The 72089-nt window shown below is 42.2% G+C and overlaps 1 protein-coding gene across 1 annotated transcript; it reads left to right on the forward strand.

Moving 5' to 3' along the window:
- The first annotated feature begins 36153 nt into the window (after positions 1–36153).
- On the forward strand, positions 36154–52208 carry LMO4 (LIM domain only 4). The gene is made up of 5 exons (XM_044432472.1): positions 36154–36861; positions 39371–39609; positions 46567–46663; positions 46951–47106; positions 51447–52208. Exons 2-5 carry the CDS (start codon positions 39374–39376, stop codon positions 51453–51455), a joined length of 498 nt encoding a protein of 165 aa, XP_044288407.1. The 5' UTR covers positions 36154–36861; positions 39371–39373; the 3' UTR covers positions 51456–52208.
- Positions 52209–72089: the final 19881 nt, after the last annotated feature.

A 72089-nucleotide genomic window follows, 5' to 3' on the forward strand; every position in this document is an offset into this window, starting at 1 on the left:
TTCTTTGCACTGTTCATTTAAGAAGGCATTCTTATTTCTTCTAGCTATTGTCTAGAATTCTACATTCAGTTGGGTGTATCTTTCTCTTTCTCCCTTGCCTTTTGCTTCCCTTCTTTCCTCAGCTGTTTGTAAAGCTTCCTCAGACAGCCATTTTGCTTTCTTGCATTTCTTTTTCTTTGGGATGCCTTTAGTTGCTACCTCTTGTACAATGTTGCGAACCTCCGTCCATAGTTCTTCAGGCACTCTATCAGATCTAATTCCTTAAATCTATTTGTGACCTCCACTGTATATTCATCAGGAATATGATTTAGGTCATACCTGAGTGGCCTACTGCTTTTCACTACTTTCTTCAATTTAAGCCAGAATTTTGCAAGAAGAAGCTCATGATCTGAGCCACAGTCAGCTCATGGTCTAGTTTTTACTGACTGTATAGAGTTTCTCCATCTTTGGCTGCAGAGCACATAGTCAATCTGATTTCTGTGTTGACTGTCTGGTGATGTCCATTTGTAGAATCGTCTCTTGGGTTGTTGAACAAGAGTGTTTGCTATGACCATCGTATTCTCTTGACAAAATTCTACCAGCCTGTGCCCTTTTGTACTCCAAGGCCAAACTTGCCTGTTATTCTGGTTATCTTTTGGCTTCCTACTTTAGCATTCCAATCCCCCATGATGGAATCATTTTTGGAGTTAATTTTAGAAGGTGTTGTAGGCCTTCATAGAACCGGTCAACTTCAGCCTCTTCAGCACCAGTGGTTGGGGCACAGACTTGGACTACTGTGATGTTGAATGGTTTGCCTTGGATTCGAACTGAAATTATTCTGTCATTTTGCAGATTGTATCCCAGTGCTGCTTTTCCTACTCTTTTATTGACTATGAAGGTTACTCCATTTCTTCTGAGGGATTCTTGCCTGCAGTAATATACCTGATGGTCATCTGAATTAAATTCACCCATTCCTGTCCGTTTTAGTTCACTGATTCCTAAGATGTCGATATTCAGTCTTGTCATCTCTTGTTTGACCACATCCAGCTTGCCTTGATTCATGGATCTTACATTCCAGGTTCCTATGGAGTATAGATCTTTGCAGCATCAGACTTTCCTTTCACCACCAGATACAGCTGCAACTGAGTGTCCTTTCGGCTTTGATCCAGTCGCTTCATTCTTTCTGGCGCTACTAGTACTAGCCCTCCGCTCTTCCCCAGTAGCATACTGGACACCTTCCGACCTGAGGGGCTCATCTTCCGGCGTCATATCTTTTTGCCTTTTGGTACTGTCCATGGGGTTTTCATGGCAAAGATACTGGAGTGGGTTGCCATTTCCTACTCCAGTGGATCATGTTTTGTCAGAGCTCTCTGTTATGATCTGTCCGTCTTGGGTGGCCCTGCACGGCATAGCTCATAGCTTCATTGAGCTACGCAAGCCCCTTTGCCACGACAAGGCAGTGATCCATGAAGGAGTATATCTCAGTAATTGCACACAATTCTGCGAGAACACTAGGTTTTTTTTTAAATTTATGATACTGTTTGTACAAATTGTAAGAACTCCCCAACCCTATTTTGCAGATTGCTGCTGTTAAAACAAAACAAAACACTGGGATTCATATATTGGCTTGACTCACTACAGATGAAGTCAAAACCTGTGGTGGTGGGAAACAGAACAAAATCCACCAGTCAATCAAAACAAAAACAAAATGAAAAAACCCAAAACAAATCAAAACAACTGCATCAAGTTTTCATTCTCAGATGGAATTCTCTTATTTCCCCACCACTGCATTAGAGAACTGCATCCAGTCAGATCAAACAATTTGGGGCTTGAGGAACCTGGAGTGAAGGGGGAATAACTTTGTACATTCAAGCAGTGGATTGTTCTCTAGTGTCCCATGTGAGTAATGCCACTCACGTGCTACAGGGGCATAAGAAATGAACACAAGAAGAGCCATGCTGGGTCTGACCAAGGGTCCAGCCATCGTACAGAGGGACCAAGCACATCCCCATGGCAATGCACATGCAGGACATGAGTGCTACAACACTTTCCTGCTTATGTTTCCCAGCAACTGGTACACACAGCCATGCTGGCTCTGGGGCTAGGGTAGCATATAGCCAATCAGGACTACTAGCCATCTTCTCCTCCATGAATGCATCCAATTCCCCTTTAAAGCCATCCAACTCGGTGGCCATCACTGCACCTTATGGAAGTGAATGCCATAGTTTAACTATGTGTCGTGCAAAGAAGGACTTGCTTTTATCTATCCTGAATCTCCCACTAATCGGCTTCACAGGATGACCCCCAGTTCCTGTATTATGGGAGACAGAGAAAGATATCTTCCTTTCCACTTTCTCCATGTCATGCATAACATTGAGCACCTCTGCCATGTCTAACTTTAGTTGTCTTTCTCAACTAAATAACCCCAGACACTGTGACCTCTCTTCCTAGGAGAGTTGCTCCTTGGTCAATTTTAGCAGCACTCTTTCATTTCATCTGCCCTGTAGCTTCTGCAGTGGAGAAGAAGTCTCCTCATCCTTCTTTAAGTACTCCTTTAACTCCATTATTGTTCAGTGGTCCCACTGTCTCCCTAGCTGGTTTCCTGCTGCTGATAGATTAAAGAAATTATTTGCTGTCCCCGTTGATGCTGTGAGTGGTACAGTCTGAAATCTTTTCAACATCCTTTATTGTCTTCCTTGCACCAGCTTGTGCTCTTTTGTTTTCCTCACTTAGCCCAGACATCCATTTTCTGAGGGAAGCCTTCTTTTCCCTAATGGCTTCCTTGGCACTACTCGCTAACCATGCTGGCGACCTCTTTGGCTTGGTGCTACCTTTCCTAACCTGCCGCATCCATACTATCTGAGTTCCCATTATTGTGTTTGGAGTAATCTCCAAGCATTTTGAAGGGATTTAAGCCTCTTGACTCCCCCTTTCATAGCCAAGACAGACAAGAGGTCCTTGACTGCCTGTCCTCAATGATGGCCCTCAGCAAATGAGGCCTGCACTCTACTTTCTGCATTCAGGGGACTCACATCTATAATTGAACACAGTCCTCAAGATGGAGCATATCCTTCTGTTGCCCTTTTAGCTATGCGTACTAGAGCCATGTCTTAGGATTACAAACAAGTTACTTTTTCATAATAAGAGGACTGCTTAAAATAAGGATCTAGGCCACAGTACAGTTCCTGGAAGATCTGTATCTTGCACAAAAACAAAACGTTTTGACGGACAAAGAACAAGTTAAAACACCTTCTTTTGTACGATGACCAGCAGATGGCGCCATTTATCATTTATTGACACCAGTTTCAACTTTCCAAAGGGCTCTTTTTCCCTTTAATTTAGCAAGTATTATAACCAAAGTGTTTTCAACTTATTATTATGCATGAGTAAAAATCCCATGAATGTGTAAAATTTCTCCCACATTTCCCCTTTTTATAACATCATTTACATTCCATATTAATAATTAAAAATCTTCAAGATTTTAATCACTTTACTCATCACTAAAATATCTAATGGAGTTCTCATCCCCCACCTCCAGCCCCGTGAAGGTGAAATAGAGGGAAACTACTAAGGGGGAAAGGAAACTGGATAAGTCACTCGCTAAAGGGGTGTGTATGAGCGCATGTCTAAGCACCTCTTGCTATTTGAACCGCACAGATTTAACAAACAGGATACATTCAGGTTTACAAAATCCTAAGGTTTCAATAGGCCAATGTTAATGGAGAAAAAGCACATTTTTTATTGTATGCAGAGTTTAATTATAGTGGTGTTTTTCTGATGGCTTGTTACTGTAAATAAAAGAGATAAAAGGAGCCCTTCACTTGAGTAGCTCCAAAGCTGTGAAATATGTACCCAATTAAAACTATTGGTGTAAGAGGCTAATAAAGTACATGTGCCTACTAGATGTCTTATTCTAATGAATCTCGGCTAATTTGCTTTGACTGATGAATTTCGGCGTTAGTAGTAGGGGCTGAATAATTATGAAATTTATCACAAGATACAAGGACTCATTAAGCATTACACAGGTTCGGCTGAGGAATGTTTTCTTGTCGTGGGGGCAGGCCTTGACCAACACAATTAGAAGGAACCAGAGAGTGCCCGCTTTCTCCCGCTGGGGTGGCCAACTTGGCAAGGACACAAGATGGAGGCAAGAAGGCTTTCTTGGGGAACTCCTGCACCCACCACGCCAAGTATGTGGCAGGAAGAAATCTGCATCGCAAGAGCTGCTCCAGGGGGATACTTTTTCTCATATTTTGAAGGAAGAAGTGGAAGGACAACTTCAACCATTTGAAGGCTTACCCTTGAGGTCTTCAACGATCCTTATTGTTCCATGGTCACCAAGGTTGCCTTCATCTGGCAATTTATTTTGCTCTTTCTCAGAAGTACTCTAAACAAGTCACCATTAAGAACGTAAGAATGTAAGTTATGTCTCTCTTATCTGAGCAGCTTTTCATGAGCTTGGCATGTACTCACTTTGTCAGGCTCCAGAATCTCTTGATATGCTTTGTCTGATTCCGAAATACCTGCCCTTGCCTTTCCTGCCCGCCTTGGCCTGATGCTCGCTTTCCTTTTACAGCTACTTGGTTGTAGGCAGCCTGCTTTGCCCTGTGGCCCTGCAGCCAAATCACATCATCGCTCAGTCCTGCAACCCACAATCCAAGCACAACGTGACCGTCCTGTGATGCAGAGGAGACGGCCCCTGCTGGCCTTGCAGTTCCTCCCACCATGCAGGATCATAGAAAGGATCATCACAGGATGAGGTTGCTGGGGGCAGATGTGCATTGGGCGCGCGTCTGATCCACATCACATGCCACTGTACAGATGTTCCCTGTGGCTGCACAGAAAAGCACTGCCAAGCTTCCCACAGTACAATCTGAAGCCATCAGGAAACAATGCAAAATCTATTATGTTTTTAAAATCTCCGACATTCAAAGCCACTTTTGTTATTTTGAGGAGGAAAGGGGGGATGACTCATGTTTTTGAACAGTTGTGGTTGGCAATACTAGGACATTCAGTTATCCCAGCTGTCAGGAAGTCTCAGCTAGTGAAGGAGGATTTGTCACAATTTCTGACATTAATTGTCACATTTCTCAATTATGTTAATAATGGATTCCGTTTGACACTGGCTTTTTGCTCATATCTTTTCACTGGCCCACAGTGCTTAACGAACAATGTTACCTGAGTTAGGCTGCAATCCTAGAGGCAGTTCTAGGATTAAGTCCATGAGTAAGCGGACTTAATCCTGCGAGAGGATCACAGAGCTGCACCGTATGTGAATGCGTATGGGAACTGGATCAACTATGAGACGGCACATATTTGGATTTAAACTAGACTTGGTGCCTTCAGTAGGATAAAGTGGACTGTTGTGGTTTATGTTCTGTGATTGAACCACTCCTTAAAATAGACCAACGGTTTACGGAACTTGAGGGGTTTTGTAAAGGAGTAATCATATACATATTCAGGCAGAAAAGCATCCTATAACTGCATGGCTGGCTAGGGAATGCTGGGAGTCGCAAAACTTTTTCTCCTGTCTACACATGCATAGGATTGCATCCTACAGCTGCTTTTGCCTGGTTAAAGGACAGGTGACTTTCTCCATTCTTGTGATATACAGAGGAAGAATCACGGCTGTGCTGAAGATCACCTGCTTTGCAGGAAAAAAATATCCCAGACTCAGGCCATTGTCAGGCAAGGGTTTTATCTTGCCATTACCAGGCCTGAGGTACCACGGCTTTCGTACCTGCTGCAGGGCAGTCCAGCGTCAGAATGCAGCATCTTATAGAATTGCTTTCTGCGCTTGCTGAGACTCCTAAAGAGATGGGTACTGAGGTCCTGAATTGCCACTCCTGCTCAGAAAACATGCATCCCACCCATTGCAGACTGACAGCCTTGGATGGGCTGGGAGCAGCTCTCCTGGGTCCCTCTGTCCATCCAGCCCAGTGCTGGGGCTGTCCAGCTGAGTGTCCCTGAACACCAGTGTGCCTGTGAGCACTCCTCTGGGAGCCCACCAGGATCCCCTCCTGATGCTTGTTTCTTAAGATTATTTTAATTATTATTTTTTCTCTCTGGGAAGCTGTCATGATGCAAAGTGCAATAGTGCCCCCAGCACCATCTTTCAATGGACTCAAAAGAGTGACTTTGTGAGTCAGACTACAACCTTTTGGGAAATCAGTATTGTGTGCTTGGACATACCCAACATGGTGGCCATTTTATGACTGGGTAAACCCCTCACTATCATGGCAGCCATTTTGTGACAGTGCCCACAACTTTCTCTCAAATTCCAAATGGGTCAACTGACCCAATTTGAGTGGGGGGAGGGCAGTCCAGTGTGACTGGGGGGAGGGGGGTGACTCTCCAGCATCTCACCCAAAGACATTCCCCCAAAATCCAGTACTTGTGTTACCTACCAATGCTCTGTTCTAGCAACAGCCTGCATCAGAGGTAAATTTTGTTACAGCAAGAGAGAGTGTTTTTTTTAGTAGTGTGTGATATGCCCTCCCCAAGAAAGTTCGCCTGCTTTCAACTTTGTTAGCCTCAGGCACAAGGTAAAAGTGGTTTTATTTTCTCAAGTGTTTTAAACGTGTTGTTGAGGCCCCATTGGTGCAGGTGTTCAAGGATAGGCTGGACGTGCACATGGTGGGCATGTCATGAGCGGAGCTGGCTGGTGCCGGAGGTCAGACTAGATGGCCCGGGAGAGCCCTTCTGACTCGTTCTGTTTCTATGTTTCTAAATTCATTTTAAAAATACTTCTTTTACACATTTCAACCTTTGATTTTGAATTGTACTTTTATCTCCTGGCTGGTTTTGAATATATAAATTTTTATTTTTCTCGCTTTGATTTTTGTAAATAATTTTGAAAAGGTTAACCAAAGACATCATAGGGATGTCCTTCACAAGCAAAACATTATGCACTAAATCTTTGAAGCTGGAATTGCTGGGGATTGATTGAATTTGGAACTTCCCCATGCAGAAAATGTACACTGCGGTGGGCTTCTGGTGTCTCTCTTGCTGTTGCTGGCTAAGCCACTTGCTAGCCAAAAGGCAAGTTCCTTTTTGCAGTAACGCAGCTCAAGTGCTTTTAAATGATCCAGAAGTAAGTGGAATGCAGGAGATTCGATGCTCAATTTCCTATGAGTAAGCACTACGAACTCAAATGGTCCTGTGAATCTGATTTGTGCAGGCTGCAGATTGTCCTGTGTTGGTCACTTTCACATTTAAACAAAAATGGGCTTTGGCTCCAGCTCAACAAAGAATTGATTTCAGTACTCTTAATAAGCATGCTTAGCTCTTTGTTACAATTGGAACCTTCATAATCAGTCTGTATGTCTTAATCTGCTTTGAATCAGAGGTACTTAAATTATAAATAATCAGGCTTGTAACAAATGTTAACTTTTAACTTTGGATTTTATGCCATGCACCTCCACCCTGCTCTTTCAGCTTTTATGTCATGCCAGCAGTGTGTGATAGGCATAATGTATTCTGCTATTTGGTATTCTCTTTAGAATTTACTAATTAGGTAAATAGCTAGTCCAGGGTGGGAGAGAAAATGGGCCATTCTAGATTGTGCCCCAGATGTTTTTCTCCTAAAAAAAGAGAAAAGAAAAAATCAATAGTGTGTTAATGTGTGGCTAACATGCCAGATGGAAACTGTGTCTCCCATGTCCAAAAAGATTCAACAGTGTCTTTGCAGAACAAACTTTCCCCAAGTGTTAATCAGCCCTAATTTGGAGAGACCATTTCTAAGGCTGACAGACAAAGGTCATTGTCCAAGCCAGGCTGATGCTTTATAAGCCCTGCTGACAGCCATGGAAAAGCAAAGTAATGAAGCAGATATCTGCCCATTTGGAAACGAACAATGTGTTTCCCATACATTACTATAAAACGGCTCTGTTTAATTACAATTTACCTGGCTGGATATTAACCTGCAGCCTCCAGGGGAATGGCTCTGTATGTTTGCTGAGTGATCCCTTTGTATTTTCTTATCTCCCTCGTAGTCTCTCTGGTATTTAAAAGGCAAGACTTTGGTGACTTCCTTGAATAAAGAGGATTAAATGACATGTATTTTCCTTGGGACACTAGTCCTTTCCCTGGGCAGGACCTGAGATCGTTTTGAATGGGGATGGGATCAAAGCTTTGCAAGCAGAATTTCCCAGATTCAGTCCTTATCATCTCCACTTAAAAGGATGAGGCAGCTTAGCAGGTGATATGAAAGACTTCTGACTGAAACCCTGATATAAGGCAGTTTCCATAAGTGAATTCAGATGATCAAGGACTAATTTGTATGGGAAGCAAAACAGGGCCACTCAAAAACAAGGGAATTGTTTCTATGGCTGGGACACAGACTTAGTCATACATAGAAACATAGAAACAAAGCGAGTCAGAAGGGGTCTCCCGGGCCATCTAGTCTGACCTCCGGCACCAGCCGGCTCCAGTCACGACATGCCCACCATGTGGATGTCCAGCCTATCCTTGAACACCCACACTGATGGGGCCTCAATGACCTCTCGTGGAAGCCCATTCCACACCCTCGGGGTCCTGATTGTCAGGAAGTGCTTCCTGGCATCCAAATGGAACCTTGGCTCCCTGAGCTTTGCTCCGTTGGAGCACGTTCTGCCTTCCTCTGCAGGGGAGAACAGGTCTCTACCCATCTCCATGTGACATCCCCTCACATACCTGTATGTCGCCAACATATCCCCTCTGAGTCTCCTCTTCTCTAGGCTGAAGAGACCCAGTTCCCTCAGTCTTGCCTCATACCCCATCCCCTGCAAACCGGCCACCAACCTTGTGGCCATACGCTGAGTAGGCCTGAGTAAAAGTATAGAGTAGGCCTGTTGAAATCAAAGGCACCTAAAATAGTTATGGCTAAGTGTCACTAATCTAGTGGCTGGGTTCAGACAGCACAATAACCAGTGTGAGGGCCAGTGTGGTGTAGTGGTTAAGAGCATGGGACTGGGACTCAGACGATCTGGGTTCTAGTCCCTGCTCAGCCATGGAGCCAACTGGGTGACTTTGGGCCAGTCACAGACTCTCAGCCCAACCTACTTCACAGGGTTGTTGTTGTGGGGATAAGATGGAGGAGGAGATGTAAGCTGGCTTGAGCCCTTTGTAGGAAAAAGGCAGGATAGAAATTGATAGATAAATAAATAAACCCACACTCAAGGATTGCATATAAGCTCAATGTGGGTTGTTGTTGAACTGTGCGCTATTGCTGAACCATAGGCTATCATGTTTTCTGAATCCAGACAAGATAGCAAGCCATGGTTGGTTAAACCTAAACAACCCAATACCATGAAGATGGAATACCACCACTACTAAGAAAAATAGCAAGTCATGTGCACAAACACACACCTTTGTCACTTGCACACAATGGCTGCTAGACAAGGAAGGATTCCCTGGGGAGACAAGAATGCTAGGGAAAGCTGAAAGCAGCAGCAGAAGAGGAAGCTTAGCTATGAGGTGCATTGACTCCATAAAGGAAGCCACAGCCTTGAGTTTACCAAAGCCAAGCAGGGATGTCAAGGACAGGACATGCTGGAGGAGATTCCATTCATAGGGTCGCCATAAGGCAGAGATGGCTTGATGGCCCTTACCAACAACAGACACTGGAAGGGCAGATCTCCCTCTCCACAGAGTGGCTTGAAGTTTTACATCCCCCCCCCCCCCATTGTGAACTTTCAGCATTCCACTGGAATTGTGAAGACTTATATCTTTACATTCGGGATGCCCTCTAGATGAGGCACCCTTCCCATGTTCCATACACCTCCTTTGATGTAATTTACTATTATTATCAATATTATGGAGTGTTTTTTAAAAAAACATATATCTAAGCAACTTACAAGAAGAGTTCAATATGTTAAAATATGTTGGGTATACATTAAAATACACAATCATAGCTAAAACACTGATTAAAAAAACCACCAATGGCCATACAGACCATAATGAACCAGCCACCTGGACAGCACCCTCACTCAGGGAAGATCTGGGTAAAGCAATGCTCTTCAACTGGCACCTAAAGCCCTTCCTGCATATCAGGGATTGGGTTATTCCATAAGGGGTGGGGGTGGGGGCAATTCGTGGAAGGCCTGCTTCTGGATTGCTGGTGCATAGTAAGCTGCAGGTTGAGGTATAAACAGCAAGATCTCTTCTCACCCAGGTCTGTGCTGGAGAAGCTGATCTGCCAGCCAACCTGGTCCTAAGCTGTCCAGGGTTTTAGATGCTGACTGCAAGACCTTGTATGGGGCTTGGTAGCGCCTCAAGAGCCGGTGAGGCTCTTGAGCAAGTAGTTGCTTCAGTGATGGTGTGACGTGTGCATGGCCAGGGGCCCTGTTCAGCATTCCTAGTACAAGTAAGAGGAATAGTTGTAGTAGTAAGAGAAGCAGGAATGGGGAGGAGGATGACTTGAGAAGTGTTACACATTAATAAGGAATAATGACGGAATCTTAACATAGAATTAACATGAAACCATTTACAGCTGTGCACTGGAATGATCAGACAGCTGGGCAGGGACGGAGGTCCAAAGTGAGAAGTTTCCACCAGTTGAAGGACCCATAATGGCAGCACATCATTTCAGGAGATTAAAATCAGGCACTCCTATGCATTGAATGCTGAGAGAAGTTGCAGTGTGTTTGATAAAAGAGGGACATAAATGTGCTCTGTGTGGGCACAGCACATTGGTAGCTCCCTCTTAAATTAATTCTTTGCGCCTCATAGTGGGGCTTAAGTGCCACATAAATCATAATGTTCCTTCAGAGGTATGTTAAAAGGGGAATGCAATGCTATTCAGACTCCTGCCTTGGCTTTCTCCATCAGTCATAGAGTCCTATCCTCATCCCATTTTCGGAAGCTCCTTGTGTCCTCCCCTGAGCTCTATAATCTACCATTTTGTGGTTCCATTAAAAAAAAACCCCTTTCCCTTTGCCATTCATCAAACTCTGACTCCCAGATTCTTAGAATCTTCTCAATTGGCCATTAAAAGAAAACAAATAGAAGGATTATGTGGTCCACTGGCTTATGAACCAGACTTGCTGCTATGAGTTCAAGCTGAAGGCATGGATAGCTTGAGTCCTGCCTCACCTCACTTCAGGTCCCAAGCCCATAGCAGGGTGGAAGACAGCATGGAGTCCTGGGGTCTGACCTGCTTGCAATGAGCTTTGATCATGACTTCCAAATATTCAGGATCACCTGTTTTAGGTTATTGCCATCATCTGGAAAGAATGCCATGTATACGTTCTATGTATGCTTGTATGCCTGACCGGACAATTTACCAGGTCTCTGGGTTGCTTTTCGGTTCTGGTCTTCCTCAAGATCTTGAGTAAATCAGGACTGTCCTTTTTAATGCATGAAGTGTCACAGCTTTTTCAGCTCAAGGATGATATTCCACTGTGGAAAAGTTCTCATGGGCTGCATTCCAGTGGTGGGTGGGAAATGAAGGCAAAAGGGGTAAGGGCCAACGGTCCAAAATTACCAGCATGTTTTCAATTAAAGTGCTAACTAAACATTACAGAGACATTTCCAACTTTGTTGAACAGAGGCAGGGGCAGCGACAGTGCAAAATTCTGGAAGCCACAAAATGATCGGTATGCTGGAGAATGTGGGCAGGGCTGGGAAGGGCAGTGAGGCCCTCAAGGAACCCCAGGGGGTCTGATTGGGATCTCCGAAAGGCTGTGTTTGGGTCCTGGGGCTAAGGTTGCCCACTCCTGGTTATACCATTCTGCTCTAGCAGCCATTGCCATGTGTGGAATCCTGCTGGCAGAACTGAGCTTGTTACTTCCACTGATGGAACATGTGTGCATTCTGCAGCTACAGTTCCTGGAACCTCATAGTTCAGGTCCTTCAGTTGCCTTCCCCATGTGCTGTGCTGGGCCTTCTCACACTTCCTCTCCCTCCCTCCCTCCTTCCTTTTATTTGCATCCAACTACTCCTTCAAGGAGCTCATGATCAGAGAGGTGGTTCACCCCTTCCCCTTGTTCCATTAGAGCCTCACTAAAGCCCTGAGAGATAGTTTAGAATGAATGACACTGGGTGGCCCAAAGTCACCCAGTGAACTTCCTACTTGAGAGGACTTCAGCTTAGGTCTCCCCAGCACTCTAGCCCCTACACAAAACTGGTTCTCTCCCAGTCATGGTAAGCCCACTCAGGGAGGGAGGCGCCAAGCCGTTTCCTCTTACCTGGAGCCCAAGGTAGCTTATACTCGCTTCTCTATCCTAACCTAGCAACTGCCTATGAGGTAGGTTAGGCCAAGAGTCTGTGACTAGGCCTTGGTCATCCAGAGAGCTTCATGGCCAGGTGGGGACCACAATTCAGAACTGCCAAGTCCCAGTCTCATACTCTAACCAACACATCACAGCACGTACAATCTCTCGCCACTTTCAATAGCCAGCACCTTCCCTGCAGTTATCTTCTGAATGGAGAAGTTGTGTGCAGAAGTTCTTAGTGCAGAGGCAAACCTGTTGGAAGATTTGGGGGGAGAAGAAGATGAGCCTATTTCAGCAGCTTTGAATTAGGCTCCAGGTTTTATACATGTGACGGTCTACTTCATAAAAGAAACAACCTTCCACCTAAGATTTCCTTATTAACTGCTCCTGACTTTTCAGGCTGAACTTGTGTCACAGAATAAGCTTATACAATTTTACAGCTAATAGCATAACATCTCAAATGATAGGGAGAAGTCACTCAGACAGGAAGAATGAATGCCATTGTGCCGCTTCTGGTTGGAAACATGTCTAATATTTTGCGGTCCTGAAAGCTAAGCATGGCAACATGTGAGGAGCCCGCCAAGCCTCCCTATCATGCTCTCCTGTAAAATACACACATGCCTTGTTTTCCTTTGCCCTGATCCTACTGCCCCTGCCTAATATTCGGCCTGACCCGGTTAGCTCACATACTGGAGAGAGAAGCGCATTCCGTGTGCAGGTCCTCAGCTGGAGGAGGAGCAGCCGGTGCCCTCGAACTGCAGGGTGGGACAGTAGCAGCCAGGCCAGGCTCTGCTAGTCAGGAGCCGCACATCTCCGCATTTCAGCAAGCCTCTGACCAGTTGAGTTGGGAAGGTGTTTGGTTCCCAGGAAGAATTGTTGCAATTGTTCTTAAAGCTGCTGTCCCTGGTTTATTTTTTTATAGACAGTTTACAAAAAATATAAGCAATTCTTTTAGCTTTATGTCAAAAGCTAAAAAGCTGCTTCGACTAGTTTGGTATTTGTTTCTTTTTAAACAGAAAGGCTGGATGTCAATGTTCATCATCCTCATCAAATTCCATCCTCATCCTCATCAAAGCAGCAGTGTCCTTCAGCAGCCCTTAGAAGCTCAGCTCCCCCTTGCTTTCTTCCTTTTCAGAGATCAATTGATTTGATGGTGAATGTTTAGCTTGGCTGCTTTGCCAGTACCTGGTTGAATGGATGAGAAAGTGCCCACCTGATGTGTTGGACTGCAACTCCCATCTGCCCCAGCCAGCAAGGTCAAGGGCCAGGAATGATAGGAGCTGCAATACTAGCTTCCATTTTGGAGAAGGTACATTGTGTACCTAAGAGACTGAATTTACAGAACATCTCAGCAAGTTCTCAAGATGTTTAACCAAGGGCACCCTCGTGCACGTAATGCTATGAGGAGCTCATGTAGGGATGCCCAGAAAGACATTCTGACAGATTGATTTAGGGGTGGACAAATGTTTGCATTTATGCATGGTGTTCTTACCCCAAGAACAAAGGTTCTCAGTTTCTCATTTTTCCAATCTTAAATTTGGTTGTTCCAAACTTTGTTTCAAACATTCACATTAAAATACCTTGTGCATTTCTCTGAATGCATGCATTTTGGTATGCCATTTTGCCTAAAATACATATTTTTGTGGGCCATTTTCCTAATATAATTTATTTTAAGTTTTATTTTAGAGATGTTTATGTGCACTTCGCCTAAGCTATACATTTTCATACACATTTTTTATATTTGAGAATTCTATTGCAAAATTCAGAGAACTTTGCATTTTGAAGGATGACTGAATTTTGGTTTGTGCATTTGTTTGAAACTGTCAGATTAGTGAAATTCACATTAAATTAAGAATTGGATGAATTTTACTCCCATCCCTAAATGGACTTCACAACTATGAAACTCTTTCCTTTCCTCTCAAGCCAAGTGCTGTAAAACCTTTATATTTGGACTAGCTTTTGGAGGGAAGACTTGTGCTGGCAGAGAGTTTCTGCTTTATTTTAGAAGGTTTTAATGGGGCTTTTAGTTGAACCATTAGAGAGGGTTGTTTTTTTAAGTGTTTCTGTCTATTTTTACTTGTTCTGGGCCTTTACAAAGGAGTGGGTTCCATGTTCTATATTTTATTACTTGTGGCTTTAAAAATATATATGACTCTACAGTTGAGCTGGTGTCACAGAAAATCACAAATCAAATCCAGAAAAAAATGGACAAGATCCAAAGGACCAGTTGCATGCGCTAAAGGCTCTTATTAGCATTTACTATTCCTTCTTTCTTTTTATGCTAAACCTCTCCTTCAAAGAACTCCAGGTTTTCCCCATTTTATCTCCAAAACAACCTCATGAATCTCCCAAGATTACTCAGTGAATGTCATAGTGAAGCGGATCTTTTATTCTCCTACAGATGCGTAGGAGAGATTGTCTGGAGTTTGGGGTTTTGGGGTCACCAGCTTGCTCTCTCTCCCTTTCATCTGAATCCAAGCAAGTTGCTTGGGTTCAAAACCAGTGCCTAAAGTCAGGCTTGCAGCTTCGGCATGCCCCTTGACTTGGCCTGAACCGGATGTCTTGGTCTCAAGACATGGCCTAGCCATTGACCATTTGCACAGCTGAGGCTGGTGCACGAACTGTGCCCATTCTGAGAGATGTTTGAAGCAGCCACAGTCACACTTGCCTTAGTTACATCCTGTTTGGACCACTGTTACATGGTCTACGTGGAACCACCTTTGAAAACTGTTCAGAAACTTCAATTGGTCCCGAAAGTTGTGGGCAGACTGTCAACTGGGCCTGGTTACCAGGAGCACAATCTCCCTAGTTACAGCAGCTTGACTGACAAGTCATCTATCTATGGGCTGGTAATGACCTATTAAGTCCCATACATCGTGGGAGAAAGACACTCTCCTATATGAGCACGTCCAGTTCCCAGTATCTTCCGCACAGGCCTTCATTTCAAGACCACTACCCTTCACAGAAATGTTTGGCGGTGACCCAAGCACAGGCTGAGGAGCAGGCTATGTTTGCTCTCTCCTTACGGTCCTATCAGAAGGAGAGCCATTTTGTTTAAGCAGATGCTTTCAGTGGGATTTTCTCTAGTCCTGTGTAAGCTTGCTTAGGAGGGCCACCAAAAATAACTTCATTTTGCTGGAGATTAAGAAGAGCAACCCATTTGATTCCGGAGACATGTTGCTTGTGGGTTCTAAAGATGGAAATGAAGAGGAAAATGGAAACTTGACAGACTTTTACAAGGGGAAAAAAGCTAAGTCTTATGAAGAGGGAGACAGAAAGACTCCCAGCTGCTCAGCGAAATGTAATTGTCCCCCAACATAAGCCAGACCCTGTCAGCATGTTGAGGAAAGCATCAGGGAAAAAATGCTCTCATTTGGTGATGCACAAACATTAAATAATTCTATATGTTTTAATTGCAGTGCATGGAGAGGGAGTGTACCTGGGGGTCTTAGTCCAAAAAGAAAAGAAAAAAAACCCAGCTAGCTGTTCCTTTTCTCCTAGGGATTCTATAGCTGCCTTCATTCTCCACTTCTCTCATATTACAGAAAGAAGGTAATTTTTCCTGGCCATTTACTAAAGCTCATTAAAGACCGGAGAGAACAAACAATGCTACTCCTTAGAGGCTACCATTCAAAGTCACACTGCAATTCTCTGTTCTAATACTTGAGACATATTAATTATTCCTTAGTGAAAAGTGTATAATTCCTATTCTTCATTTCACTGGGCGGGGGTGGACTGAGGACAAATAATAGGAAGTTTCGCTATCTGAGTGAAAAGCTGTCTGCACTGAAGGGAAATGAGGGGGAAAAATGTGTGTTCTGAGTAGAGTAAAAGCAATTATTTCCAATAATAATTTGAGGGATATTAATGTCTTCTAAAGTAGATTGCTTTCAAGTAAACACTGAAGCTGAGAGAAGCTGTTTTATTTATTAATCATTCCAAAAGTTCATTCTTTCAAATGATCAACTTCATTGACACATAATGGATTTAGTTAAATGGCAACTTGCAAATGTCGAAAAACTTTTGTAACCAGAGACTAATTTGTTTAATGCACTGAAAATGTTGTGCAGACATGAAACTACATATTAAACTTCAAAGGAAAATGCTCCAGAGACTAAATCATCTTAAAAGCAGGAGCAATACTGTTAGACATTGCATATAAAGGATTTTAAATTCACGTAAATTTTGAAATACCAATCATACTCTGAACTCTCTTCCTTCTTCTCAAGACAGAGGTATGATGTCTATGTTTAATATCCAAACACAATTTAAAAGGGGCAAGGTTTTCTTCTGTATCTCTATTAATTAGTCCTGTCTCCAGTTGCCCAGCATATAGTGCTGTTGACATCACCTTTTCCGTATGCTTTAAAGAGTCCCAGGAGAAATCTACTGCAGAACAGAGAAGTGGGGAGAGAGAGAATACATTTGGAAACCATTTTATTTCTCAATTACCAACCAAAACGTATGGAAAAGATTTACTCTCTATCTGATTTACACCATAATTATACTTTGAAAGCTTGGAAATAAATGGCATGATCCTAGGAATCATTAGTTACTATGCCCAATGTAATTGGTGTAAACTAATGAGTTTACTGGATGGCTGACCCTTAATTACTGATTAAAGTTAAAGCAGAACTTGAGCCAATCAGAAGCCAGTTTGCTTTCAAAAGCACAGAACTCTTTAAACAAATTCCAAGTAAGCTGCTTTATGATTAGCTGAGGCACATGACACAAGCTTTTTAAAAGCAATCACATGCAGCTTCTTAAGAACAGTACAACAAGCTACTTTTACTTTCATGCATTAATGTCCATCTGATAAACATGGAATAAACTAGGGCCAATGTTAGCTAGACGTTCAGTAGATAGTGTGTCCCAGCCTGAAGGCTCAGATGATAACAGATTTAAAAGCACACAGAAGACAGCCAGTCAAGTGGCGTAGTGGTGATACTATTGGACTTGGAGAAGATCTGGGTTCTAGTCCCCACTTGGTCATGAAATTCACTGGGTGGCCTTGGGCCATTCGCTTCCTCTCAGCTTAACCTACTTCATGGGGTTGTTGTGATAATAAAATGGAGAGGAGGAGATGCTTTGGGTTCCTCACAAGAAGAAAAAAGGTAGGATATTACGATCCCATTCAAATAATATCAGTGGCCTACAATACACTGGCCTACAAGCTCTTGCCCCACCCCTGGACTCTCTTGAAAACAAACTGTAGGTCTCAGCCGGCCACTTTTTTCTCTAAAAATCAAAGCACATGCATATTATTAGCGAATGATCCTACTCTCACCTTCGTGATAGGATAGATGTTCCCTTTTTGTAAGCAATGTTCTGTGAAGTTGGCTGGTAAATGTTTATATAAAAATTAGTGGACTGCATCAGCCCCATGATATGAAAATCACGGGTGTGTACAAGAATAATTAGCCTGTTTGGCAATTTGGTCCTGCTCAAAGTGGCTTTGGTCTCCATCATCAGAATGAGTAAATAGAACATCAGGACAATACAGGTAAGTTCAACTATTCTGCAACTTTTTGGCAGTCTGCCATTGGTCTCTGGACCAGAGTTTGAGAATCTCTGGATGAACTGCAGCTAATCAACTGAAATTTCTCCCCAAATCATCTCCTAGAGCAAGCCTAACCAGTGTTTTCCAAAGCAAATCCCAGTTAGAAAATACTTCTAATGGATGTTCAAGGCCATTCCATATGTTGACAGGACTTACACTGGGGCCCCTTTTGTCTGAGAGTCACCACTGTGCCAATCTTTTTAATGCAATTGCTTCTCAGTGGGCACACATGAACGAACACAGCACAGTTTCTGTATTTATAGCGCATGAATGCATAGTGTTGTAATTGCAAAAGAAGTAGGAGGCATTTGAAAGGGGATGTAAGCAGAGTTGTCTCACCTGGAAATGGGAATCTGTGTCATCCTATAGTGCTTTTGCTGTATTAGAAGTAGGGAGGTCGGGGAGAGTGTATGGCAAGTCCAGCTGGCTAGAGCCTTAAAAAATGTTTAAGGCATGCATGTCGATGAAGGTCCACATTACTCTAATCAGAGAAAAGATGTTTTTAGACAGTAAACTCCACTCCACCCTATTCTCCCCTCTGCAGCGAAAACATCATCTAAACACCTTGCCTATTCCACCCCTATTACTATATCTCAAGCACAGTGCCTTCTTTCCTTGCTTGCAGCCCTCTTTACCAGGGAAGTCAATGTGACTTACTTCTGAGTAGACATGTCTACCATCACATTGTCAACTAGCACTTTTTAGGGCAACAAATTAAAGGGGGAAATGGGGGAGATAATTGGAAGGCTTGAAAAGACATTCCAAACTTAATTTTTATTCAAAGACAGCAGAGTGGGGAGAAACAACATTGATTTCACTCTCTGTTTCACTGGGCAAGGCAGAGAGGAGGAGGAGAGGGAAACCCTTTAAAAGAGATGGGAATGCCCTTAGGAAAGAGGAGTTGCTGCCCATCTCCTGCTCACTGATGGTCCTGCCTTGCCTGTGCCACCAAAAAGGACAACCTGTAAAAACTTAATAAAGTAATAGTTTACAATGTCTGCCTACAGAGCTCCACGGCTGTGCAGGAACAATTAAATAGGGAAAATGTTATATTGCTGCTGTGCAGCTTTATAGGAATGTATTTGTAAATATGGTAAAAATAATTAATGGATGAAGATATGCTTCCATCATTGGTCAGCAAAGGGAGGAGAGAACACCACTTCCTTCTCACAAAGGTCCTCTCCCTCTGCTGTAGGTGAAAGGTGAAGGAAAGAAGAAAAGTTCTCCAAAGGGTGTCCCCTAGACTAAAACCAGTTCCACCAGGGTAGGGTGTAATTGGGTTAGAAATTTATTTATGTATTTATTTATTTAACTTGTATACCACACAATGGCCAAAGCAATCTGGGCAGTTTACAGAAATCAATTAAAATGCAGTCTAAAAGAACCACATTATAAAACATCATAAAATGGTTGCCATACAAAATTTAAACCCAAATGTATAATATCTATAAAAGTTCCAATAACTTAAGCAAGGTAAATGAAGCAAGTGACAAAAGTAAATTTAGTTAGTACACCATAAAATCACAAAACAAAAGCAAAACCATCATAAAAACAGCCTGAAGAAATTCACAATATTTATTTGTTTATTTATCTATCTATCTGCAACATTTCTATCCCATCCTTCACAACAGCATCTCATGACAGCTTACAATATAAGGCCAGAATTAATGTGAAGGCACCAGTTTGAAGTCTTTGTAGCACAGAATCCATCCACAGAGATTCTTCTTCTGTAATATCCTAGCCAGTTTTACAGTAGATATGATCTGCATTTCTTTTGTAAAGGGCCACTAATTTCTACACAGTTTGTCTCTGAACCAAGGCTTAATGTGAACCAGGTCTGAGCCCTGCACCCTGTTTCTATTGTGGGACTTGGCCTGGCACATGAATGGGATATTAATACATACATCTACTCTGTCAGAAGAGATCCCTTATTTTTCGCTCTATAAGACACACTTTTTTCCCCCTCAAAAGTAAGGGGAAATGTCTGTGCGTCTTATAGAGCGAATGTGTGTGTGCCCGACACCTGGGACGCTGCCGGCCCGCCTGCACCACGTGGCACCACCTGGCCGGCACGCACTCAGGGCACGCTGCTCCGCCCCCCCACTCGGTGCAGGTGAGAGCTCTGCCGCTCAGGGGGAGCGGTGCAGAGGAGGAGAAACCGCAGGCTTTAACCTGCCGGCTGCACGGAGAGACGGACTGCTCACCCCCACCGCCTGGGAAGACCTGCCGCGGAGGAGGTGTATGCCTTGGAGGTGTAGGAAAGCGCAGACGCGGAGGAGGAGGAGCCGCGGGCTTTAACACGCTGGCCGCATGGAGAGATGGACTGCTCACCTCCACCGCCCAGGAAGACCTGCCACCGCTGCCGCCTGGAAGACCATCACCAGCACGCTGCTGGCCCGGCTGCACCACACCTGGCCGGCATGCGCACGGTGCGCCCTGCTCCGCCCCCCTCCTCCGGCGCAGGTGAGAGCTGTTAATCACAGGTCAGGTGTGTGTTTTCAAATGGCAACCCGTCTTTTAATGAAGCCCATGGGGAAGTGATGGGGAATGTGCCTGTGATTATCAGGAAGCTTTCCATGGATCCCTCTAAAAACTAGCTGCGTCTTATGGTCAGGTACGTCTTATAGAGCGAAAAATATGGTAAATCTGTTTCTGGTAGAAGACGGGCTGACAGGCCATCTGATGATTGGTGCCAGAGGATGCAGCAGTGGAATTGGGTAAAACTTTCGGTGCATAGAACTAACAGGTTCGTCAGGCTGTATTCCAATGCATCTCTAAGTGAAGGGAGCTCTGTCACTGAGGAACAAAAAATGATTTTTCAGTAAGATTTCTGATAAGTGTCATTTGACGTATACTCTCAGAATCGGTAGCTGTGCTGAGCCTACACCCTGTCCGTCCATCCATCCATCCAGGATGTCTTTGAGGACAGAACCCTCTTGATGTGGTATACAAGAGAAAACCCCAAAGTGGATACAATAAAAATAAGTAAAAACATATTCTGTAAAAATCCTTCAGTTAAAAATAAAATCAAAACCAACAAAAATCAAACCATCAAGACTTGATTAAGGAACACCTGTCTTCATATATCCCTACCAGGCCACTTACATCATCAATGGAGGCCTTCCTTCGTGACCCCCCCCCATGAAGTGAGGGGGGATTGGGCCTTCTCGGTCGTTGCACCTCACCTTCGGAATTCTCTTCCAAGAGAGGTGTGTCTGGCACCCACTTTATCTTGCTTTCGGCCCCGAGTTAAGACTTTTTTTTTATTTAGTATCTGTTTTTAATTTGAATTATTGGTTTGCTGCTGGTTTATTGTTTTATTTGTCACTGTTATTGGTTATACTGTGCTTATTTTCCTTCTGTTCCTGTTTATATGGTTGTATTTATATTGTGGGACTGCAGATGGCACAGTGGTTTAAACCGCTGTGCTGCAGGGCTGGTAGATCAAAAGGTCGCCAGTTCGAATCTGCACAACGGGGTGAGTTCCTGTTGCTCAGTCCCAGCTCTTGCCAACCTTACAGTTCGAAAGTGTGCAAATGCAAGTAGATGAAAGGGTACCACTTGGGTGGGCAGGTAACAGCGTTCCGTGCACTTCGGTGTTTAGTCATGCCGGCCACATGACCTCGGAGACTGTCTGCAGACAAACGCTGGCTCCCTCGGCTAGGAAACGGAGATAAGCACCGCCCCCTAGAGTCAGGCATGACTGGGCTTAATGTCAAGGGGAAACCTTTACCTTTATTTATATTGTATTTTAATTCTATCATGTTTTATGGCTTGTTTGTTATTGTTATTTCTATTTGTATGTGCGCACATGTGTGCATGTGTGTGTAGCGCTGCGAGCTGCCCAGAGAGCCTCTGGCTATGGGGTGGCATACAAATGTGATAAATAAATAAATTAATAGATTTATGGGAAAGAAAACAGGTCCGTCTTCATAGTTTTCCTGAAGAACTGCAAAGAAGAGATCTATTGAACCTGCAACGGAATTTGATTCTAGGGGTGTTGGGGTCAGCACTGAGAAGACACTTTCCATTGAACTCACAAGCCTAAACACCCTTGGCAGTGGGTAAGTGAGAAGAGCTTCCACAGATGACCTCAGAGGGCTAGCAGACTAGTATGGAAGAAGGTGGTCCTTCAAGTAACTTAGGCACAGACATTTAAAGGGTTTAAAGGTGAAAATAACACTTGAATTGGGCTCAGAAACTACTGGCAACCAGTATTGGTGTCACATGATGGTTTGACCCACTTTGTAAACCCTCGATCGTCTGTGTACTCCTGTACCTTTAGCAGCAGAAACTAGTGGGTGATTTTTTTTCATGCTACCTTTGCCTAATCTCCCTTTGGTTTCTCCCTCCTGCTGCAGTCCCAAGCTTTTCTTAATGTTCCCCCAACTCCAAGAAGTGGGGATTTTTGGTGGGGAACAGACATGACTGCAGTGGAAAAGAGGAGGCAGGGGATTCCTCTGGTACCCACCTGCACTGGACACAATCCATGGCTTTCAGTGAAGCCTCCACTACCCTCCCACCTACATGAGTAACGCAGGACTTCAGCCTTAGAGTGGTAGAAGACAAAGCCAGAAATTGAACTTGTTCTTGGAGATATCAAATGAAAGGAGAGACGTGTGGTGAATATCGAGTTTCTTCTCTGTTTCCTTAAAAAATTATAGACTCGCATTCTGAGACCACATGGCTACAGAAACATCAGGCCTTCTTTTCCTAACAGAAATGCTATTATACCGAATAGAATATACAGGCTGCGCTTAACTGGATTAGCTGTTTTCTGATTGGATAAACCACAACATAAATCTCTTTTCCTGAGCCAAGCAGAGTGCAGGAAGATGAGCAACTGTCACTTTGCTGCCCCAACATATATAAAGGCAGAATAATTCCATATTCACCAGTCATGTGGTGAAGCAGAATATGCGAAGCAATTGCAGAGGAATCATAGGATCCATGGCAGCCACATTGAAAATGAATCTCTGTCTTCACATCGACATTCTCTAAACACCAGAACCTTGTCATAGTATCTACTTAATAGGGGAAAACTATTATCCTTTGAAAACTTTCTTTTCATTCATTGTGTTTCTATGCTGCCCAATAGTGGAAGCTCTCTGGGTAGTTTACAAAGACGAAAAAGCTAAAAATACAATATAGCAACATAATATGAAACATTCACATAAGATATATAATATAATTTTCACACTCATCAATAAACATTTAAGGACATGTTAAAGAAGCATATCGAATGTATGAGAGTAGAGGAAAGTTTTGACTTGGTGCTGGAAAGTATAGTCTTGGTGTCAATATGAAGAGCATTTATGATTTGTTTATTTATTTAAAACTTTTCTATACCATCCCATGCATAGACATCTCAGGACAGTTTACAGCCAATTAATACTAAAATAGAAATAAGAATAACTGTTGCCCAGCATCCAGTGTTAAAATATAAACCCACTAAATTAAACAAGCTAACAATTAGCATCCCACAATCCAGGGGCTGCCACCATGAAGGCCATCTCCCTTGTTGCCATCGTTTGAACCTTCTTCAGAGTGAGCATTTTCCTATTAAAATGAGTTTTACATGGCAAGATTGCTAACAAAACGTGATAATAAAGTGATACAGGTGAAGCAAACTACGGCACTTTACCCCATTCACAAATTATAAATTTCTCTGGATGTTCCATGGCACAACTGTATCCAAGGGCTACAGTCCTCAACTGACTTAGAAAAGGTATGCCCAATTTGCTAACCCCCTTAACAAGGTCTTAACAGGTGTTGCCTTCCAGGTACAGTGGATTAGGGGCCTTCTGTTCCTCCCAGCCCCCACAAACACTTTGACAGCCAGTTTTGGTGGTCGGAGTGTTTCCTGACATTCGCTAGGAGCAACAGCTGAGCGTTGTGGGGCTTCCACCTATCTCAGGGGAGCCTCATCCTCCGTCCCACCCAGCCGCTCTCCAGTGATTGATCTGACATCACACTGTGCTGTCTCGGGGGCTGGGGTGTGGCCATCCTGAATTTCAGGGTCTGCATTTTCCTACAGCTGCCTAGATCATGCCAAGATTGTGCGCCAGCTTAATAAGCGTCTTCTTTTCCAAAGTGCCAGATCACCCCCATCACCATAGCTAACAGACTGAGGTCATTTTCCTGCATAAGAAGCAACCTAATTTGCCGCCTCCTCTCATAGCTAGTTCACTTGTCCTTCCATCATTGACCAAAGATCCCTCTTGGACAACTGTGATTACAGAAGTTTTCAAGAGCAGGCAAAGGATGTGGGGGATTTATTTAGGAATTTATTGGCAAATAAGAGGGTATATTCCAGCTGAGACTTGCTCACCATGGGGTATGCATGTGTGTGTGGAACTCTTGCTCCTTTGTTCTGAGACAACATGTGTCTTGAGTCAAACAATGTTTGGCTCGCATGGATGCCTTTTGAGAACTTCGCACACGACATCGAGGGTCATGTGGTATTAATAAGATATTTTTCTTTGGAAAGTTCATATTCCCACCCACCCCTTTCTGTGCTTGTTGCCAGTTTGGAAATTTCTATTCCGTTTGCTTCTAAATGCTATGTAGACTATGGTTTCTGTTAAAATGGGGATGCAGAGAGAAAGGATGTGGTGGAGGCTGGGGAGATACAGCGACAGGGAGAGAGTGCCAGGCTGTGTGTGGTGCGAGAAACCACACCCACGTTAGGCTCTTGCTCCAGCCACCTTGACTTGTCCCGTGGGTAGCGGATCTCCCCTGCTTTAGAATAACACTCTCACTTTTGATCCGTCGATGGTTGGTGGATAGCAGTGCCAGTCAAAAGACAATGTGAATTATCCCATCTCTAGGGATGAAAGAAACAGGGGAACCAGCTCCTATCAAGGTGCTAGGCATTCTGCTTCATTTTCATTCCAAAAAACGGGGGGGGGGGGGTGTATCTTCAAATGGCAAAAGTGCACGCACAGACATGCATTTCTTTAAGCATTTTCTCTTCACTGAATGAAACTAAAAATTCATCCCCCCTCCCCATGTACATTTTCCAAGTGCTTTTTAAATGGACATGTTTGGTAGGGGTGGTCTCAAGCTTGGTAATGTATGAGCTTTGCCTGAAAAATCTGCTTGTATTGGGATTGTGTTAAAATGGCAGTGGCAGCAAATGAAACGCTTGTACATCCATATTCCTTCTTTGACACATTGCGTGTGTGTAAGGAAAAAGATGGCGGAAGTGGTGGGAAACACAAGAGGTCAGATGGCATTGTTTGAATGACAATGGGCAGTTGCACAATAAAAGATCCTCATTTGGAAGGATCCTTTATCAGTACAATCCTGTGTCTTGGGTTTCTATCTTTCATAAATATTTTTAGTCCCTGTTTCATTCAATTCCCAATATAATATGTTTCTTTTAATAAAAGGATTACAAAATTTCAAAACTTGTTTTAGAAAAGAACAAACCTTTCTGCCACTATCAGTTTTCTTCTAGACAGTTATGACAACTGCAATTCTATGCATGTTTACAGAAAAACACCCTACAAGTTCTAGCATCCTTTAGCCAGCTGACGGGGGATCCTGGGAGTTGTAGGACCTTTTCTATTCAGAAAAAGCACTGCACCCTAAGACGATTTTAATTGGGCAGTCTGTCTAGAAGACACTCAATGGCGGAAGCACATTCAGGTGTTGTTTCAAGCTACATTTTTGCATGTTATGGATCAGAATAAATGCGCAGCTTGCAGAGCAGATAAAGAAAACATTCAAGATACCCAAGTTCAAGCATTATTGACTAACTGTACAATCCTATGCATGTTAAGACAGAAAGCTGGGAGATGGGGATTTTTTCTGTCTAAACATGCATAGGACATGCACCCGTAGAAAGGGTGACATATAGACTATGTCTTGCTGTGAATGCCAACTAGATCCCCCTCTACTAAAATAGGGAAAGTAAAAAAGAAAGCCTCTAGAACTATTAAGCACAATTTAATATGTTGTTAAACGAAAGTGTACCACCCATATGTTTTAATGTAGCTCAAGTGGGTATCCAGTATGTATCTTGCTTACTAATAGGTGTAAAGTAGGTAAAATGAGATATCAGTCATAGATTCCTTGTGTGGATGACAGTGTTTTTGAATTATCCATACTTCACAAGGGTGTCATATATACTCTTGCTGGCAATGTTATAGTACATAATTCATGCCCTTTCTGGGCTGATAACTGGCAGATATTCTAATGAAGTGCTAGAATTTACTATGGGAAACAAGTGGTAAGAAGGAATTTTAATGCTGTCCTAAATATTTATCTGGGCAGCGAATAACAGAAACAATCAAAATGAACCAATAGATAAGTATGCATTCATTTGGGTATAATGCTAATAGCTTCTCTGAATTTTTAACTTGCTTGGCAGAAACATTTACAAAGCTGAAGTTATTTAACTTTTTATTCTTCCTGTGGAATTATTCCAGGATATTATTCTGTATTAGCTACTCTCTGGGCACATTTTCTAAGCTTCATACCAGATTGCAGAGAAAGAGTGAAGAAAAGTGCAACTTTGGGGGGAAAGAATCTTACTTCTTGCTACTTTAACATTAACTACAGAATGGTATGGGTTGCATTGCGATCTGAAAATCTTCAAAACCATTTCAGTATTTCCTTATCAATGTTGAAACAATGACATATTAGATTTGAGGTAAGGTCAAGCCTGAAGAAATAGTGGTGATTCATCAAAAACAATTCTGCTCTGAAATGCTCTATGTCAAGTAGTATAAATTATATCATCATAATCTGTACCTTGTGTTCACCAAAACTTCGATTAAGTGAATTAGCCAGATTTATTCATTGTCAGATCCATTATCTATTTGCTCTTTTCCTCTGATCTGACATATTATATAAGATTTGGACATGAGGCAACATATCCAGGTTCAGAGGTAGGAGGGAAACGAGCAGGATTTCAGAGAATAGGGAGAGGCTCATGACTCACACTGAAATCCATGCTGAGGTTCTCTCAGATAGATTCCAAATTAAATTGCAGAAGGAAATTTATTTTAGTGTTGAGTCAAAAGTTCTCTATTGCAAGAGGTTGTAAGTGGCAACACTCATCACTGCCCAGAGCTTTTCCAGACAATTGCCGTTACCATTTTCTTCCTCCAAAAGTCACAGGAACATAGGAAAGCACCTTATGCTAAGTCAGACCACCAGCCTATCTAGCCCAGTATTGCCAATGCTTACTGACAGCAACCATCAGGCAGGATTCTTTCCTAGCTCTACCTGGAGATGCTGGCAATCAAAATTAGGTGCTTTTGCATCCACAGCATCTGCTCTTAGGACTAAGCCATGGCTCTGTCTATGAGTCCCCACAACAGCAATACTACATCTTTGTGTACTACTGTTTTTAGGAGCCCTGGAGAAGAAAAGTCAGTTACCGGCCTTCAGGGAGTGTGTGTTCTAGATAGCAGTGGGGAATTTAGCACCCCATCCCGGCTTAACCTCTCCCACATAGAAATTCAGTGGAAGAGGCTCCCACTTTTTCAGCCTGGGAAAAGGACTTATGGATGGGCACGGGTGAGCAGAAATGTAGCATTCTTTACTGTGATGTGTACATACAGTGTTATCACCTTTCCTGCTTGACGTAGCCTTTGACTGAGAGCTAGAAATGGAGAATACAGCAACTGCTTAACACCTGCCTAAATTGCAACTGCTAAAGGAAAGGGTAACCCTAACTAACATTCCACAAGTAGGCATAAGTATAAAATACCATCTACTATCTGAAATGCACGGGTGTAATGCAATATTTTACTGGTGTTGGCAACAACACAGAAAGGTACTCCACTATCCCATGATGTTTTTCAGCCACGTTAATTTTATCATATATATGTTTTCCCCTTCAAAGTAACAATATTACTGACCTTTTATTTTGGTCCAGCTAAGGCCAAGACTGCAGAAATAAAGGACACCCACAGGTGGCGCTGTGGCTCAAGTACACCAAGAAATTTTTTAATTATTATTGTAGTGAATTATAGTTATTTATTTTCTTGCATTTTCAAAAGGGATAATGTTAGTTTTCACATTTTCATCTGTAAAGAAATATATTTGTCTAAAATTTTCCTGTTAACATTTGCTAACATATTAGTTTTTAGGGAGCTTTTATAGTCCCAGATTTTTCAAGTACTTGGCTGCTTGAGTTGATAGTTGAAGTCCATCATTGGAGTTATTTTGGTATATATGAAAACTGTGGCCCTTTTATAATACCAAGACTTGTGCATGCTTCAACCTTCTTCCCCAGCTGCTACCAAAAACAGAAAAGCCATTCCTATGGAATTAGATACTTGCACATAGATAATGTAATTCCTGTGTTTAGGGCAAGAGACAAAGGTTTTCAATTGTTGCAAAACTGGCTCAGAGAAATATGACATGGCTTTAATTTGTTGACCTGTGAAAATACTTCTTGCTTGCTCAGGAGTAGATGCTTTGTGCCTCCCCCAGATGTTTGGGACTACAATTCCCATCCATCCTAGCCAGGTTAGGCAGTGGTGAGGAATACTGGAAATTGTTGGCCCAGCATCCCGAAGGCTACAAGTTGGCTACCTCTGTGCTAGCTAAAGAAACCCCTTATTTCCGGAATCTCAGGCCAGTCACCTTTGCAACAGACTTGCACCCTAGCCTGATTCCAAAGACATATCTTAATATACACCTCAGTTGCTTTCTCCAGTACAAACCACACACCTCAGAGCAAAGGGCCCTTCGATCCTTCTCGAAACTTCTTGACCCTTATTAAAAAGGCTGACCATCAGGTTGAGCTACAAGTGCCACTTGTAGGGCCATATATCAGGTCACAGTGAGAATCTGTGACAGGAGTGCTAAAATGTAGAATGGGCAAGTGGAACCACTAAGCCCTTCCTCTGTTTGGCCTGTATCTCTTGATATGCTTCCCACCCCACTTCCTCATTGTGGGGATGCACTAACTGGAAAAAGCAACAGGAATGCTATTATATACAGCCCAGGGACCACCTATTATATACAGGCAGTGCCCAGGTTACGGACAAGTTCTGTTTCTGAGAATGTCCTTAAGCCAAATTTGCATGTAAGTCAGATCACATGAGTAAGCCAAGTGTTTATCTTAGTAAATGTATGTATTTTACCTTTCTATGCATACAAAACTCTTCCATATTTAGTAGAACATCTTTAATACAATATAGCATTACAATAATGATAATTATACATTATTATCATAAAGTAATAATAAAGTAACTACAGGCATAGATGAGAGAGCGGGGGAGGGGAGACCGAGAGTCTGTGTCTATGTGTGTAAAAAACAAATAAAAGAAACAGTTTTTAAAACAGTTTAGAACATTCTTGAGGTATCATTAGCATTTATTTATATTTATTTAGCACTTTTGTATACTGTCTCGTAGCCACATGGCTCTCTAGGTTTACATAATGGTGAACTGATGCTTATGGAGATGGACCTGGTGCTGGAGAGTCAGGCATTTTGCTGCTCGAGGGGGGTGGGGGACCACTGGAGCCACTTTCTTGGCCTCAAGGATTGTTTGTACAGCCATTTTCTTTTGTCTCATCATAAATGGCCTTGTAGCAGCTGAGGGCCTGGATACAAGGGCAAATGCTGAAGAAAAACCAAAGGGGAACCATGTGGCCTACACATGCCCTGAAACACACTGCCTTGGTACACTCAAGCCAACACTGCAGAATGAAAAGAGGTGAATACTCTGTCTCTAGGGAACTAGGCTGCTACTAGTGAAAGGTTGCCACACATGTTGCATAGTTCCCTAGGGATACATGGCATAGATTTAGGGATAGCCTTCACTATCTCCAAACATGTTGCACAGTCCCTTACTGATAGTCACAGGATTTTTTGTTAGAGATATTCATATAGGATTTGTAGCAGTTTGCGTGTTTGTAAGTATGGGTTGTACATAACCCAGATGTTTGTAACCTGGGGATTACCAGTACCATCCTTTCATTAAAGAATGCATTGACATAAAATGAACATGCTAAAAACAAATGAAACAGATCATAAAAGATGATAGCTTCTTTTCAATCAACATGATCAAAATTATGTCTTCAAAGCTCAGAAAAATACAAAAATCTTGGGGTGGCACCAATGGCCAACAAAGGAGGCTCCCAGAAGACCTCTTTGTGGAAGAGAATAGAAAAGTAGCTCAAAAGGAGGAGGGGAGGTTTTTATAGTTTAGAATGCCTGTCATCTGCTACACTTTAAATGTCTTCCCCCACTTCCCACTTTCAGGGATCTGACAGGTCCTGCCAGTTCTAGCTGAGCCTTGTGGCAGTATCAGGCTTATCCCCTAATGCGTACCTGCTGTGCATTCCCATGTGTGCATGTCTTGGCTTGCATACAGGAATCAGTGCATTTGGGGGGGGGGCTCTTTGTTGCAGTTCACTGGGGAGGAAGAGGTTAAAAGGGCCTTAGTTGTTGCTTCGGCTGCAATGGGAAAGAGTGAATAGGCAGCCCTAGCGTCTACCCATCATTCCTTCCACTACTCAGGAAGGCACGTGCCTTCTCTGGGATGGTTTCAAAGGAAGTGTGCCTGCCATTTATTGGTTTAGATGACAAGTGAAAAGCCGCTTTTTAAAACAAGGTTGGTAAACCAAAACATGGGTGCAGGGAGGTGGGGGGAGGCAGGTGCTTCCACACAAATTCCTCTCCCATCAGCCCTAGGTAGTATATGCAAATTGTCCTCTGCAGAGAATGTAAATCTGCATCCTCTCCTGACCTTTTTTGGGTAGATCAAGATGTAAATTCTGTGCAAAGTGGAGGTATGAGTGCAAAAAGGAGGGCTTGGGTGAGAAACACCTGCTGCTCTCCATTCTGGGCCATGGATCTCCAAGTTAATATTCTCTTGGCTGGGCTCCAATCACAGAAGTGAGTTGTGTGGGGAAAGAAGCATAGTTGCCAACTAATTTAAAAAAGAGAATTGCAGACCAAATGTTTTGGCCTGTACCTGTCTCTTTATCGGGGTCTGGTACATAAAATTTAGCCACTGATGCTTTTCATAGCATCTGCTGATTGCAGCAAATAAACTAGTTTATAAAGGGCCTGTGAGCTGTTCAGAAGTCTTCAAGCCACAAAAGGGGAAGGATCTACAAAGGAGGAGATAAGATTTTACACCCTGTTAGATTTCTCCTCTACCTGGGCTTTATATGTGAGTTGGGAAGACTTGGATTTAAAACAAAAACAGGGCCACTGGCTACAGGCCAAATTGTCTGGGAAAGCCTTCTGATTTATTGCTTGGTTTCTTTGTTATTTTACTTTGCTTGTCTAGTATGTTGCCTTGAAGAGGGTTTTTGAAATGACAACTGATAACTTTTTAAAAAGAGTAAAAAAATTGCTGCTAAAAACAGTTGCTGATTAGAAGGTGAATATATAAGTATTACGATCTTGTGTGTTCCCTGTCTTTTACTTAACAGATAGACAGATAAAATTCACTTCCTGCATTATCCAAACTGCTGGTGACTACCTTTACAGATCTAAACAGCTTTGGCTCCAGTTTATTTGAAGGGCTATTTGCATCTGTATGAAATTATCCAGACCCTAAGATCAGCCATGGAGTCTCTACTCAAATGCTTTCCACTAAAGTTGAAGAGTTTGGCAGGAGCAAAAGGCAGAACTTTTCCTGTGATGGCCCCACATTTCTGTTAGAGACATTCCTAGTGCCCTTCCTAACTACTTTTAAACACCCACAAAGACCTGCATGGTTCAGTTCACTTTTGATTGAATAATCATACTAGTCTTTATTTTAAAAAGTAAAGTTTTAACTGTCACTGCTGTATTCAATTTTAATTTTTAGATTGTTTCAAAATGAAATGTTTATGTTGCCACTTTGTTTTAAATATTGTTTAAAATTTTTATTTATAAACTGCTTTTATCTTGAAAGATGCTATGAATGTATCTTAAAGGGTGTGATGAATGACATTTATCTATATGATATAGATATATAAGATGTTTTTATAGTCAAGGACAAATTTGAGTCAAGGCTCAATCACCATTTTTAAAGCAATGGTTCAGATATGGAACATGTAGTAACTGAAAACTGGCTTCCACCCACCCTTCTACAATTTATTTTATTTTATTTTATTTTATTTTATTTTATTTTATTTTATTTTATTTTATGTATCACCCAGTCTTAGAGAGCTCAGGGTAGTTCCCCTCATTTGATTCTCACAACCACGCCGTGATGCTGACAGAGTGACAGAGCCCAAATCATCAGTGATCTTTGAAGCAAAGCAGGGATTTGAACTTGCGGCAAGATAGCTTGGAAGTCAAAGGGTAAATGGATTTTCACGTGGGGTTTCCAGTGGCACTGTCATGCCATCATTCAGGAGCTGGGGTGCACCCGTTGTCTGGCAGTTTTCAGATTAGAGTGGGGAGCAGTGAGCGAGCAGGAGCCTTGCTTATGTTTTGTTCATATTAGAGCAATATTAGAGACACGGCTCAAAACACCTTCTTGATTTTAAATAAAGCAGGTGTGGGCAACCTGCTGCCCAACAACAAATGTGCCTACCAACTCACGGAGGTTGTGGGTTCCTAGCTTACAGCATAGTCAATAGGTAGTACCTGTGAGTCGGCCAAGAATTTAGGTTTTCCTGAGGGATAACCAGCTATCAGTGAGGCCTGGTGCTTATAGTATTGCACTGGGGACCTGAAAGATCCAGGTGCTGGTCTCCACTCAGCCATGAATCTCACTGGGCGTCTTTGGACCAGTCACTCCCAGGGTTGTTGTTGTAAGGATACACTGGAGTGGAGGAAGACTATATCAACTGACTTAGATTACTTGTAAGAAGAGGTGGGATATAAATGCAATGAATTTTCTGAAAAACTAGAGTGAAGCCTCTTTCAATGATGCCTCTTTCAGTTTGCAACTGTGACATCTCTCTTCTTAGAAATTACGTCACTGGCAACATTAAACCAGCAAATTCGACAACCTTCAGCTATTTCCTACTTCCTGTATTCTACTTAAACCCTATGCCTGTTGCAAGGTATCCTTTCTGTGAAAAATATACCCTGAAACAGGAACTTATACCATTAGACTGGCATTATCTGTCCCATGAAAACACAGCTTTATCTGTATCGAAAGCCCCCTTTCAGTATTTCTTCTTTTGGAGATCTGTGCTTATAACTTTTGTTATGTATGGGCTTCGACATCCGTCCTATGCATGGAATTAATATTTCATTTTTCCATTAGAATGTTACACTACTGGGTATTTAATTCCTTTAACTGGTCTTCACTCTGTTCAAGTTTGCTCTGTTGTTTGTTTTAAAGAACGATGGTATTGCCTTTTTAAATGGCACAATGCGCTGTTAACTGCCAGCCAAACGTAAAACATATTCCCCTTTTAAAATTTTATGGGGTATTAATAACACTGAGTTACAGTAGCATTAATTTTTAAGCTGCATTCCCCATTGATTTCAACAAGGAGTACTTAAAAATCAATGGCCACAGCTTTGATGAGAGGGACACTGCTGGTTTTTTTCTTTTTCCAATCAAATGATCAAATTTTGTCCTAAGGAGTATACCACATGAGGAGTTGGTAGAGTGCTAAGTGTATGAGCACAGGGGTAAATCCAAAGTGCTCTCCGAAATTTCTGAGGAAAAAGCAGGAGAAAACCAAGCTAGTAGGCCTGATCTTGCATTACTTTAATATCAACATAATCAGTGTTAATACCCCTGGCTGCACTCTGATGTAGTCCCATTCCATTGACCTCAGCCAGCCTGCCCTGGAGTAAGTGGTTTGAGGATTGCTCCCTTGATGATCTGCACCCTCTTCACTCTCCCCTTCAATGGAAAGAGCTATACTTATTCATTATCAATAAAGTGCTTTAAAGGAGTAGCTCTAAATACAAATTAACAGAACTCTGACAGTGAGAATGGGAGATGGACTTCTGCAGCTTATGAAAGTAGATTGCTAGTTTTGTTCAGAGACAGACCAACATCTTTACACACACAAGGCCTTGGTTTCAAACCTTATATTTCAGTCAAAGAGGGCTTATAATCATTTGTCAACCTGACCACCTGAGGTGAGCAAGAACCGATTCCAGGCAATCAGGATCTTATGTCACTAATTAATATTAGTATGTGTGGACAGGCTTGTTAAGTCATTTCTCTGGGTTTACTTGAAAGGATATTAAACTGGTAAAGCTGGGAGTGACCTTGCCCAAGAACTGATTGGATGCTCCTCACTCACCCCGCCAAGGAGCTGCAAATTCAGCAGGTGCAGCTTTCCCTAATCCTGGATCCCCATGCTTAGAAAAACGTGTTGAATATATCTGTCTTGCAGTAATATACAGAAGTTAAAAACCTTTCTCCACTAGCTTGTAGATCAACCTACAATTTTGAGAACTGTAATTCGGGGTTCTAGGAGTTTAGATGGGTGTTACATAAAACTAGAGAACTGGAGAAAAATTGGTGGTGTGCACTTTTATTTGAAAATTGTGCACAGATGTGTATAAATTGTCCTAATAAGTTTGTTTCGTGTGTATTGTGCCTGATAGCTTACAAGACATAAAAATAAAAAATGCAACGTTTCTCCAAAATATAAAAATTTTAAAAAAATAAGTTAAAGTATGAGAGGAACTCAATTTAAGAATGGAAAAATGAGAACCAGAGGAAGAATGAAATTGACCGTTTTGCCTCTCCATACATAACACACATTACCCAAGATTAAAAAAAACAACTAGTTGAAACTGTTTCATCAAGTGTCCTGTAGCATTATTTTCTAGCATAAACTTTATGTAAGGTAGGTAATTTCTCCTCCCTAGAAAGCTAATAACCCAGGTTAGCTGGATAATCAAAAGGTGAAAGAACTGTCCAGAGAACTTTGGCTGCCAGGTGGCATGCAGATGAAATAAAGTCTTCTGCAGGCTTGATGGGATCCAACAGGCTTTCTTGGGACTGAAAGCTGGGCAGAGAAACACTGAAAATATAAGGCTACTATTTTCAAGGAGGGAGAAATGGCTCAGCTTACACAGCTCTAGTTCTGACCGCCTATATTAAGGTAGAGATCCCATACATACTTGAGAAAAGCAAGTCCTATTGAACTGAGCGGTGCTTCCAAGTGAACACCATAGGATCCTCTTTGGAGATGAACATGGTTCTGAAAAGTTTGCAGAGGCTAGGCTTTTGGAGCCCACCCCCCCACCTATCTGAAAATCCCCCTTCATAGTGCAGTAAAGAAGCCTGCCTTGGTAGAGCAGATTCAAGGCTGGGTCAAAATAATAAAAGAACAACGTGATGCTTTGTAAAAGTTCGTCTAAATTTGCCCCAAAAGTTACCTACTGCAGGCAACCTCTCCAGTACAATGGGGCATAAACATGTCTCTAGAAGCCCATCGCAGCAGCGTAGAAACCATTCAAACTAAAGAAGCTAAGCGTTTTCGACCAGCCCTCTGGGCGGCTTCATTTGTCCTAACCTATTGACAGGGTTAGATCTTTGCTATAGTCGTTTTTATGCGGATAAACGGGATCAGAACGATGAAGCACTCGCCACACCTAAAAGCAGCCCATGTATGATTGAAATGTAAGGGATCTGCCCTTCGGCAAGACAGATCCATGCAGTCACTCAACTGAGAACAGTCTGCGGACAGCTCTTAAAGTTGAACCTACTCGTAAGTAAGCAAGTCGAATAACGGAGTTTTATGCCCTGGCAGGCCTGGATAGGTTGCGATCATATGCGCAACTGCGTGGAGGTAAACCCCACTGAACTCAGCGAGAGTCACTTTCGAGTAGGCATGCTAGAGAAACGCACTGTTGCTAGCCTAGAAAATGCCCGGCTGGTTGGTACCCCGGGGGAATTCGGATCGTTCAAAGTTCCCACGCAGGCTGTGCGCGCCCGTGCATACTACTCAGAAGTAAGTTGCGACACAAGTTAACGGGGCTTCCTCCCAAGGCAGCGCGCCTGAGTTGACAGTCTGGTAGCTTGACCTTACGGAGAAAGCGCCGCCGTGCTTCGCTTCCCGCGGGGCTGCTCGCAGCCAGGTGGGCGAGAAAGTTGCGTGAAGTCCATTGAGGGAGGAAGGGGAAAGGCTCCCTCCCGAGGAAGCGTGCGCAGGATCGAGGCCTTAATTACAGGAACCCCGGCCGCCCTCTGGCGTTGCAATCACTGGGGCCAGGAGAAGGTCTCCAGTCCCCGCGAGCTGAGCGAAGCGGCCGGGCCGGCGGCACGGACCCCGGCCGGGCACCCGGCCGGCCCCTCCTTATGCGTCCCAGCTTCTGCGGCTGCCTGCGCTTCCGACCTGACTTGACTGAGACTGCCCCTCGTCCCCTCCCTCCTTTTCTCGCTCATTCCTTTGTCTTCCTCAGGATTGGCAGGTTTTATTATTCCGCCTGAACAAACTGCGGGCGGATTGGCCGAGGCGCCGTGACGCGAGGGGCCGTGCTGCGGAGTCGTTGGAATTTTGCTCTGTCAGTAACACATGGGGAAACGCAACGCAGAGAAGCAGCGAGGGCGCTAGCGAGAGGGGCCTCTTCGCGCGTCCTGCTGCCGCCCGAGCGTCTCGCACGCAGCGGCACTAAGAAGAAGCCTCCGCTCTCGGCACGTCCGGCTTGCTTGCCTCCCGCTCCGGACTTCCCCGGGACTGTGGTCGTTGGCAGCGGGAGCCTTTGGAAGCCGCCCCGGCTCCGCAAGGGTGGAGGAGGAAGAGGAGGTGGCGGTGGAAAAGGGGTGGCGGGGGGGAGAGCGCGAGAGCTCCGAAGTGCGGCCACATCTGCCAAAACTTAACCCAGCGATTGCAGCGGCAGTGGCGGCGCCCGTGCTCGCTTTTTGCAGCCCGGCGGCGGCGGCGGCGCCTGAGCTCTGCAGCTCCCCTCGAGGGGAAGCATCAGCAGCAGGACGAGGAAGGAAAAGAAAGAAGGAAACACTCGCGCGTAGACGTCTCCCGGACATTTCTCGGACATTGCTCTCCCCCCAAGCCCGCTGCTGCTCCTCCTCCTCCTGGCTGGGGCGCTTGTAATTTCCTGAGCCTGGCGCTTCGGCTGCGGTAGCCCGTCCGTGTCTTCTCGTTGGCGCCGTTTTGAAAAGCAAATCAATCCGTCTCTCTCCGGCAAGGAAGCCTTCCCCGTCTCCCGAGAGCTCCCCAAACGCCACAGCCACGTTATCCACGGCCTCTTGCACCATAGAGGGGAAGCAGGTAAGACGGCGCGGGGGGAGGGGAAACTCCATGCCTTTTTGGGGCTTCTTGCTATTTTGGCATGCTCCTCGTCGGCCGCCCGCGCCCCCTCCCCCCCTCCGTGTCCGGCTTTGGAAGTAAACACTACCCGTCGCCTTGCATCAACGAGGGCTCGGCTGCCTCTAACTCCGGCGAGCCGAGCGGCGCCGCGGCTGTCCGCTGCAGCGTAGCGGTACAAAAGGCTGCCTGCCCGGTTCTGCCTGCGAGTCGAGGAGAAGGAGGGAAGATCGCCCACTTCAATTTGTAGTAAACAGTATTCTGCAACAGTGGCAGGCTGCAAGATATCTCTCTATATTCATTCTTAAGTGAGGTATTTTCGCTGCTGTCTTCTCCTTTCTCTCCCTCTTGCGCCTCCTTTTTGTTCAGGGGAGATCTGATGAATCAACCTAATTAAAACCAAGCCGTGAATTAAGCTTTTTTTTTTTTTTTTGGTTCTACAAATTGCAAGCTCTACGCTTGTCCCTCCCTTGGTCTCCATTAAAATCACCAGAGACGTTGTTAAAAGGAGGGAGGGGTGTGTGTGTTTTGCCTGTAGCTGCCAGCTCTCCTTTCTGTTTCATTGCCTCTGTTCCAGGACCTAAATTGCTTGGCTGTGTAATTACCAGAGTAAGCCTATTTAAGTTAAAAGCTTTCCTTCTCTTTCTCTGCCCCCCCACCCTCCCCCAGCTCCAAATGAAACTTGATGAGGGCCCATCCTTAGTTATCAAGGGAGTCACTTTCTGGTCAGTCTTCTTGATTCATCTCTTTTAGATTTAATCAGCATTAAGGTATTGCTTGTCCTTAAGGGCTTTAGCTTAATGGGGTTACTGGATGCTTCTGTCAGTGTAACGTTTCCTTTTTATGTAATATTTACCTTTCAACAAAGAATGAAGGGGGTAAGTGAGTGGGTTTGTAGGGGGAGGGGTTTAGCTTTGAAAAGATTCTACGTGGTTTGAAATGATTTGAAATGTTTGTTTTTAATCAAAAATAAATGCAGATTCATATTGCTGGAAATGGTAACAAAAGGCCATTCCTGAGTTAAATGCATCAGAAATCAATTTACATAAAGGTATATGATGCATTCAGAGAAATGCAATGCTAATGGCTTTTAGAGTGGTTCTCTTTCCCAAGTCGCGGGGTTTTTAGTTACAGTCTTAATTGGTGCAGTTCGCAGTCTGGTTTATTGTGTGGTCAACTGAACCATATGATCAGGAGTTATTTTGAAGGAAATCCTGCTTTTTTGTTTTTGAGTTTTTCTTTAAACGGCCTATTTTAAGGAATCTGAAGTTGTAGCCAAGTTGGAGAAGTAACAAGAAAAGTTTTCTTTTTCACTTCAGAGTTATAGGTCTTAGCGAATGGCCAGACGCCTTAGGTTGAGTACATACAGCTTACGAAGGACAAAGGCAAAAAACACCCTGCTAAATTGGCAGTAAATAACTTGATCTTTTTATAGCGTAAGTGACTGAAGGAGCTCTAGTCGTTGGACCCTTGAGCAGAGGCAGAGCCAGGGAATTGATTTGAAATCAGCTTTATGAATAGGTTGCATTTACTAATCTCTTTTTTGCCCTGCTTTTACAAAGCATTCATTACAAAGTGACAAATATACTTGTGTGTGTGTGTGTGTGTGAGAGAGAGAGGGCGGGCTGTGTTTTGCTTCTTTAAACCAGCACTTTTAGAGACAGCCATGCTAGCTGTTTCCTGAGTGGGGCATACTTGATTGTTCCGTGCCTCTCTGCCATTACCTCAAAAACTTTTTTTAGGGCAACAAAGCATTTAGCATTTAAATTGCTGATCAAGGGCAGATTAGTGAGACAAAAGTAGATTGTGTTTGTATAGGAAGTTAACAGGCTTCTTAAACTCTAGTGATCTATTATTATTCTGGAAAAACCTCTTTTAGGAGGGGGACCCCACTTCGTTTGATCTTTGAAAATAAATAAATAAATTAGGACAATCCTGACTGGATCCCTGCAGATAATGGCATGAAAAAAGAGACCTTGAAAAACCTGTTTCACCACTTTGGGGTTTTTCTAGAGCTAATACTTGCACTTTTTTGCAAAATAGAACTAAGGAATGCCCTTAAGTTGTGAATGGCAACTGTGCTTCCCAGGGGTTGTGGTCAGGCACTGTAGCTTGATCCTGTCTGCTTTCCTGTCCTTCTCATTTAAATATCACAGGCTCCAACAGTGTATATTTGAGAGGGCTGCACAGACTGTGTGACTCCAGGTGTGTGTACTTTCCTGGCAGCAAACAAAGTGGGGGTCACTCGAAGTTTGACAGGAGTATTGCAGGCTAAAACTGTCACTGGGCAGTATTAGCCAACTTGGAAGGGGAGGCAGCTAATCAACCCAGAACAAAGGCTCTGAAAAATAAACAAGTGGCTGTCTCCCCCCCCCCCCCCCGTCTAAAATAACATTGCATTGGACAGACAAGTTGCAAGGGCTCCTGGCCTGAAAAGTAACCCTCTGTTCTCATTTTTCTCTTTCCTAACCAGACCATGGTGAATCCGGGCAGCAGCTCGCAGCCTCCCCCGGTCACCAGTGGCTCCCTCTCATGGAAAAGATGTGCAGGCTGTGGGGGGAAAATTGCTGATCGCTTCTTGCTCTATGCCATGGATAGTTATTGGCACAGCCGGTGTCTGAAGTGCTCTTGCTGCCAGGCCCAGCTGGGAGAAATTGGCACATCCTGCTATACGAAGAGCGGCATGATCCTGTGCAGAAACGACTACATCAGGTGAGAGAGGGAGGCAGGGAGACAGGCGGTTTGTCAGTTCTTTGAGGAAATATATAGGAACACTGAACTAGAGACTTCTCTGTGAAGCAGAGGAAAGCGTGGGCTGGAAGGTGGTAGTTCAGAACTAGAAGTCTCATTTATTGGAGCAGTTTCTCCACTGGATGCCTCTCCTGAGGGCAGAGTTGCACAGGTGGCTGAAGAAGTAGTGGATCTGAATGCTGCTTCTAAGCTGCTTCTGAACTTAAAGGGAAGTCCCAGATCAGAAAGGGCTGCACAAAATATGATGTCACAGTAGCATTGTGTTTATCTGAAATTCGAGCACGGGAAAGGGCAAGTTAACTAGGACTGTTGGTGGAAACACTTTTTAAAAAGCTAGCCATATAGTGTCTGGTTTATTATAGGTGCATTAAGCACCTTTAAGTGGTAATAGAATGACCGATTCTGTGTATCCATTGTGAAAAGAATTGATTAACTGTTGGAGGGGCTATGGCTGCTTGCTGCGCAAAACTGTGTATACATACAATCCAGCAGTCATAGTGTTGTGGGGCTCATCTTTTATTGTAGAAGAAATACATAGTATGGATGGTAACATACTCAAAATATTCTACTGATATCAAATATTTTTCATTTCTCTATTTTGTACTAGTGAAATGTGTTAACTCTTCCCTTTCCCGACACTAGTTTTGGAACAATTAATGAAAAGAATTTGAGGTCAGGTGCCCATTGGATCTTTTCAGGTGAACTCAAGCTCCTTTTAACTCATTTTGAAAGGAGGCATTTTGAAGGATTACACATTTAATTTGAGTAAATGACTTGATAGACTGATGCACATGAATGCTTTGAGGAGGTGTTCTAGTTCAGCAACCAGTAATTAAACTTCCCCCTCCCACCTTTTTTGGCTTAGAAAGAATGTGAAGGCATATGGGGTGTTTTTTGGATGCCCCCAATCATCACACTTTAGCACATTTTTGGGAAAAAACATCTCTGGATCTTGGAAGGAAGAAGGAACCAATTTAGTGTTGCCATCTCTTCTATGCATCCCTATGTCAGAAACTTGGCTGTAAACATTTCAAACATCTTTCGGATGGAACTTGCCTGTGACGCTCTAGAATAGCTGTATGCGGTGCTGTGCGGAATTTTTCTGCCCTGTCCTGATTTTGGAGACATCAATATTTTGAAAGGCTGTCACCAAGGGGTTCTTTCTTTTTTTGTGAATACACATGCACACACACTGTTTATGTTGGTATCTTCAGTAAGCTAAATAACACAGAAAACAAAATAGCGATGGAAAGGTTTTAATGGATTGCAACATTAATTTTGATAAGTTGTGGATTTTTAAAAGCAGATGCTCAAAAATCACACGCAGGGTTATAGTGATATGTTCTTGATTGCTGTCCGAAGCAACTGCATAAGTGAGACTGAATTCTAATTAAATAGAGCAGAACGGTTAGAAAAAGAGGTTTGTTTGAAGTGGAAAAATTGACAGTACTGTTCATATTCAATGAACAGTACAGATTTTGTCTCCCTCTGCTAAAACCATCAAACAAACCTCTTCTGATCACTACTAATTAAAAAGAGAAGTTGCCCACTGTAGCCCTAAGGCAAGTTCAGGCCAGCTTATTGGAATCTCTGCCTCAGGTTTTTGTGTGGCCAAAACTTATTACAGTTTCAGTGTAGGCCATTATAAATAGGGTGCTTTATCAGATGGCGAATTTGAACTGATTTTGTTCCATCAGCTTAACTTTTCAATAGCTTGCTGGATAAAATGGAGATCAAGATGCTTTAGTATATCAGGTATGGACTTTTGGAAGCCTAAATTGCCACAGGATATAGAGATCTGAGCTAAGTGCATAAACGTGAAGCCTTTCCATGTGTGACCCTGAGGAGTTTCAGGCAGGTTTAACTGGATGCCATAATCTGACAAGCAAGATTCTACCATCCTTTCAGCTCTGTCATTCTGTTGCCGTGCGTGCGTGCGGTTTTGATACAGGATGGAAAGGGAAGGAGATTGATAAAAGACCTCCAAAGCCCCGATCTGTTCTTCAGATCATTTGCAGAAATCCCTAACATGATGAGTTGGAATGGGATGTTTTTAAGTATAAAATGAAGAGGAGAATTTGACTATCCAACATCTGAAGTAAAAGCATATGGCTGCTCTGAGGCTCTGCTAGGACCATAGACCCCACTTTGTGCTTTTAAAGCAAGGGGCTGCAAGATGGATTCTGATCTGTGGCCTTTCCCTTTCTAAAGGCTACTGCAGATTTCTTGGGCAGTTGAGGGATGTGCTTGTACGTGCAAGTGGATGGTGTCCATTGACTTTTTTTCTGGCCCTTCAACTTGCAGCCACAGTATCCTAAGCAAATGGTGGGGGAGGGGAAGGTTGGAAGGGAGGAGGGTGATGGGCAATGCTCCCAGCCATGAGATTCTAGATAAAGCTGCAGTGTGGCAGTGAATCTGCACAATTAAGAGCTTTAATTAGTGTCTCCTCCATTTTCTCTTAGTTATGATAGGTTTTATCTAATGAGATCTCGTCCCTGGCTTAGATCTGCTTGGAATGACGTGTCCGAAATGAATGAGAGCTGTGTCGCAAACAAAACATTTAATTAACAAAATTGGCCTTGGAGAGAGCAACAGAGAATTGGTGTGTGTGGGGTGGGGGGTGGGGGGGAGATAGGCTTTTCTTAAAGGGCTAGTGCCTAAGAACCCTTTCCATACTAATGTCTATTTAGCTGGCGGTCCATAATCCTTATGTCCCATCTGGAGTCGACTGAGGGAAAGAGTCCGTGGCTGTTTTGTGGAGAGGAAGAAGAGTGGGTGGTCTTGTTTATTAATGCTCCGATCAAATAGTTTGCACCACGGTAGAAGCGAGTGCAGTTCCCCACCAGCACTGTCCCTCTATAATGCTGTCGGTGCTGTGCTTGGCGTGCCGGGGCAGGCACTCGATCCCCATTCCGACAGGCAGGAGACGCTCTCCTTTCTCCTTGCTACTCATTGCTATTCACGTGGCTGTCCGCAGTATGAGCTATTTGAGGAGGGGAGGAAAGCAAGGGAGCCGCCAGGCAACGAGTTCATTTTTCTGGTAATCAACAGCAAGCTGCTATATTCAGGGAATGCTGTCCCTTTAATTGAACAAGCTAGGTAATTAAATGGCATTTTTCCAATAGGACGTGCTAGGTAAATCTAATAGTTGGTTATTTAATATCACTTTGAAGTCTGCCCACTCAAGCACAATGACAGCACAGGAGCATGTGAACTATTAGCTTGGAAAAAAAATCCAGGATCTCAAAAATTAATTAAATCGCATGCAATTTAGGGGGAACGTTTATCTTGATTTGTCATAACAGAATTAATTCAAGGCCTCCAATTCACTTGGGGGCAGATCTGTTACTCTGAATTAACCAAGCGTAATTTGGCTGATTTTTTTCCCCCTCTTCCCCCTTCTCTAATGCTGTACTTGCACAGCCGCCTTTCTCCCCCTTTTAAGTATCAATAGCTTCTGGTGCTTTTAAGGTGCTTGGGCTGTAGTTATGCTGAAGTACCTTTAATGGACTTGGCTCCAGGCATAATTTTCTATGTAGCCTTTGTTACCTCTAATACAGCTGGTATAGAATTTGAATCTAGTGTAGGAAATCTGCTGGAAAACTGATTGCTTCTGGATTGGTAGCTTTGGACATGCATTTCTTTCTGATCAGAAGTTTGGATGCAATTGGGTACATGCATGTACCTCCTTTCATAGCTGACCCTTTCTAACATGCACAGAATTCAGGGGCAGGTAATGGAGAGGTCTTTTATTTTTACAATATTGTAACAATCCCTGTGATCCATTTTTTATGTACTGAGTGTTTGAAATCTATTTGAAAAGCATTCCCATTGAGTAAATTATTTTTTGGGGATAGCAGGGGCGCCAAAAGGCTTAGTTGTTCTTATCATCTTCTCATTTCATCAGCACGGTCCCCGCTCTCTTCCTAAAGTTCAGACGGTGGAAATGTGGTGGGGAAGAACAGTGGATTACTTTCAAGGTGGCACTGTGCTACAAGATATAGATCCTTCTTTTCATCCATATATGCAGCATTTCAATGTTGGTGATTGATTGTGTTGCCCAAATGTTGAAATATTAACAACCTCCTTGGACTCCAAGATCCAAAGAGAGGAAACTGAAACCACTTCTGTCATCGCAATTAAAGAGTCCCCTGGCTTTAATTAGCCTGACCTGGGGTATCTCTCCCCCATTGCTGGAGTTAAGGAGAAAAGAGCCCATTAAAGTCCAGTCTGAGACCGATAGCTACTTAATTGAGCACCTAAAGCCTCCAGCCTTTTAAATTAAATACTGTCCTGGACAGTCCCCCTGATTAGCTAATTAACTTTCCTTCTTCACAGAACCCATGTAAAAACAACTTTTCAGTGAGAGGGTGATTAACAGTCATTGTTTTTCTCTTTCATGAAACATTTTCACTAAAGCTTTTGCTAAATCTGTCACACAATAAGAGGAAACCCATTAGCAGGGAAGAAAAATAATTCATATTATGCTATTTTAAAAAGTAGTGGGTAAGGATGAATACTTCCTTTTATAGTAGCATAGCTCTGTAATCTCATGCATGCCTGCAGGTTACCGTTAGTTTTCAGCTGTAGACTTTCTTTTAAAAAAAACCCAAATTGTTCTAGGATGAGACTCTGTGTGTGGAGTATAGATGTACCCGTAGCTGTTTTGGGTTAGGGTGGACCTATTTGGGCATTGAAATCCACTTTAGAGTTTACATACACAGCTGCTTTGACTTTGTCTCTACTTCTTGTATACTTGGGGTAATTTGTATAACACATGCATGGTTTATGTAAAGAGGTTCAGTGAAATCAGAATGGTTAATTATTACAATTCAGTAGTTTGCATTTCAGTTCCTTTCTTTTTCCACAGAAGGCTGTGCTTTTTATGTCTGCCTCCTCTAAAGATATGTGAGGATGCATGTAATTCTGGGAAAAGAGCATTCATGCAGCCAAGAGATTTTCCTTTTGTCACTTAAAGCCCTCCAGTTGTAATTTTTCTTGCCACTTTGGTCACAGTGCTACAAATAGACCCAAAGAAGCCTTGCCTGCTGCCTCTTTAAATGACTTCCTTGTAGACCAGTGCCATTGATGATAATAGTGTGGGTGTGCAGAGGAATAATACACATAGCGAAAGTCAGGATGGAGTCACAGTAGTTCTTGTAAATACTTTGAAGTGTCCTCATGATTGAGCAGATACTAGAACGGCATTCCATCCAGTTTTCTAGACAGTTCAGTCCTTTTCAGGCTGGAGGTCTTGGCAGTGTATTAGTTCAGCTTTCCCTTTGTACCCATTTTGACTCGCAAGAAAGTGTCAGTGTGTTGCGGATCTCAGACTAATTAGTTTTGAAATGGAGTTTTGATTGAACTCTTCAAATCGATGCTGCTGCAAAATTTGTTTCTCAGGCTTCCTATTAAAAGCCATCTTAAGGGGCAGTTTTACTACTCTCCCTGTCGTTCAGTCGATACATTTAATAACAACTTACAGGCTATTTTCAATAAAGTGGCGACAGCAAATTAGTAGTTTGAACATGACAAGCCTCCCTCTGCAAGCACAGATTCTGGAAAACTCAAAGCAATTATTTTTTTCCCTTTCTTTCTCCTTGATACAGAGGCATGCAGCAAAGATTTAGAATACAGCATTTTTCTGTAGAATCCTCCAGAATGATACACTTGCACAATCATATGACTAATTGTTAGGCAAAAGAGGCCATGCAAATACTCTTTATGACACAAATAAGTTAATTTCATGAATCCAGGGCTTTTTTCCTTAATACCATGGGAGAAGGTGTTGGTGTGAGCCTAACAGTTCAGATTTTTCCTCCACTATGAGATGGTTGTGGGTCCCTCCTTATGAATAGCTGTGGGTGCAGCGAGGGAAAAAAATGAAGCAAGAAAAAATCCTTTTTTAAATTCTAACACACACATTCTATAAAGTGGTAAATCAATATTCATTAAAGTATTATATATCTCAACAGAATATGTTGTGCCTTTAAATGCAGTAGAAGAATTGTGTGTATTTTCCTACAGTTCTCTTCCCCCTCCTCCTCCTCCTCCTCCTCCTTTTCCTCTTCTCTCTCTCCCCCCCCCCCCCATGGCAGATGTTGTGGTCTCATTTGATTGCATAGGAAAACTGCAGTGATACAGCAAACACCCAGAGAGATATGATGACAAATGGGTCCAGATCCCGGTAAATTACTTTCTGCTCAAATCGAAATTTCATTCAGTTTGTTGCTAGCAGAGATGAAGTAATCTAAATTGTGGACTCAGGAGCAGATAGAGGGAAGTTGGAGCAAGCATTTCATTATCGAGAGAGAGAGAGAAGGTTAGGATGAAAGAGATGAGCAGAGGCAAATCTAAAGTGTTGACACCATGATTGAAAAGGTTAACCCATACACATTATATATCAACCTGGATAGCCGAGAGTTTCTAATGGAAACTCTGCCCTGATGGAGGTTTACTGGAGTTTCAATACACTGAGCATGATGTCGTCTTAGATATACAATCAAATCCTCTTAACCCTTTTGATGACTCATCTCTCAAGATATGATTAAAGTACAAAAAAGTTCTTCATATAATTTCAAGGACACCATGCATTTAAACTCCAGTCATGAATTCTGTCCCCCTTTTTTATGACAAACCCTGTAATCTGATAAAAAGTGTTGTAGAGAATTGGTTTGTGTTGCTAGATGCAAGTCAATATTTTATTAGCTGTTGTGCATCCAAGTCTTGAGGGGTATAGGATCTTTCTATGACTATTCGGCTTGTGTTGCATCTTTCAAATGATCGCATCCCAAAAGTCTGTAAGCACGTTTCAGAAGAGGATTTTTCAAATTGAAATGGCTGTTCCAATGCTATCTGATTCATTTGCGAGTATCTCACATGGGGGGAAGTTACAAACCTCACCTTTTTTGTTTCCAGGTTATTTGGGAATAGTGGCGCTTGCAGTGCTTGTGGGCAGTCAATTCCTGCCAGTGAGCTGGTTATGAGGGCACAAGGGAATGTCTATCATCTTAAGGTAGGAAAACCTGACTTTCTGATGCTCTCCCCTAGCCATGTTGCCGCTTCTGTACAGCCGTATTCAAATAAAATTGGTATATGCTGTGGGCTCAAACAGGTTTAGTTAAAAGTAAAAGTTTCCCCCAATGCAAATGCCATGCTAGTGTTTCATGTCTGAAAACACCACTGAGTTCCAACAGCAGTGCCCTGTACATGGTTGCAAATCCATGTATCCATTCTGCTGCCGTTCGCATGCATTTTGGGGCATTGCTCCTAAGTTTAACTTGTTTTGTTCTCTTGTTTCAGTGTTTTACATGCTCTACCTGCCGGAACCGCCTGGTCCCTGGAGACAGGTTTCACTACATCAATGGCAGTTTATTCTGTGAACATGATAGACCTACAGCTCTCATCAATGGCCATTTGAATTCACTTCAGAGCAATCCACTACTGCCAGACCAGAAGGTGAATACTGAACAATTGCTAATAGGCCTTATTAGAGCTGAATCGAGATTAATTTCTTTTCAATCTAATACTGGATATCTTTCCCAATATCTTTACGTGACTGAATGTGGTTAACAGGATGCAGCTTTAACCATGGAGGTGCTTGTGTTCTGACATGACTGAGGTTCATTTGGGATCTTTGTATTGAGAGGAAGAATTAGTTTGCCATAAAAGTTTGGACAGACAAAAGTCTGTTGTGGATGCAAACCACTGTCTTCATTAAGCATGTGAATGAAGCATCCTGAATTCAGATGAGCAAACTGTACAATAGTGGTTTGCAGACTCATCGCAGTGCCATTGGAAAAATAATAACCTTTATTTGGTTCTCTAGCTTGAGTTGACTAGATTTGAAGAAAAAATGCTTTCACTTCCTGTTGGCTCCATTTGATCACGTGTGTAATGTCTCTTAGATTTTACTGCTAAAATGCATGGCTTGTTCTCACTAGCAGAGAGAAAACCGTATTGATCAACAGTTGTCTTGTACCTCTGCTGGAGCTGGACAGTTTTTAGATTTGTTTTAATCTCCTTAATAAGTCCCACAGCTATGCAAGTGGGTGCATTTTGATAACTGCTATGCCTAATTTATAATAATTACTGTCAACCTTCAGTTAAGGGACTGTTCATTCCACACTGGTCCAGAAAACACTGAATGCACAAGTCTTACACATAATTTTATTCGCATCATATTTCATACTGATTATGTATTGATGACATTGATTCATTTACTCTTTACAGCGCCACTTGCATGGATATTAAATCTTATTGACCACAGATGAATTTTAATTTCAAATTGGTGATGGATTTTTCCATCAGCTCTGATAGTATATTTGACTTTTTCATCATTAACCCAGGCAATCACACAGCACTGAGTTATTGCATTGAAACAAAGTGCACACTTCACTTGGTAATTCTTTATGGATTTACAATAGGAACTTCATTAATGTCTGTTCTAAGGATAGCAAAAAATAACATTTATCTGTTAGTTGGAAATTTTGAAGATAAAGTCTAAAAAAAATTAAAAGCCTTGGGCAGCTTCTGCAGCATCAAAAAGAATGCAAATGTTGTCTGTCTTTAGAGGAGAAACATGTTATGGAAAACATGAACTTGTCAGTAAATAGTTGCTCCTTGCTACAATTAAGGATGTTGTTGAAAGTTGCCATTTATTTAATAGTGACCAAGTGTGTTGTGTTTCTAAGCAGTACAGATGAATCAAGTACTCATATGCAGATTGTCTGAATGTGGTTCCAACTTTAGGTTTAACGGGCTTCTTTCCAAGCAAGTGGGTTTAGAAGCATGACCTCTTCTAAATATTGTTTTGTAACACCCACCACCACCACCACCTACAACAACAGTAATCAGTGCAGGTGCAAACTTGCTGTCTTTGCTATTAAATAATTTTGTTTAGTAGACAACACATTTTACATCTGTCTGGGTAGTTCAGCATTTGTGTTTATCCATTTTTCCTGTATGTATGCTTGGTGGTGACTTTTTTCTGTGCATGTTTCAACAAAACTATAGGAATGTTGGCTGTTACTGGAGAGCAATGAGGAGAATAAAATAGTGATAAGTATGCTGGAATTGCAAAGCTGTTTTCAACCTATATGTAACTCAATGTGCAAAAAGATTTCAGTAGCAAGAGAGACTTATGTGGTAATTAACTGCATTGCTGCAGTACATTAAAAGACAGCTAAAGAGGTGCTGGAAAAAATGGGGATGGACGCAAAGCGACCTTCTCGATTGGTAGCACCAGTTTAGCCTAATGCAAGGGTTGGCAGAAGCTGCGTTTCAGAATGATTTGCATTAGATCAACAGTCTAGCAATAACAGCAGCAAAATGAGACTCCTCACCCTAAATTGAACTGCTGAGATGAAGAAAACTAGGGTAATTAGGGGTTGATTTTTTTTGTGTGTGAAAGAACTGCAAGTCCATACAGTTCTGGTACTCAGAATAAATCCTTGGGCTTAGAACTCTTTAATTCTAAGTATGTGGCTTATGTGCCATTTGATAGATCTCAGCATTCTAGTAAAAAGCAGATTCTACCAGCTTGAAGTTTGCCCACACCTGATCTAGAGAATGTTTTGTCACTTTCACAAGTAGGTTTGGGTGAGTTAAGTCCACTTATTATGGCTTTAATTTGATAAGGTCCTTTGTCTTAAAGTAGCTTGTGCTCTCTTTGGTTCTGTATATTTTGTGTATATTGATGTATGAGTCCTCAAAGGGAAGAGTCAAGTTGTGGGCTCATTACAGTGATGTCATAGAAGACACCTAACAAATGATACTGCTGAATGAAATCATACTATATGATTAGTACCAGCCTTCCTACTCCATTCTTAGCTAATGCCCTCTTCCTTTGACCTTTCTGTTGCTTGGATTTGTGAACCATTGTAACAACGGCTTCTTTTCTATGCTGTGCACAGTCTTGCTGTTTCAAACTGTTACATTGGTATATCCAGTATTTTACCCCTTGGAAAGGAATAGTGGCTGTATCGTGTGCCATGACATCCTTGTTTATAGGAAATTTATTATGTAAAGATAGCCAAGCGGTCCTTAGAAGCTGATGAATGCATTTGGATCTGGTTAGTTTACACTGGCCCAAGTCAGTCCAGTTGCTTTGTAGGAACGGATAGTGGTGGGTTTAATCTGTCTTTTATTCCAGAAGATAGAAACTCCATCCATGTATAGATTATGATTGTTCTGTATTTCAGAAAATGTACTAAAACAGCCTATTTCCAAGGAGCATCTGCTGGTATTTCTGAAACAGATACTGGCCCTTAGGCTGAACGTTGACGATTTTCAGCCTTGCAATTAGCCACTTGCCCAGGGTTAGTCGTCGTCGTTTTGGGGAAGTGGCTTGCCTGACCCACGGTTCTAGCCATTCATCCTGGGACACGCAGCTGTGTGGCAGCTTTACCTACCCAAATATTAAGCTGCTTCTCAGAACTGCTTCCTAATACATTTGGAAGAGAAACTGTTTTCTTAAGTGGTGTCCTTATTTAAGCACGAATACAAACACCGTCGACTTTGGAGAATACTTTTTTTAAAACCTGGAATATAAAGTGGAGACTTAATGGAGGCCTATGCTGTCCTGTGCAGACTCTGTATTGCTTGGAGCTAAAGCTTACAGTCTTCTTTGGTTGTAAAGATATACTTGATCCTAGTTCTCTTTCCCTACTTCCCACCCTTTTTTACAAGGTATAAGTTTTCCTTTCATTGGTGGTGATCAGAGCATTCACTTGGCTTCAGCTCTTATACTTGTAAATAAAGCATGAGTTAGATTACATTTTGCTATTCTGTCTGTTGCAGACAATCTTCTAGTTTACATATCGCTCAACAATTCCCTTGTACTTACATAATTGGTATTGTCTGTGTCCATAGTAGAGGACACTTGATGCTCATTTATTAAATATGCTTGCTGGCTGCTCCCTAATCTTTGTTCTGGACAGACAAATTACCTTTCTCACACTGAGCATCAGCTCTGGGGAATTAAATCTCCAAGCTTCCACCACTTTAATTAGCTTGAAAGTGGGGGGTTGCAGTTACTAATAGACCTCAGGCTTTTAGTAACTTAGGGAAAGGGTAAAAAAAAACCTTCCTAGGAAGCTCAAAATGTCATTTAAAAACCATAAAGTTCTAATATATTATTTCATTTTGGTAATTGCAAACAGATTGCATTTGAAAACTGTCGATCGTTTCTACTTTATCCATGGAAGTTAGGTTTCTGTCTAGCTAGGCATTTTTAATTATCACAATTCATTAACACATCACTGTAGAGGCACATGTTTGACTTCATATATTACAGAGTTTATGTAACATTAACTAACATAGCAGATGAGGAATCTTAAATGGGAAGAAAATACTCCAAAATGTCTATATTTAGCTTTTGTGCTATGCAGCATGTTAACTAGCGTTGCCTAGGGGAGGGTATCTTATTTGCTTTAGACAGAATTTTTCATAATTTAGAAGATCTCTTTATTTGGTGCTTCAAAGGCAAAGCATGTCATTTCATTCCATTCCAAGGGAAATGTATCTTTTCGAAAAGCAAAAGTTGGCTGTAGGATTTCCTACCAGAAGCTTTTATTTTCTTCTGTGAAAGTATAGCTTGCTGTCAGAATTACGGAAAATATTTTTGTTTGTCTTTCCACTTGAACTCTTTAGGGACTTGGATGACTATTGCAGAAAACCTTTAATTGAGTCACAGTTGGAAACTAATTTAATAAAATAAGTGAGTGAGAAAGTGAACACAGTCACATTTTGCTCAGATAAAGCATTTCAACTAAGATGACCATTTTTATTTCTTGCAGGTCTGCTAAAAGGTCAGAGTACAGCAGAATGCGTGCCTTCATCTCAAACTTTGTTCATCACAGATGGATCCCATGTCTCCAGTAGACAACTCACCTTTGTAGCTAGCATCAATGCCAGCTCCATGCCATTGCACCTTCTTTACTCTTGGTTGCCCTTCCCACATTTATTGGTGTATTAAAATGACTGAAAATGAACATTAAGGACTCCATGAATCTGGGCTAATGGGAGACTGTAGAGGAAAAAAAAAAATCCACCGGAGGAGAACAACTTTGGGTGGGGAGGGGTGGAGGAAAATGACTAATGAAGCTAATTAAAATAAGCTTTCAAGTCTGCATTCTACCCTCATTAACAATTAGCAGGGCACTGTCCAGAATTTGTACCCTGTGTTTTACCTTAACAACATTCTCTTTGCTCTTTGTATATTTAAGTGTTGTAAGGAAATGTGTTTCAAAACTCAAACATGAGCTAAAGGAAAGATGGGGCTCTTGTGATATTCTATCACAAACACTTTTATTGTATCTCTGTAAAATACAATGTATGTATGCATGTAAGTGTGTTTTGTCCTAATGTTGCTACTTCCCATGACACAAAAGAAAAAAGAAAAAAAAAAGCTCATAGCAGCTCCTGTGTAGAAATTTTCACCTACTCCTAATTTGCTGAATGAAGAAGAAAAAAATCTTTTATTTGTGATACTTTCAGAGACATTTGCTCTAGTATGGTGTATTTAAATAATAAAAACTTAAAATGAAAATATCTTTAAATGAGTTTGGACTTCAGTATGATGTAACAACTGATTTTGTCATGAAATGAAATGTTACACAACCGTCACTTTAAGGCTGGATTTTCTGCTAACACCTCTATAGTGATAGAATGGATTGAACTTGACATAACAGATCACTTTTGGTGGAGGTACAGAGCTCAAAAGTAATTTCTGGTGTTCCAAATATTTATTCAGATAACGTAAGTGTTTGATTAGTAAAACCGGCATGGTGACCAATTTTGTGTTCTTTTCAGCTGTCATCTAAACTTTGTTAACAGGAAATGTATGTTTGTATCTGCTTCCTTCTGCTACTGCTTTGCTGTGTTTAATCAGATTTATGCGATTTCATGGCCACATCCAGGATTTCTGACTTGTCAAACTAAAACTTTGACAAGTTTGAAAACTGTTTTAAAATGTCACTTTTGGGCATAGTAAAGCATGTTGAGAGAGAAATTGTACTTTGTTCTACATCTTTGTCACTATGGTTGGAACGTTTGGGAGGGGCTAGTCAGTTCCTTGTGTTCTCTGTTTCTGATATAAGTCTTTTTCCTGCTCCACCGTGATCATTTGATTGTGCTGTTTCAGTGCTGCGTAGTGTGAAGTTGCACTACTATTCTGAAAAGTTTTATTATAATTGCTCAAGAAGACTGAGGTACAAGCCTAAACCAGTTAATTTCACACACAAAATAAAGAGCTTATTCACAAGTAATAAGGGTATGGGTTGCACTGAACCCAGGAAGAAAATTCATGTCTTGTTGGGTATTTACAGTTATCAACCCATGCTTAAATAGTGCAGGGTTGTCAAGTTACAACTCATGCTTAGCCTGTTCTCTTAGGCAGTCGTGTATGCAAAGGTGGGGAAATACCTATGAATATAGATGATGTACAAGGACCAAGACAACTGTATTGCAAGCAATACTTGCTGTGTAACTAAAATCCTGCATGTGAATTTTGGATAAGTCATGAATTGGACATACACAATGCTTTAAAGAGAAAATATAGCTTATGGCATTTTTTAAATAATGAGGGGAGTGCTTCAACATAGGATGGATTTGCTTCAACTTATTTTCACAGAAATGAGAGGACCACAGTCCAAATTTATTTATTTTTTATTTATTTAAAACATTTTTATGCCGCCCCCATCGCAACAAAGCCTCGGGGCAGCTTACAACAAAAACAAAGATTATACAATAAAAATGTATGGTGGAGGAAGAACAACCATCCTGGCTATTGGTAAATGATGTAGGAAGGAATAGAATTTGGGTTTTCCTTCAAGGTATTTCAATTGCAGTCCTGTAAAACACTGATTTTTAAGAGAGGCACTTTTGAAAAGGTATGCTTGCTGCAATATAGAAGACTAAACTGAATGTCCACTGTGACCATGAAGCGATGTAGAACTGAATATGAGAAATTTCAAACTAGTATTCAATTGAATACTGAAGCATCTTATTTCTTGGAATATTAAGACAACTACCCTGCACTGGAATTCCTCTAATATGTTAGGAATAACAAACATGGAAGACCATGGATTTGATCCAGGATTTATCTTCCATTGGTGAAAGGTATTAGCAATCACAGAAGATACCTCTGAGTTTTGGAACTCCTCATCCTCTCCATAGCTCACTTCATTTAACAGGGTTATCTAATGTCTTAAATGTTCAGATGGAAAATACCCAGGCATTCTGCTGCTTGGTAGGGAAAGAACAGGTGCATGTGTACACACAAAATTTCAGATCCTAAAGTGAAACTAGAAGCAGGAGGGAAAAGATTGCTTTTTAGTAAATTCCTAGGCTTAAAGAACTTTGTTTCAAAATTAAAACACATCATTCAATTTGGGCTGTATTGCCCGATGTAGGCAGGTTCAGTTGTGACTCCAAAGTATGATTTGGTGTTGCATGAACTTGGTCTGTTGCACTCTGACATCCAGGGAGGAAACGCTTTTTTTCCCCATCTGTTTAGCCTCACTGAGATGTAATAGCAATTTTGCCTCAATTGGAAGCCAGTGAAGAAATTTGAGGAGAATACAGCGTAATTGTGTGGATCCTCATGTACCGCCAAACAGACTATTTTCATGCTAGAGAAGCAAATGTGAATTCATAAGCAATTTGTGGTGTTTCAATATGAAGAGTTTTTTTCTTACCAAATAATTTCCCTCCTATATAGTATAGTCTAAACCCCAAGACCAACCAATAAAAAGTAAACCAATTTTAGATGGTTTCAGAGATGAACTCTATGTTCCCCTAAAATGTTTGAGCCAGCAGTAAAGTTCTGTGAATTATGCTGTCTGAATTCCTTTGAGGAGATCTTCTGAGACACAGGAGTGTAAAGCTCTAGTATTAGTGCTGTTGTAGAGATCCCTTTAAAATTCATTCTTTCCATATCTAAGCACTCATCCTGCTGCTGTTAAAGCCGTATGTGCCAGGTTTACAGTTGTCTAATACAACCTAGAGTACTAAGATGATGGCTAATAATTTTCAGTAAGTAATATAGTGTGGCATTTAGCGATGAAGAGGCTGAAGTTCATTAAAGACTTTAAATAAACTATTATATGACTGGTTCCTAAAGCACAGCTACCTATTTAATAGCAAGCTTAAAAGCATTTCTTAAGTTGCAGACCTATAAGATTACAAATGTCACTCATGTTAGCATAATCCACATGCAAGTGATGAAGCCTTTGCTTTGATGTGCTAAATTGGAGGAGGACTGATGGAGCTATGAATATACAATGGAACATATTTAACTAGTATTTTTGCTTGGGGTAAAACACTCTTGAAACTGGAGGCATAACAGACAATGAGAACAGGTTCTAATGGTGAATGTGTGCATGTGTGTGAGAGAGACAGCGAGCAAATGAGAGAGATAGGGATAGGAATACCTGGTGTTATTTGAAAATCTGGATGCCTTTTCCCTTGTGCCTTAAAATCTGCAGTATGGGGCAGTGGAAGGAGCAATTCATATTAACTCATCTCTCTATGTGCTTTCTCCAGCACCTGTAGAATCCATGTTGGCAGGGTTGGGCAGAAAGTACATTTCCAGTTATTTTGGACTTCAGCCCCCAGTGTTCTTAAACTCTGGATGTGTTGGCAGAGTCTTGGGAATTGAAGTCCAAAACATTTCCGGAGTACCTTCTACCCACCCAGATATAGACTGGATGCTGTGCAATTTCTATTTTATTTGTGCTTGTAAATCATCCCGAGACACCAGTAATGGGCTGAGCTATAAAAGCTAGGAAGAAAGGGAGGAAGGGGATCCATGTACATCAGGAGTAGATAACCTGCAGGTCTCCAGCCACTTTGGTTTACAGCTCCTGGTATAGCTCTCACTATTGGCTATGTTGGCTAGGACTGATGTTGAATAATAGGCCACAAGTTGTCCACCTCTGGTAGAGATATAGACCAGAGGGAGGCAACATGGCACCTGGAGGTACCATGCATTAGGTGCATTAGTGGACACTTTTCTTGACAGTTGCCATGTTGACCTACCTCTCCCACTTAATCCCCCTGCCCACAGACACACTTACTGGTAGCTTGGATCAATTTGACGCAAAATGAAGGTCTCGAGTGGTTGTTGTTTGCATTTCCTTCAAATGTCTCTGGTATCCCCCATTGCTAGATTCTGCGATTAGCCACCCTCACAACAGCCAGGGGAATGTTTGAAATTTCCAGATGTGTCCACATGCCAGGAAAATTAGCCTGGATATATTGTCATTCAGTAGGGACCGCTACACTTTCAAACATGGCTGTAGCTTATATAACAAAGTCAAAAGGAATACAACCACTGTGAAATCATGCGCATGAGTTGATATTTTTCTTATGCTGAAATGGTTCATTGATTGATTCTCTTTTTAATGAACTAATTTTGCAAAAGAATTGCCCTCTAATTTTATCCTGCTTTCTAGTCAAGAGGTCTGCACATCCCCTTGGGCAGGAAAATTTAAGCCTTTCCAAACCAGTTCTCTATGAGGTACTGTTTTCTCAGTCTTACCTGATTTCTTTTTTTTGCAAGTACAAAATATAAAAAGAGGCTGTTACACCAAGACTAATATCTGAAGGTCTCATCCATTAGAACAGGGCAGAAGAACCTGTGGCCTTGGTCTAATTTCCATGTGGGTGACACAGAGACAAAGAACTCTGTAGGGTAGCTCCTTGAGACAAAGCTTGTCGACAACAACAGAAAATAGACAAAAGAGGGTGTGTTTGCATATGCTAATTCATGTTTAGCCTCAAATAGAGTTTTTTTTAAACAACATATATTCAGGACATTTCAGAAGATGCAGAGAAATGTGGGTCTCCCAGTTCAATCTGCTGTCCAGATGTGAAATGTTGGTGGGCAACAGTCCCTTTGGCTTCTTACCTTTGAAATGGAATTGACAAGACACTCATTTGTGACAGGACAGGACATGACACATGGAGCACCCTAATATTCAGACTGCTTTGGCTTGAGCTTCATGCACCATCCGCTGCACCCTCCCAACGTTCACTGTGGGGCAGTGATGCTTCACGGGAAATAGGAGCGAGGGCCCTATATTTAGAATCATGACGGGGAATTGGCCATGGGCAGTAGCACTGATGATTTACGTTACTTAGTGTTTAGGCTAAACATGTGAGTACTTAATCCTACAAAAATGATTGCTCATTAAATCAGTTTATATTTATCGGTTATCTAGACTGATTTAGAAATGATCTCAAAACTATGCAATGCTGTCGCTGGTTCCTGGGAAATGTATTTGAAGGAGTATTCTGAGAATAAAGATACGGAGGGAGACTGTGGCCTGTACAGATTTCTTCAAGCGAAATGCTTTGGTGTAGAACTATCTTGGATGGCATTGTGGTTTGCTCCTCTCTGCCTTGACAATGTCGAACATGACGTTCTGGATTTCTATTGTCCTCTTTTCTCTCAGGTGCATGCCAGCATTGTTAGTCCAGCTAAGCCACAAGAAAATTTATTACAGTTAAGTGGCAATTTGTTGCCATGAAACTGCAATTAAAGTATTATTGAGCAGCCATTTTAGATTAACACACATTCAGAACAGAGGCAAGCAGTGAACAGCCCTTGTTATCTTTACAGAATCTGAGCTCTGCATAACAGTAAAACTGTGACACATTCACCTATGTCTTTTGTCAAGTTAAAGAATTTGAGCTCTCAACGGAGCGCAGTGATCTCATCGCAAGCCTACGAAGAGCAAAAGACAAGTCAGGGCTGATTTTTGCGAGTTCAACCTGCAGTATATAAAGTTATTACTATGTTTGTGTGATGGGAAGGAGGGGCTTGCTTTGCTTAACGCCACCAGTAATGGGTATGGTTTCTAAAGAGAATGCCTTGGAGTTCAGACTGACGGTTGAAATGGGCTGCAAGCCTTGGGTCCTGTTGCCAATAATGTGCTACAGGCCCTGACTTGTTGCTTTGTGAACAAGTCTCTTTTTCAGCTGTTAATCACAGTTCCGTGAAAGTCCAGACCAGAGCTGGTTGGTGATCCTGTGCTGAAATGGCCAGTTCTGCAAATCTGGATGTGAGATATTTTTACAAATTAAAATAGCAGTGGAGACCCAGGGCGGCAGGCTTCTAGCCTGATGCATAAAGTATGTGGACATACACTTCTGTCTGAGTACACTGGCTTGGAAGTGCTCCACCGAAATATTCCAGGAATTGCTCAGAACAGGTTAGCTTATAGCCACTTTTCTGGGGAGGGTTATAGGGCACACACACACACACCTGCATAATATATTGTGATATATTCTTTTGGGTATTTAAGATTTTGGGAAAGACATCAGCCAAATCCATCACATAGGTATCCTTAAGCTCATTTCTCTCAGTGTGCTTAATTAAGAATACTAACTCACTGTGGTTTTCAATGATTGTCTATTGAATTTAGAATGGTAACCATAAAATAGAATTCCGAGAACAGAGCAAAATACAAATAGCTGTTTCTCTTATAGTTAAACTTTGATAATCACCTGTGTCTATACCTGGTGTGTTTTCTCCTTAGGATTTTTAGAGTGAGACTGTAGCCCCAAATCTTTATTTATTTATTTTTTTAAGCCAAAGATTTGTGTTGTCTACTTAGCCTTAGAATTTCATCCTGATCGGCTAGGAAATGAAAGTAATTTTCAGGGCATGTGCCCTTAATGTAGCGCAATTGCCTATTTATGTGTGCTACCCTTTTGCCCAGAACTGGATGAACCCAAAAGCATGTCAGAAAATGCAAGAATAAAAATGTTTCTCAAATTCACTATTTCTCCATAATACAAGCAATAATGTATTCGTTTATCTGTCTTGTAAAGTTGTATTTTCTTTTTTATTCTCTCCCATGCTGCACTCAAACTCTCCTTCACAGAAACTTTGAAGGGAAGATTTGTGGACAACCTCTGATAGCATCTAGTATTGCTTTAATGCATCAAGTAATTTGGGTCACACAGGTTGTCCTTATAATTAAGGTTGTTATTTTGCTGTGCAAAATATTTAATGAAGCTCAGGGCACAAGCTTAGTAAAAAGAATCACAGAAAGGTGACCGAGTGATTTACAAAATAAACAAAAGCATTAGAGGAACAAAGTGTTCTTTGCTTTAATTGGGCTGATTGGACATGGGGATATTCAATTTGTGTAATATTAAAAAACAAAGAGCTCCAGGAGGCCAGTACAGGAACTAAAGCCAGAGGAGCAAATTTGTGACCCTCTATAGGGTTTGGCCTACAACTCCCATGATCCTTTACATTGCCTATACTTGTTAGGGCTGCTGGCAGCTGTAGGCCAACACACCTGGATGGCCACAAGTTGCTCATCCCTGAACTTGAGTGTAGTCTTTGGAGCAGGAAAAAACCGAACCAAAACACCTTCTTCAGTCATGTAGCTTGCTGGGTAACCTTAGACCACTTACTGGCTGTATTACATAGTGCTAAGCCATGCCTTGTGGTTGTTTATTTATTTATTTAAAGCCTTTACAACCTGTCCACCACTCTCGTCTTGGCACAGCTTACAACAAAAGCAACAAATGAAGTAAAATAAGGCAAAGCACAGCATCCAATACCTCCGTATGATAAAATCCAAATTAAAGCCAACTAGACATTAAAATAATGGGAAAATAAAAAGGTTTTCACCTGATGCCAAAAAGAATAAAGCATCAGCACCAAGCAAACTTCTCTGGAGAGCATATTCCATAGTTGGGGCGCCAACCCAAAGAAGGCCCTTCTCTGGGTAACCACCCTCCTGATCTCCTTCAAGGAGGGTTCCCGGTGTAGGACCTCTGCCTCAGATCTCAAGAGGTAGGAGGGCACATAGAGAAGGAGGCACTCCTTCAGGTATCCAGGACGTAAGCTGTTTAGGGCTCTATAGGTCATCACCAGCACCTTAAATTGGACCCGGACTTCAACTGGCAGCCAGTGTAAGCGGTAGATGACCGGTGTTATATTTGAGTACCTGCTGGTCCCCGTCAACATCCTGGCAGCTCTATTCTGAGCCAACTGAAGTGTCTGGACCATCTTCAAGGGCAGCCCCATGTAGAGCACGGTGCAATACTCCAATGGGGAAGCTACCAGAGTAGGAGTCACCGTTGCTAGGCATTGTTCATCCAGGTAAGGGCGCTGTTGGTGGATCAGCCAAAGAGTTTTACTGAATGGTGCGGTTTCTTACTCAGTTGCTGGATTCTGACAATTGCATGCTGTCCACCCTTCTCCATCATACTTCCTAATGGCAACAAATATCCCATGAGCCCCTGCAGCTGAAATGCAATCTCAGGGTGCACTGTTCCCGACTGCTCCATCTGCAGGCCTCTCCCTCCATGGTCCACACACTCCCCTGGGCGTGTCCTCGGCCAGCTGCACCTGGTTTTTGTTTTCCCTGCTTAGCCAAGACATCTGCTTGCTCACCAGAGTCACGCTCCTCGTGCCGCAGCGCTCCATGCCAGCGTGCAAGCGTGCCCACACACACCCACACCACTTCCTGGCCCCTGCCGGCTTCGGATGTGCCCATGCTCCCCCGCACAGGGGACTGTCCCAGGTACCACTCTTCCCAGCAGTCGGAGGCACATGGAGGGCAACAGTGCACCCACGCCACCCCACGCCACTGGTACCCACACTGCACCCCCCAGGCCTGGGCGCACGGTGAGAAGCCTCGCTGGGCTCTGTCCCTCACCCCCCTCCACCAGCCCAGAGCCCTTTCTGCCCCCAGGAGTCGCTCCACGTTTGCACAACATCTCTCCTTTGCTGCAGCATCCCGGAGGCCCTGGTGCAGGAAAGCTTGGCTGTGCCACAGAGAAAAGCCTGCCGGGCACTACTAAATCTGGCTGTCCCTTCTGCTGCTGCACTAGCTCTGCCGCCCCACAGCTGTGCCCACGTACAACCTGTATCCCACCACAGCACCCCACGCCACCCTAGCAGACGTCCCGCCACGGGATGCCCGCAGCCTGCTTCTGCTGTTCAGTACACCTGGCACTGCGCAGTCTCTACCTGCACAGTCATATGGCCACAGCTCTAGGTGCACAGCCAGGGCTCCAAGAGCCTTTCAGGGCTGAGGGAGGCAGCCAGCATCTGTGCCATGTGGGCAAGGAGCCTGAGGGCACTCTAATGTGGCTATTGCTGGGAAGTAGGCTGGCATCCCTGCTGGAGTGGAGGCCCTACCAGGGGAACGTCTGCAGACAGTTCTCCCAGATCCACTGAGAACTTGCAGCAGAGCTCTCCCATGTGCCATGCCTAACGGTGATGGGTGTCGGCAGATTCAGTGGGCAGGGGAGGGGATGGGCCGCAGCAGGGCTTGTTGACAGTCACCAGGAAGGCCGGGAGCAAGATGGGAGTGGAGCAGGGCGGGGGAGGCAGGGGGGACGTGTGCTTTTGGGAGCAAGCACCTGCCAGGGATGCCCCATGATAAGCCCATGTGCTCCTCTTGTGCAAGGACAGCTTTGTGGAGAGGGGAATAGAGCTTCCTAGAAAGTAAGTTGCATTAAGCACATTTGGGCCTACTGAGAAAATGAGCACGGGATGGTGTGGCACAAAGTCCATTTGTGGATGTAGAAAGCATGTTCTTCTAATAGTACTGGTGTACTGATTATTACCTCCTTCAGATATCCTGCATTTGGTTCAGTGGGAGGCTGGGAGAGGCGTTTTGGAAGCAAGTTGCTCCTTTTGCTGTAACCAGACCTTGCTGTATCAGGTGACACTACAGCAGTTCTCGTCCTGGCAGCCAAATTCTACCAATGATGCAGTTCAAGCCAACTCTATAAGCCTCTGTGAGATGAAGGAGAGGGGCTGAGGGCTCCAAGAGGACAACAGCGGGGCAGGCACAACCCTGCGTGATGCTGTCTCCAGAAGGACTGGCAGGAACTAACACTGTTTGCAAAACTCCAAATGGGGAAGGAAGGAGGAATTGTGAAGATGGATCATGAACAGCCACTTGCAGCCATTCTAAGCTGGCACTTTCCAGATGTTTTAGGAATATTAAGCCCATCATACCCAGCCAGTGTGTTGTAGGTTGGATGCTTATAGGGAAACCACATATACACCTATGGTACTTTTCTTATAAACAGATTTCACCACAAATCTCGTGAAAAAGCCAGTGCAAGTCAACAAAATCAACAAATGGTTTAAGGAAAGCTCAGGAAATCCAAATCCACCCTCTCTGATTGAAAATTGCATCCTTTGTGGTGTGGTGGAACCACATAAAAATTTACCAAACAAAACAAGGTGCTTCTGGAACTCCTTACCAGGTATAAATAAAGCACTATTGTGTAAAACATAAACAATGTGAGGAATTAGATTCATTTTAAGTGTATTTACCTTATCCCATAGATGGGTACTCATCTGTCATTTATAGATACTCATCTGTCAATGTCTCTTGAGATCTTAATCAGCTGACTCAACTTTAATTTAAATATGATTATGATTTCATGTATAATGTCTTTTGGGACAAGTATTCTCAGATAAGTAATAAACTTAGCACAAAGTCTAAATTGCCAGGTAAGTAACACACTATGAGGTGTATTGTCTCCAATAGACATGAATTCTGATTTTGACCAGTTGATAAGTGTAGTAAGTTAGGTTGAAGGTCAGTGACTGGTGGCATTATGGCCAGTAACACTATATATGTAAAGTCTGGATTTCACCCAAGGAGTTAGGAGAGGACAAGCTTTTTCTTATTATTTTGCTGTAAAGTTGAAAAAACATACCTTAACAAATACTACAGGAGGGGCTGGACTATCTATCACAATAGCAGGCAGAAGGTAGATCTCCAGATAGTTTGGCCTTCAACTCCCAGTAGTCTCTTCCACTTTGATTAATTGCAAGGGATGTTGGGAGTTAAAGTGCAAAACATCTGGTAACACACTTTCTACTAAACCTTGATTTATCACACTTGAATATGGAAATACCCTGTTCTGTGATTATATCAATGACCTTGCTGCATGAGCATAGAGTACCAGAAGTGTTCAGGTTGTTGTAACAAAGTTTCCAGTTGCTTATGATAATGGCTTGGTTGGATGGGGGATTTTCCATGACTGGTTGTAACCTACCACATTTTCCTTGAGAGAGGATCACAAACCTTGGCTGGTTCCATTGTTTTGTGCTCCTCTCCATCCTCCTGCTCTGACCATGTATCCTAGAATTCCCCCTTACCAAAATCCCCTTCACTTTGGTATTGGTAAATAAACCATGATTGCTTGTTGTGTCCTGTGAACCTAGTTCACTTGTTAGCTGAGCTTTACCAAGCCTGGTTCCCTCTGGACATATTGGACTTCAACTCCCTTATTGATGGGGAATTATGGAGTTATTGTGCAGTGTATCTGGATGGTGCCAAACTGGGGAAGGCTGTTTTAGATCCAATCAGTTCCTGCTTTATGAGCACAGCCTATCTGCATAAGACACAGCTACCTAGGCATTTGTGTACATGAAATTCTTGCTTTATCAGGAAGCTTCTTTTGACAGCTTGGAAAAAATATCCTTGCAGATGAACTATTATTCATATTTGTTGCTTTGAGGAGAGTATTCGCAGGGGTATTTACATCAAACAGATCATACCTTTAATTACATCCAAACAGGCAGCAGGGCTGATTTTCTCTCTCTGTCTCTCCTGCTGCCCCCAATTTTCTGTTTAATTGCTATGGCTCAAAAAGATGTTGCTGAAACTTACATGGTACTGTGTTTTATGAAGAATGCAAAATTATATCACCCCAGCTATGGTTTAAGAAGGGGAAATGACACTTCTTTAATAATGTGAATCAAACATCAACTTTTTCTATTAAAATGCTATTAAAAGCACAGCTTAATACAAAAGGTTGCACAAACACATCTCTCGAGATTCTGGAATTTGTGTTCTGAGTTGGGGTTCTCAGTGTTTGTAATCTGCCCAGAGAATGTTTGTTGTTGGACAGATTAAAAATAAAAGTAACTAAATAAATATAGACTGAACATAAAATAATTGGTGCAGGGTGTTGTAGGCTGTCCGGGACATGATGAGAGTCAGAGCAGCTACTATAGACTCCTTTGAGTTCAGCATTTGGAGAATTAAAATAAACATGAGGGATTCTGGGAGTGGTCACCTCAGCTCAGGTGTATTGGTCAGCAGATGCAGTCAAGGTATGTTGGTTTACAACTTGTCACCCTCCCATTAGTTTGGCCATTGACCAAGCTGGTTAAGTACGATGGGAGCTGTAGTCCAGAACAACTTGGCTATTGTGGTGCTGAGGTGAGGTTACCACCTGGCCTCTTACCACCTGATCTGTCTGTCGCATCTCAGTTGTCTTGTCTTAATGCTTGGAAATGACAGAAAAAGCCAGCATTGTGTCTCCTGCAAGGCTGACGCAGGGAAACCCTGGGCAAAAAGGCAGTGTGGAAAGCAGCACTGCTAGGCCAATTTTCCTTGTGGCAGTCAGCATCCACTTTGGCTGATACTTTGTGGTACGTATTCAGAAATATTTTCAACTATGGTAATACTTACTTGTAATTTTTTAAAAGTAATTTTTAGAGTAATTTTTTTAAAAAATTAAGCAGTTAATTCACAAGGGATCCCAGGTTGGAGTATTTAACTTTATAATGGTAACATTGCAAATTAATTTATAATTTTATTTATTGATCGCTCTCTCTCTTTCTCACACACACACAGTTTTTCTACAGAATATTATACCCCAAAGCAGCTCACAATAAATATTGACTTATCAAAAGACATTAAAATTGTAACAAATCATATTGATAAAAAATAAAAAATGAATTCATGTAAAGAAATCCAACATTACAAGTAAACAACTGAGCTGAGCAAAATCAAAATTAATGGACCAAAACCTCCCGAAAAAGGTAATATTACAATTGTTTGATGTCTTGCACTGGAAGGGTTTGCAGCTGCCTGGCTAAACAATTCAGAGAGGGAGGGAATGAGAGGCATAAAAACTATTCGACTATAAACAAAGATCAATCAATTGGTTTAAATGATTGAACAAGTATCTACTTTGTCATGCCCAGCCCTTGGAAGGACATTGCAGCATCAGAGTGCCAGCACGGAGAAGGCCACCTCTTTTGCCTCCTCTGACAATAGTTGGGAGAATATTATAGATGGTCATTCAGGTATTTGGGTCCTAAGACATTTAGGGCTTTAAACTAGAAAGAAAGAAAAAAGTCCCACAGTAATTTTGGAAGTTGTCATTTCTGTCCACACTTGCCTAAGATTGCACCTTAAAAGTGCTAATCATCCCCCTGATACGGGAGCCAGTTGGAATGAATAACAAACCCATGTTAATTCCTTAAGAAAGGAGTGATGGAATTCTTACTGACTGGCAGATTTCTTTTTTTGTTTACAAATTGTATATACATGTTTAAAGATGTTTACATGTTTATACCTTACCTTTCTACATAATACTCAAGATTACATTGATGGATAGATACAGTGAAACAATTTCAACAAGATCTTCCAAGATCTACAATTGTAAAGAACATTCGATTGAATCAAGACAAGGGGAGGGTCTACATTAGATTTTTTAAAAAATTGGCTTGTAATTCCTGACTCACTACATACTAACAAACTCTTACTATTGTATGGTATATCCTGGATTTCTTCTGAGCAGTTATATCACAACTTTTTTCTTAATATGTTGCGTTTTAGCATTCTGGTGAATGCTAAACCGTTCTACTGGGATGACTGTTGTCTTGGAATCTCTGCCAGGAGCCCTAGAACATTAGCAGTGCTATAGTAGTGGTGGTGGACCTCATGGAACTGGGCAAGCTTTACTGATCACTGTTGCCTAGGCTGTAAAAAAAGGTGGCAACAGCCCCCATTGTCACTGGTATTGAAAGAGGCAGGGGATGTCAGTGAGGAAAGGTAAGTGGGAGCTGTCTATTCTGCTACCCTGCCCTGATCTCTCTCTCTCTCTCTCTCTCTCTCTCTCTCTTTCTCTATTGAGCAACTGCTGACTTGGTGGTCTCCAAGGCCCTAGAGCAGGAATGCCACAGAGACTGGTCTAGTTGTAGACTCTCAGTCGGCTTGAGTGTGGGCTTTTAGTTAGCCACAGGAAGAGGGGTTGGAGAAGGGGGGTACTTACAAGGAATAAAGGCAGAGGTGTGTCTTGTTCCTCAGGCGCAGTTCCCATCAAGCATCTCCCGATTCTGGCTGTGCTTCAACTCAGATTCTCCTTCTCACCAAGTGGAATAATTAAAGCAAACACAATCCATCACTTCTTAGACCAAATATATTTTCATTTGGTTTAAACGTGAATGTGTATATATCACTCAGCATATATATGTTTAGAATATGTGATACGACATTCCAACCAACAATAAATCCTGCTTGCTTACTATATCTGCGTTATTTGCTGCAACATTAAGCTCAGTAAGAATTTTATATGTATCTTGTTCCAAAGCAAAATATATTGTAGAATTGATGCACAGTTATAAACAAGCACATAACTTTTCTACACAACGTAGTGAAGGTGGCAGCTTGTGTGGAAGGTGTTTTATATATATATATATATATATATATATATATATATATATATAGAATGAGAGAGAGAGAGAGAGAGAGAGTAAGCTTCCACTGGGATAAATAATTTTATAGTGCACTTCTCTGCCAGTCTACTCAGAAGTCAGTCCTATTGAGTTCAGTGAGACTTACTCTTAGGTATGGCATTATAGCCTTAATGACATTTTTTTAAATGGTCCTCCAAAAAGTTAAAGAGTGAGTGTCATTGAAGCTTCTTCCTTCCTTCCCCAAAGTTTATGTTATATCATATGGAAATGTACTTGGAAGTACTTACTTCTGAGTAAACATGCCCAAGATCAAGCTGTAAGCAGCTTCACAGCAAAGACCGTAATATAAAATCTTGTGCTATGACTTCAGAGGAAGGCATTCTAGCTTCACCCCCATTTAAGTGGCTTTTGTGGATTATCTTATTTCATTACTTTCAATAAAGTGATGCCTGGGCTGCCAATTCAGTATGCTGATGTGGTACATAGCAAAAGCTCAAGATGTTCTCTTAAATACTCTAAGCTTATGCAAGGCCTTGACATTAGTAGGTCTTAGACATCAGCAACGCTGGCAGTTCTGAAGAACTGATATGATACCAACACTTCACAGGTAAAGCAAGACGATCCAGTGTGAAATTGAAATAGCAGGAGCAAGACTAGTATACAACTTTTTATTGACAAAATTCAAGGAAAAGATATTTTAGGCCAGATGTATTAATCCTGTAATAACTTGAAATACAATCCGTCAGCCACTGCGTGGGGCTATGAAGAGGGAGGAGGGGAGGGACACGCTTCAGGTTTGAGTGTTCAAGCTTTCCCAGTTCATTAAAAAGTGAATCAATCAGGCAGACAAACACAGGCTTGATATCCAAAGGGCTGGAAATTCTAAATAGGATTCAGACATTATTTAAAAGTTGCAGATGGTCCTTTTTCCACGGCGAGGGCGGTATAACTCAACAACCGTTTATTCCTCTGGGTGATTGTTTTTCACCTTTTTAGAGCTAGTAAAATCTGTTATAAATATGAAAGGGGAAAGAGAGAAAGATTTGGCTGGATACAGATAATTTAAAAGCAGGGGAGAGACTTTGCTGTGAGCCATATAAAGGTGCTATGTAATATATGTCTAAACAAAATGCACGCAAAAAAGTTTTGTTTTATGTTTTCCAGAATGGAGTTTTTTTTTCCAGCAGGCAGAAAGGCAGAAGGCCTCTGCCTACAGGACCTCTTTCCCCCTCCTCCCTTTTTTGCAAGCAGCTGGCAATGGTAATTAACTCATTACTATTAATTTTTGCCAACTCTTGTTGGGTATGTGATGTTATTTTTTCCAACTTTGTTTTAAAAAATGGAAATAACCCATATTTGGAGTTGGCAAAATCTGAGTGCCTCTCACAAAATGAATGCATAACAAGGCAGAAGTGCAGGCATTGAAAACAACATATCCTAACATTTAGAGAGAATTTGTGCTTTAAAGGATGGCTCCGTGACATTAGGAATGTGTACAAGATAATTAAGTCATGTATTGCAGACAAGTTGCAGGTATGACACAACTGTTGGGAAGGAGTAAGACCTGTGAAGTGGTTGTAATTTTAGAACATCCTGTATTTGTTCTTTTCTCAAGATCTATCAACATGTATGGCTAAACTGAAAGAGCAGAGGGGGAGCTGGCTTGTCCCCACCTCCAACTCAGAATACGAAAAGCTCTCTTGTGAGTATAGGCCATATGTCTTTACAGTTGGACACAGGTAAGAGCCATTTTTAACTTACATTTAATGTGTAGGGATCAGGGTAAGATAACTGGGTATGGTCTCCTCTGTAAAAGAGAGCCGTTTTATTGTTTTTCTGACGTACCACTACCTGGAGAACTTCTAGCCCAGTGGTAACGAACCTATGGCATGCGTGCCGCAGTGGGCATGCAGAGCCCTCTCTGTTGGCATGCAAGCCAAGTCACCCCAGCATCATCCCCAACAATGCACATGGGGACCATGCGCATGCTCAGAAAGGTGCCAGGCGATGACGTCACAAGCCGCGACTCATTAGCTGCGACTCGTCCGAACTTTCGCATGGCCGGTCAGTGTGCTGCCAAGGATATATATATATATAGTTGCTTGAACTGTCTGTGAGCTGTTTTTTCTAAACTAAAACCTCAGTATTCAGGTTTTATTGCAGTGTTGGCACTTTGCAATAATAAGTGAGTTTTGGGTTGCAGTTTGGGCACTTGGTCTCTAAAAGGTTTGCTATCACTGTTCTAGCCTGTCTTTTACATATGAACCAGGCTTTCCATAGGCTGAAACTCACAGTCACATTTGAGATTTTCTAGAATCATAGAACGGTAGATTTGGACGGGGCCAGGATGGCCATTTAGAACTGAAAGTACTAAAAGTTTTCTGGGGAAAGAAGTCTTCACAGTGATTTTTTTGTTAATTGCTTTGAAAGAGTCAGCAAGCCTTGTCCTCACTACAGCCTCAGTGATGTCACCATCTAGACAAGTCTGCTTGGCCATAAAGCATCACAGGATCATCATGTGGCTCAAATGGAAAGCCCTCCTTTTATTGGAATTAACTCTTTGACTCCATGACTGCACTACTTAATTACATCTAATCATCTACAAAACATGGTATTTTCTCAACCCATCCATGTTTTCTGTGCACCTTCTTTTATCTATGAAATATCTCAAGGCATTATTTGATAAATATAGCCAATGGGCTGTCTAATCCATATTGGGACTGTAGGGGGAGATTGGGAGAGAGGTTGGGCCTTTTTTCCAAGCAATTTTTGCAAACTGAATCACTCCCCACTGCCACCACAAGAGCTATCCATGTCTGTGGAGCCTGCATCAAGAACAAGATTTAAAAAAAATCAGTGATCACGGGTTCCTCCTAGATTAAAAAATCACGGTGTCTGAATAAGACAATGGAAATATTTTATCAATTCTTTTGTGTCCCTACTGCTGTTATGGCTCTACTAGGACTGGGGAGGCTTGTGATTCCTATGTCAGTTGAGCTCAGGTGGAGGGGTAAGTGTCAGCTTCATAGAAGCTATCCATGGTATTGAATTCCAAGAGTTCACCACCATCAAGTACCATAGATAGCTTGCATAAAGTTCAGAAAAAAGCTGCCATGGATAAAGACTCCACTGATATAGGAGTCACCATCCCCCCCTGAGTAGACCTCTGACTAAGAGAAGACTGCACTGGCTCATATGCAGCATGGACAGAAGCTGAGTATGCCAACCTAAATCTCAAATGCTTATGATCTCGATCTGATAAGGCAGTTCTTTAGCCAGAAAATAACTTTCCTTTGGGAAAATATTTCTATAATGAGAGTCTAAATATTCATCAGTCACATTTAAGTGCTTACAAGGTACTTTGCAAAATGGCTCTGTATTCTTCTCATGCCTGAATCTGCCACCTTTTTCATGCTAAGTATCTCCTTATCCTTCAAGTTCAATGGGGCTTCCTGTAATGTGCAACTCATGAATGGTGGGCATGCACTAGTCTGGTCTGCTGTGCTTGCTTAAGCTACCCACATATTTCAAGGGCAACTTTATAGAGACAGACAGAGCCATGGCATTAGTTTTTGTCTTAAAGACAAATCTTTGGCTAGGAATACATCTTAATCCCCTTTGACCCACTTTGCTGTTATGTTATTTTGGACTAATGAAAGCTTATTTTGAATATACTTATCTTGGTGTGTTAACTTTATGACAAGAGACTGGAATAATCTACACAAAGGGTACATTAACTTCTTTCAGGGTCCTGTTTAAATCCACAATAGACAGAAGCTGAGGATGAAATTCTAACAGGTTGCCACGTAGCACCTTTCCCTGTGATTCCTGAGGAACTGCAAATGAGTTGCACAAAGCATTGCTGCACAAGTAAAGAAGATGTAAAACCGTCTATGATAGGTAAGAAATTTTAGAACGGTTTCCACTGTCTCACTGAAGTGCTCAAATTATTGTTTTCCCAGTTTGGCCATGTAGTTTCATGCAGAGAAAGTTGTCTTATAGTGATGCAGGCCATTGGTCCATCTACCTTAGTGTTGTCTGCACTGACTGGCAGCAGCTCTCAGAGGTTTTCCCCATAGGCTACATGATAGTTTGGGTATTGACTACAGAAAATTTTGCATGCAAACTGGATTTTCTATCACAGAACTATGACCTTTATCTGGGAGAGACTTAACTTCTGAAAAGACATGCATAAGATTCATTGTAAGTTTATTGCTGTATAGACTACCTAAAAAGATAAGATTGTGGGTATGAAATTTCTTTGTTTACTAAATTGGAAGGAAATCATAAGTATTTGTGCCTATTGTCATGCATCCTACTAATGAAAGCTTATCCACAATAAAATTCTATGACCTCAGCCCAGCTAAAATTAGTCATGGCATACACCCTGGTATATGTACAGTTAATCTGAACAAAGGTATGAGTTCAGATTAACTGTATGTTAATTAAAATGAGTTTACTTCTGAGTAACATGCATAAAAATCATGTTGTATGTTCCAGGGAAAACGGCTAAACACATTTGACCTGAAATTCACATTCTGTTGCTTTCAATGGAATTTAGTCCCCCCTTTCACCATATTTGGCTTAATCTATAAAGTGACACTGGACTTTTGAAAGGCTTTCAGATAGGCACACTGTTAATCATTTTTGTCTAGAAGGATAGAAATAGTTCTAGAGCAGTTACTTTAGGACAGTCAGTGTTTCAGGACTGATGTTTTCAGGCGTATTCCAAATCATATTCCAGCAGCCACAGCTGAATCTTCAAGTAGTAATGAGACGCCAATTTAGAATTACTCAAGTATGCTCTCTAGCTAAAGGGGACTATTCAGCAGTAAACAGGAAAAACTCCCAATCTAAATCACATCACAGATGGTCATAGGTTTTGGCACATTTCTGTCAGGCAGTCATTAGATCATTCTGGTTCAGCAAAGCACCCAAGAACATGCCTACAATTGTGTTTGTGAATAATCTTGCTTCCATTATATCTGTGAATCTGTGCTGGAATCCTGGAAGTGAACATGATGTTTAATTATTCTTAGAAAAAGGCAAGTTCGAGGACCAAGGAACCTGAGATACAGGTTTTCATCTTGACCTGATGAAATAATTGCTCCAAAAATTGCTCCAAAAACAATTATTCTAGATCTGAGCAACAATTAAAAACCATTTCTTCAGCAATATCCCTTTTGGTCTCCTATTCCTCAGCCCTAAAGGAATAACTACCTGTGGCCTTTCAGAAGTTGTTGGACTGCAGTTCCACCATACCTGACTAACACATACAGTAGCTGGGGCCTGGCAAGTTCTCGAGGACCACAGGGCTCACCCTTACTGTAGCCCTATTTAGATAATAATGAAGTGGGATGATGGTAATACCCCCCATTTCTGACCTTCAGACATTTAGATAAAGGTCTGTACAAAGCCTGTAAAGGGCTCCTGTCCTCCCCACCTGACTTTCACACAAGTCAGTGTCTCAGACCACAGCCTCTTTGGTCTTCTGCCTTTGGGCTTTCTACTCCTTAGCTTTGCTACCTCTTGGGCCTTCAGCTGAGTCAATTTTTCAGTTTCACCCTTTTCCTCCTATTCTTAGGGCCTGTGTGAGACTAGTCACCCTGACCTCTCACATCTGCAGAAGAAGACTGATGATGAGCATTCTATGCTGCCAGTTGTGTTTTGGAATTTTATGAGTATTCTAAGGTATCAAATCGGTTCAGCTGATCAGTGCCAGAGGCTTCATCATCACTACCATCTCTACAAAATCCCTTAGCACAGTAGAATATAGATGGCTCCATTTACATATATTAACACACTGATCTTATGGATATGCCTAGCTGGGATGGTGCACGCAATGGGTCAGACTGAAGGAGATAAAATGGATTCCTCTACTTGGCAATTCTGCTGTGTTTATCCTACCATGCTGGCTGTCAGTTGTGATCTTATTATGGAAGGTTGA

This window comes from Varanus komodoensis, unplaced genomic scaffold, assembly GCF_004798865.1.
Source record: "Varanus komodoensis strain SLA01 unplaced genomic scaffold, ASM479886v1 scaffold24, whole genome shotgun sequence".
In the NCBI taxonomy this organism is placed as follows: Eukaryota; Metazoa; Chordata; class Lepidosauria; order Squamata; family Varanidae; genus Varanus; species Varanus komodoensis.

Bases quoted from the DNA above. Each gene is read 5' to 3' on its own strand.
- LMO4 (XM_044432472.1), top strand. From the start codon at position 39,374: ATGGTGAATCCGGGCAGCAGCTCGCAGCCTCCCCCGGTCACCAGTGGC. The intron at 39,610-46,566 runs GTGAGAGAGGGA...TTTTGTTTCCAG, and splicing joins TGCAGAAACGACTACATCAG to GTTATTTGGGAATAGTGGCG. The intron at 46,664-46,950 runs GTAGGAAAACCT...CTCTTGTTTCAG, and splicing joins GGAATGTCTATCATCTTAAG to TGTTTTACATGCTCTACCTG.